The following is a 69849-nucleotide window of genomic DNA, read 5'->3' on the forward strand; positions in this document are numbered from 1 at the left end:
TTATATTAGGGTTGTTCACAGCTGGTCAGATAACTGCTTAACTGATGAGCCAGCTCCCACCTGCCACCCCATATGCTGCTACCTCTGTATCAGCTGGCTGCAGGCTCCACTCCTGGAGCTGGGGGAGCATTTTAGTATCCGTGTAACTTCTAAGAATTGTTGCAGCTACATGAGGCACTTTCTGCAGCAGCAAACAGCCCCTAGGGCAGCAGGTTCTGTCCATCAACCTGCCACGCACCCAGCTACAGGCCATGGCTCAGCTTCCTGTGTGGTCTCACACCCCTCCCCACACAGCTCAGAGAGGCTCCCAGCTGCACTGCCTCCGCTCTCTTGGTGGCCATACCGGAGCTGATGGAGGATGAGGAGGGCTACACGGTGCTGAACCTAAAGTCCAGGGGGGGCCGCTCAGCCGTCCCACCTGCAGCCAGGATCCCAGGTACTGATTGCAAACCCTGCTCCCCGCTTGCAGGCTCCATGTCCCAGCAACAGGGACAGGGCTGGAGCTGCCACCCCAGGGAGGGTTCACAGTGTGGCAGGGGCTGGGGTCAGTCTGAGTTGAACATATGGATTGACAGCAGTGAAGTATTAGGGGTCTGATCCTTCAGTATTTGCGCATATGACCGAGAAGGCAAACAGGATCTCCAAGGCGGAGGCTAAAGGCAAATTTAGGCCCAGATAGGGGAGTGACTGGCCTCTGGACAAGAGGAAAGTCAGGGGCATGGCTAGGAGAGGAACCCAGGAATCCTGCTTCCCAGAATCCCTTCCTCTCCCCCACTCACCCCACCCAGCCCAGCTCCCACAGTCCTCACAGAGCTGAGACTGGAACCCCCAAGTGCAAATTCCCAGATCTAGCCACTAGACCCCACTGCCCACCTGCAGGAAAGGAGAGAAACTAGTAGTTCTAACATGCCTCAAGCCCACCCACATAGGACAGGGGAGGGGCAGCCCCGCTGGCCATGGTACTTGGGAGCTGAATGGGGAGCAGCACATGGAAGCGGGAGGCAGGACAGAGGCTCTGAGTTTTGAAGCCCTCCTCCTCCCCCGTTGCAAAGTGCGGCCTTGAAACAATATTTCATGCACCAGATCCTGACTGCCTCTTATTACATATTGGTTTCTGCAGGTGCCCAGTGTCCCTGGTGGCACCGCGCGGCGCGGTGGGGCGGATGGGCTGGGAACATGGTGCTGCTGGTCGCTGTGATAGTGCTGGGGATGTGGGGTGAGTAGCTGCCGCTGTCAGTGAGTGTCCATCAGTGACTGGCCTGGACTGTCCCGTCCCTCCCACTAGCTGGTGACCTTCATACTGCAAAGCACTTGGCTGTCGCACAGAGACAATCAGATACCCAGGCAGGTGGGTGTGCATGGGGATGGAGGGGAAACTAGATAGATCCTGGCACACACTGGAGCTGGCTAAAAGAAAGTGAGATTCCATCCTCTTCTCCTCCCTTTCACTGGGCTGGGACGGGGGGGATGGAATGCAGGGTGCAGGCTCTGGGAGGCAGTTCAGGGCTAGGGCAGGTGCTTGGCGTACAGGAGGGGGTTCAGGATGCAGGAAGGCAAGAGGTGCTGGTGCTGAGAGGGGATTCAGGGCAGGGGCAGGAGTTCAGGGCGCTGACAGAAAGTTTTGATCAGAGTTACAAGCATTTGAGAGTTTGCCTAATTTGAGGCAAACCCAGATGTTGAAATATTGGAATGAACAGTTTTTTAATTTTTTCTATCAAAGACACAGCAGCGAGAGAGAGGGGGAGATGCACCAAGGGAGTCCTAAGCAAAATGCAGGACAATGTAGCACTTTAAAGACTAACAAGATGGTTTATTAGATGATGAGCTTTCGTGGGCCAGACCCACTTCCTCAGATCAAATAGTGGAAGAAAGTAGTCACAACCATATATACCAAAAGTGGGTCTGGCCCACGAAAGCTCATCATCTAATAAACCATCTTGTTAGTCTTTAAAGTGCTACATTGTCCTGAATTTTGCTTCAGCTACCCCAGACTAACACGGCTACATTTCTATCACTATTCTACAAGGGAGTCCTAGTGAGAGACCCTGTGAAAAGAGAGGTTTGTCCTTAAGGTTACATCTGCACTGCGCTCTTACTTCTGAATAAGGTATTCTGGAAGAGATATTCCAAAATACCTATTTCAAAGTAGCATGTGTACACTATAGGGAAGCCTCAAAATTAGTCCAAGGCAGGCTCCCCAAATGTGGGTGAACTATCTCGATTTAGAGCCCCAGGGAATACTGGGGAGTAATTACTTTGAATGGCCCTGGGGAGGAGCTATTTCGAATTAGCAGCAGTGGAACATCCACATTACCACTATTCCGAAACAGCTATTTCAAAATAAGCGTTATTCCTTGTGGAATGAAGTTTACAGATGTTGGAGTAAGCCAACCATTAGAAATTACGGAATTGCTATGTAGACACTCAGGCTACGTCTAGACTGGTATGATTTTCCGCAAATGCTTTTAACGGAAAAGTTTTTCCGTTAAAAGTGCTTTTGCGCAAAAGCATCCGTGACCAATCTAGACGAGGTTTTGCGCAAAAAGACCATGATCGCCATTTTCGCCACCGGGGCTTTTTTGTGCAAAACAATACCACGTTGTCTACACTGGCCATTTTGCGCAAAAAATTTTGCAGAAGAGGGCTTTTGCCCGAGCGGGAGCGTCAAAGTATTTGTGCAAGAAGCACTGATTTTGTACATTACAAAGTCAGTGATCTTGCGCAAATTCAAGCGGCCAATGTAGACAGCTGGCAAGTTTTTGTGCAAAAGCACTTGCTTTTGTGCAAAATCTTGCCAGTCTAAACACAGCCTCACATTGTTATTTTGGAATAACGGCTGTTGTAGTGGCTACTGTGTAGATGAACCCTGAGACCAGAGTTCTACTCCCAAATCTGTGGCATGGCCTTCCAAACGTCTTTTGCCTTATGCTTCTATTTTTTCCCTTAACCAATGTTTTCATCCTGCTTATTTCAGGGGAGATTTTAAGACGCCCCAGAAACACCATGTACATACTGAGGTTGAGTATATCCCCTTGGGCTATCAGTTCTTAGCTCTGGGGGTTGGGAATCCATTCCAGGCTCTACCACAGACTCCTTCTGAATTACACTGAATTACACTGAGCCTTAGTTTCCCAAATGTAAAATGGAGATCGTGCCTCCTTTATCTGTACAGTTTGTAAATTCTTTTTGGAAGGGCCTGTCTCTCACTGTGTGTCTGCACATGATCGCAGCAGGGACAGGGACTTTCTCTTCCTGTGTGACTGTGCAGCACCCAGCACAATGGGGCCCTGATCTCAGCTGGGGCAGGGACTGTCTCTCGCTGTGGGTCTTTGCATAATAGGGGATAAATAGGGAAAGGACATCACCAAAAGCCGGCTGGGAATGTTTCCCCCAAATGTCGTGTTTCCTTCTCTAGGCTGACATGTCAGAGGGAGCTGGCTGATCGCAGCAGGGTGCAGGACTGGATGGGAGCTCACAAGTGCTCTGACAAGGAGGTTGGCTCAGTGGTTTTGATGCTAATCCAAACTCAGGAGCTCTAGGATCAGTTCCAGATTCTGCCACTGATTCCCCATGTGACTTGGGCTGATCCTTTAAGGCTGCAATTCCACAGGGTTTAGGTGCTTAACAAAACAGCAAGGCACCTAGGGTACGTCTGCGCAGGAGGGCTAAATCCGAAATGAGCTGCACAATTTGAGCTACGCTAATTGTGTAGCTGAAGTCGAAATAGCTTATTTTGGCTTTTGGCATTGAACGAGGGTTACTGGGATGCTGAAATAGCACGCCTGTTATTTTGAAAAATATTTTGAAATAATGGGCAGCTCGTTATGATGTGTGGTAGCTATTTTGGAATACCTCCAGTGTCCCAAAATAGCTATACAGTGTATACGTACTCTTATTCCTCATGAAATGAGGGTTACAGGAGTGGGAGTAGTAAGTAGTCCTCTACCTGGATATTATTTCATCATTAAATTGAAATAACTGCTTGAAGTGTAGACATCACACTGCTGTGTAAACACACTCCTAGTGCAGCATTTCTCAAAATGTGGGTCCTGACCCTCCGGGGGGTCACAAGCAGCTTAGAGAGTGGTTGCAATAACTGGGGGGAGTCATGAGCAACTTACGGGGGTGGGGTCGCAGTATCACAAGTTTGAGAACTCCTACCCTAGAGGGTTGTTTTAGGAATAAGAACAGCCATAGTGGGTCAGAGCAAAGGTCCATCTAACCCAGTATCCTGTCTGCCGACAGTGGCCAGCACCAGGTGCCCCAGAGGGGGTGGACTGAAGACAATGATCAAGCGATTTGTCTCCTGCCATCCCTCTCCAGCCTCTGACACACAGAGGCCAGGGACACCAATTCTATCCCCTGGCTAATAGCCTTTTATGGACCTATCCTCCATGAAATTATCTAACTTCTCTTTAAAAGAGAAGCTAACACCTATTGAAATAAATGGGAATTGGGCCCCTAAGGCCTAGGTTCCCAAACATATTGAGCTGCCCAGCACCCAAGGGAATTAGACACCTGGATACTGTTGAGGAGCTAGGCCGAGGTGCTTCTGAAAACCTCCCTCAGGCCTCTCTGCAGCTTTAGGTGCCTAAAACCCCTTGTATAATCCCATGATCCTCCCCTGCATCTCAGGGAACATGGGCAAGCGGCACAGAGGGGAATAGGGCTGCCAGGTGTCTGGTATTGGCCAGGACAGTCAGTAAAAAAATTCAGAAAATACCGGACACCTACAATACCTGGTATTTTCTGATTTTTTTCCCAGCCAGGAGGAAAAAATATCGGACACCTGACAACCCTACGACACACTTGGCAACCGGGCCCAGCCCCCCGCTTTCTGACACCTCCAGCCCCCAGCCCTGGCCCCCGGTGCGGATGAGACTGCCGCGGGACCCAGGGCAGCACCATGGGGCCCCGGGCAGCGAAATTTCACGGGGCCCCCCCTTTGACACGGTGCATGTGCCGTGGCACCATGGCACATGCGCGGGGCCTCGGGAAGCGCCCCCTTTGACACGGCGCATGCACAGGGTGTTTTATATTGGGTTGTAGATATAGATCTTGTTGTTATGGTAACTGAGTAGGTCACTGGGGTCAGCCCAGCTAGTCTGGGCTTCTTCTAGTGAGTTCTGTGCTATGCAATAAAATGGACACTTGCACCTACTCCAGCTCTCTGCCTTTCCACTGATTTCTTCCTATGCTGTGAAACTCCCCACGACATAACACAGAGCCTCGGGAAGCGCGGGGCCCGAGGCAGCCGCCCCGCTCGCCCTGCCCTAAATCCGCCGCTGCCCGGACCCCTTACTTACCTGTGTTCTTGCTTGATGAAAAGCACAAAATGGCTGCCAGCAAAAAGACTAAAGACCAAGGGGAAGCAAAGCCTCCCCTGGTTCTTAATGCTCAACATCTCGCCATATCCTATCGCTAATCTTACTCTGCACGCAGTGTGAAAGGGGCCATGCTGTTTGAATGCTGTTTGATTTTTTGTTTAACTCTCGGAGTCCCCCCCTTTTTTTTGCATAACAACTTTGGTCTCTCCCCCACCCCAACAGAATTTTTTTCCTGTTTTTTTTTTTTTCATGGGGTCATGGTCAGTATTTTTGGTTTAACCATCTGGCAACCCTAGAAGTGACAGATGCCAGATAAGGTTATAAGCAAGCTGGCTACTCCCCTCACCTTGGTATTCGGGTGGGAGCATTAGAGGGGGAGGGGCACCCATCCCGGCCTGGGAGAAAGTCTGTGAGCAAAGCAATGTCTGTAGCAGCAGAAAGAGCCAGACACTCTGACCACCAGCCTGACACCCTCAGAGATGCAGCCCAGCCCCTCTGCTTCCTGTGCGATCTCACACCCCGCCCACGTCTCCTGGCCTTTCCTCTGAGGCTCCACACAGAGTGGGACTGAGGAGGAGTATAGTATACTGAACATGCAGCCCCAGAGAGCCAGATCACATGGTTTGGGATCCAGACTGGTCCTCCCCACCTCCAGGGCCTCTGTGCCTCAGTTTCTCCAGTGGTACAATGGTGGTAACAGCTCTGTGCCGTGTCTCACCTGGGGTGGGGAGGCTAAATCCGGTCAGGCTCTGAAGTGCTCTGACACTGTGGAGGTGAGCGGTAAGTAACTGAGAGAGCTGCAAACACAGGCTGGGTTTGCAGAAAGGCCCCAGGGATTTAGGTATCTCTCAAGCTGATTTTTCAGTCCCAGCCACTTTTCAGACCCTGGCCCTTTGGGGCTGCTCAGTAGCCCAGGGGAGTCAGAGGAGATGAGGATGAGCAGACTTTGGGCCAGGCCCTGGGTCTCCTCAGGGCTGTCAGTTCTCCCGTCTAACAACCTCCTGTAACACTGACCAGTCACCATCATTCCCCTCCCCACGCTGCTTTGCAGTTTCCCACCTGGCGTCCGAGAAGGGACAGACCCCGGCAGCCCCTGGGAGTGACGGAGCTGGGAGCAGAGATGCAGCCACAGCCCCTGGGAGTGGGGACCCCAGCACAGCAGCCTGCAGCGCCCGCCTGGACCGTGTCCGATCCCAGCTGTGCCCCCCGGCCCAGCCCAGCCCAGCAGGTAACCCCAGTGCAGGTGTGTCTGAGCCACCCACCTCCAGGCACTGCCAGTGGGAACCCAGCTGCTGGGCCAGGCCACGGGGATCCTGCAGGGCAGGGACACGCCGCCCCCTGCTGGCTGCATTGATAGTGTCCCCATCCCCACTCAGAGCCAGGCTGGGAATGTACCTGCATCAGCTGGGCCTGGCTGGGGGCAGCAACACCTAGTGGCCATTTGTAGGCTAATACCCGGGAAGATTTAAATGGGGCCTGCACAACACGAGGGCCGGATTAAGGGGCGGGCCAGCCGGGCAGCTGCCCAGGGCGCTAAAACACCCCAGCACCCGGAGTCACTCCGCCACGTGGCGTGTGCCTGCTGCGCTGCCGCATGGACGGGACTCCCCGGCCCCGGGTCTCCCCTGCCCGCTGCGGGGCGCAGAGAGGCTGGGAGCGCACTGGGGCTGGGCTCGCCTCCGCTCGGCGTTGGATTGCTCCAGCCTGCCCGGACCCCGCGCCCAAGGGGCACTCAGATGAGCGCCGAGGTGCCGCTTCCAGGTGCCTGCTGCTGCACGAGGCCCAGATCCTGCCGCTGTGCCGGGTGGGGGGAGGGGCCCGCCGTGCTCCAGGTGGGGGGGGTGTTGGTGTTGAAGGCCGGACCAGTTAAAAAGAAAATACTCCCATGGGGGGAGGAGGAAAGAGGGAGCAGAAGCAGCGCCTCCTCCCCCCCCCCCCCCACACACCTCTGCTCTACAGTGCAGAGGGGGGCCCAAGGTGGACTGGCCGCTCCCCGCCGCTTGGAGCTGAGGTGGAGGGAGTGAGGACCGTGCGCCCCCTTTTCCTAACGCTGCCCCTTGATCCTCTCACACTTCCCCTGACGGCGAGGCTGCAGGCAAGGGGAGGGGATGGGCACTCCATTCAGAAATAAAAATGAAAATAATGTAAACAAATATTTGATTTAATTGAAAAATTCTTAATAAAGTATCACCCCTCCCCCTTGTGGCCCGCAGCTGTTTTCTTTGGCGTAATATCAGAGGCAGCAGCAGAGGCCAGGCGGGAGCAGGTCTGCGAGGAGAATCCATTTAAAAACAAGCTCTCCTCTTGGGATGGCAGCAGCCCCTGCCCATGGGTTGGGGGTGTGGCAGGAGTCTGAGCTCCTGGACCTGGTGCAAGCTGCCTACAATTCCCTGCAATCTGCCTCTGATACAGAGGCAGCAGGGTGGGCTGGCAAGGGGCTCCTCGGGAGTGGGTTCAGGGCGCACTGGCTGCTGGCCCCACCCCCAAGAGACTATAGAATAGTCAAGTAACCAATAAGGATTCATGCAGTTACTCGACTGTTCAGTTAACCACTATGGAACATCTCTAACTCAAACCCATTTATCCCCATCCCTGCCCGGCACAGGAAGGGGGTAGCTGGGAATGAGCCTCAGAGCACTAATGGTGCCCGTGTCTTTGCAGGGGGCGCCGGGTGCAAACTCTGCCCCTCGGACTGGCGGCTGCGCGGGGACAAGTGCTACTGGGTCTCCACAGAAAATAAAACCTGGAACAAGAGCCGCAGCGACTGCGCCAAGAGGGGCTCCCAGCTGCTGGTGATCCGGGACCGGGAGGAGCTGGTAAAGGGGCCGGTAACCCCCTGCTGGGGCTTCCCCTGCTGGGCTGGGCCTGGGTACAGAGCCTGGTTAGACGCACTTGAGGACTGGGAGTTTCACAGCTGCCCAGCGGTTTGGTTTGGACGTCCCTGTTCCCATTACTGGTTACTAAGGGGGGTCCAAACTCCTGAGGCAGCTTTGACAGGCCCAGCAGAAATCACTAGCCTCAGAGTCAGGGTAGTGACAGAGGCAGCTTTAAGCCATTGTTGGCCTCCCCTGTGTGCGTGTGCTGAACCCAGCTCAGCTGGGAGTGCGAGTGGGGCTCTGTCTAGTCTGCAGACTCCTTTCAAAAGAAACTTTTCTGGAAGGGTACGTCTACACTGGCCCCCAGATCGATCTAGAGGGGTTAAAAAGCCCTAACTCGAATTAGCTGGTATTCCTCCTGCAATGAGGTTTACCAACTAATTCGAGTTAGGGCTTTAATTTGGAATCCCGTTTCACTGCCCCGGACAGTTACTTCGGGCTGGTCAATTTCTAAAATGGCGACCGGCCGGGAACACGCAAATGAAGCACAGGATATTTAAATCCCACGCTTCATTTGCAATTTCATTCACCCTCATTAGCATCCCTAGATCAATCTAGGGGGCTAGTGTAGATGCACCCAAAGAGATCTTCCAGATAACATCTTCCGAAAGAGAGCATCTATATAGGGATACCAGGGGAGTTAAAAAAAAATACTGGACACACTTGATTTCAGATGGGGGTGGGGGGACTGCTTGGGAGGTAGGCGGAGCAGGACTGGCTGGGAGAGATAGGGGGTCATCAGGGCAGTAGGGCTGGCCAGGGGAGATTGGGTGGGGGAACCAGCCGGCCGGAAGCAGGGCTGGTGTGGGAGTGGTGTCGGGGACAGCGGGGCTGGCCAGGGGAGATTGGGTGGGGGAACCAGCTGGCAGGAAGCAGGGCTGGTGGGCAGGGTTGGGTGCTGTGGGGCTGGCCGTGGGAGATCGGGAGGAGGAGGGGAGAACTAGCCGCTGGAAGCAGGGCTGGGCGTGGGGCAGTGGAGCTGACGGGAAGAATTGGAGGAGAAGTGGGGGGGAACTGGCTGGCTGGGAGGGGGCCAGGGGTAGCAGGGGTAGTGGACCAGGGGAATTGGCCAGCAGGGAGCAGGACTGACCCAGGCACGTGCAGATCCCAGGGCCTTGTCTGTCCCGCACACGGTCCCAGCGAGTCTGGCTGCAGCTCCACAACTTGCTTGCCCAGCGTTCAGGAGCAGGGAGAGGGCTTCCCCTCCTCCCCAAGGCCTCACTCTCAACCAGAGGCTCCCAGCGCTGATCGCGCACCCCCTCCCAGCCACTCTCCACATCTGGTGCCCAGCTGGAAAACCAGAAAATACCGGACAGAGGACCCAAAACCTGGACTATCTGGTTGCATACCGGACACCTGGCAACTCTATGTCCACACAGCAAAGATATTTGTGTGGTCAGTGTAAACATAGTGTCCGCACTGAATGAACGCTCTCTCCCATGTAAGCTGGGATTGCTATGGATGGAGTGGTCACCAGGACCCCTGGGCTTTTTCCTCTTTCCTCTTCCAAAAGAATTCCTTCTTCCCTGTTCACACATGCCTTTTTCAAAAGAGCTCTTTCAGAAAAGGGCATCTTCCTCGTAGAAAGCGGTTTTCCAATGTCAGAAAAACCCTTCTGTTCTTTCAATTTTTTTTGAAAGAATGTGGATGCAAGTGAAGTTTTTTCAGAAAAATGGCCATTTTTCTAAAAAAAACCTTCTGCAGTGTAGACACACCCTGAGAGAGACAGAGCCGTCCCTGCCAGTGCCTCCTGACCTGCACCTCCCCTCACCTGAGGCAAGGGCTGTGCTCAAGGGCTGTGGGGGCCAGAGCAGGGGGGCAGTCCCAGGGCTGTGCGAGGATGCAGGAGCAGGGCAGGAAAGTAGCAGGGGTCCCAGCCAGCTCTGCTTATGTAAGCGGGGGATTGATCCCGCTATTGTGGGGAACTTTCCTGGCTTCTATACACCCCGGTGAAATGGACCAGCGAAAGGATCTGAGTCCCCGCTCCCACTTCCTTTACCCCACGGCCTCCCTGATCCTGAGGGCTCCCCCTCCACTCTCCTGAGTAGCAGAGCCCTTGAAACCCCAACAAGGCAGGGCCCAGGTTTCCTGGGGCTTAATCCCTGACCTTGTAGTCACTAGGGGCAGGAGTTAGGGTGTCCCCACTCCGAGGTGCTCTCTTTACACTGCAGGCCTTCTTGGCCCAGTGATCACTTCATAAGGTTCAAAGCAAATACAATTTATTAAACAACAACTGATTAAAGAGATTACAGCTCTCTGTCTTTGCAGGACCTCTTCTGCACACAGCTGGCTCTGCTCTTTCAGCTCCCTGTTTGCTCAGAGAGAGCCAGAACAATCCCCACTTACAACCTGTCAGTCAGGCTGAGCTGGAGTGTTGACTGCTTTCCATTGTCTCTGGGGTCTGTCATTCCCATGAACCCTTCCCCTTCTGAAGCTGGTAAACCAAAAAACTCCCACAGAGTTTTAGTAAGGGGTAACAGTCCCCTTACACTTATCAGGCTCCTAGAAGAGGGACTTGAGGAAAGGGCGGAGCTGCTCCCACACTCACTGGTACTAGGAAGCAGCTGGGAACCGGTGGAGCCATGTGGTCTGGGGAGGGGTCACTCCTCTTCCTACTGCTGCCACTGACTTAGGGGACAGGCTTGGTTCCTGTTGTCCACGCCAGCGCTGCTAAGCCCCCAGGCCATGTCAGTTGGGGGAAAGTGGAGAAATGGGCAGGAAGTGGTGGGGAAATGGGCCCACATGGGCCCCCAAGGATGTCTCTGCTGGGCACAGCATACAGGGAGCTGGCTGGAGGATGGGGCTGGCTGCTGGAGCTGCCTAGAGCACCATGAAGTCAGAGGCAATTTGGTGCTGCAGGTTTCATGGTGCCCCATATTGCTGCATAGCTTGTGTATTGGGAGGGGTGGCCTGGGAGAGGGAGAGGGAGCAGGAGAGAGAGATGTAGATCAGGGCTACTCAACACACCTCCTGTAGGCCACATGTGGCCCATGGCCTGTTTGTTTGTGGCCCACAGTGCAGTTTGGATTTACACAGGGCTCAACATGTGGCCCACAGGTGGGAGCCAAAACAAAAATGTCATGAATATACTGGTCTGCTGCTGCTGTGCATTTTAGGAGTTAAATTCCTGGACTGTCATTGCTCAGTAAAAGGGTTGCCATAGGGTTGGAAATAGGGTAATTATTGCAAACAGCCCCATAATTCTGTGCAATAATTACCCTAATAATTACCCTGACTTGATGATGACTTGGACATGAGAGAACATTCTGGTCACCAGGTGCCTGTCACACTCCCTGCAGGAGGCCCTCCAGGACCTGACACAAGGCTCATCTAAACTCTGGGTGGGACTGTCCCACCCCTCCCCAGAGAAGACCTGGACCTGGATGGATGGATCCCGGCTCGATGAGACCCGGTGAGTGATTCCTTGAGTCACTTTCCCTCCCCTGTGCAGACAGAAGGGGCTGGAGACAGGGACGGGGAGGGCAGAGGAGGAGCAGGGATGTTCAGGGTGAGGTGACGCTGAGGTTGTCCATTGACAGTCTGTGGAGGGAGCAGAGCAAAGGGGTGAGGCCAGAGCCTTGGGGATCCCCAGAGAGGGGGGCAGGAGAGGGGCAGACATGGACCAGCCAAAGGCGGGAGGGGACCAGGAGGGGCAGCGTCGGCACAGCCAGATGAGGGGGCACCATGGGGCAGGAGAGAGATGGGTAGAGCCTAGTGCAGCAGGGAGGAGGGGACTGGAACTGGGCTTGGGGCAGGGAGAGGCCCTTAGAGCCCCTGGCCAGGCCCTGGCAGTGGTGGGAAGAACAGGGCAGAGCTGGATGGGAGAACAGGGCAGCTGCGGATCCTGTTAGCACAGGGAAGAGCCGCTGTCGAGTGAGTGTGATGGGCCCACAGGCGCTGACAGGGGCCTTTCCTGTGTGTCGCAGGCTCCGGGTGTCAGGCCCAGCTGAGGGGACCAGCTGTGGGATGATGAAGGGGAATCAGATTCAATCAGAAGGCTGCAGCTCTGGACTCCAGTGGATTTGCCAGCGAGACGCCGTCCCCCTCTGAGCAGGGAATGGAGGAGACCTCAGAGTGCGGTTCCATTATCCCCGTGTCACACCTGGGGAAACCGAGTCACAGACACTCACCTGCCCAAGATCACACTGAGAATTGGTGACAAAGTGGGAAATGGAACCCAGGAGTCCTGGCTCCCAGCCCTACCTCAGCCTGTAGAAGTGGGTCCAAGCTCCAGTTTTGCTGTTCCAGCAGGGCTAGGCTGTGGGGTGTCCGGCTGTGCTGAGCCTTGGGGACGGTTATCTCTAGTCCCCTCCCCTAGTACTGGGGAGAGAAGAGTCTGTCCCAGTTCCCCAGCTCACGTAAATCAGCCCTGATCCAGTGTGTCCTACCTGGGCATCTGGCCAGTGACTCCAGGGAGCTTGGGCTCCATTCGCACCAGCTGGGGATCTGGGTTTTTCCCTCTATTTCACTCCTTTTCATTTCCTGGCACCTCTGTCAGGTCCGTTAAAAGCATTTTATGAAAAGTGCGTCTAGATTGGCAGGACGCTTTTCCGCAAAAGCACTTTTTGCGGAAAAGCTTCCGTGGCCAATCTAGACGCGCTTTTCTGCAAAAAAGCCCCAATCGCCATTTTCGCGATCGGGGCTTTTTTGCGGAAAACAAATCTCTGCTGTCTACATTGGCCCTTTTGCGCAAAAGTTTTTCGGAAAAAGACTTTTGCCTGAACGGGAACAGCACAGTATTTCCGCAAAAGCACTAACAATCTTACAGGAGATCGTCAGTGGTTTTGTGGAAATTCAGGCGGCCAGTGTAGACAGCTGGGAAGTTTTTCCAGAAAAGCGGCAGATTTTCGGGAAAAAGTGGCCAGTCTAGACACAGCCAGCAAGTTTATGGCTGGTGAGCCACTGAGATGCTAGGACTCTGGGATATTCCTGCCTCTGATTGGTCATGTGACTCCTGAAAAGTCACTGGCCCTTTCCATGCCTCAGTTTCCTCTCCTACCCTTTGTCCATTCAGTTTAGATTGTGAACTCCTGGGGGCAGGGACTGTCTCTCGCTGTGTGTCTGTGCAGCACCTGGCCCCAGCACAGACACTTTTATGGGTAGGGTAGGGGGGGCCTGGGCCCAACTTTGCTGTGGTTGCGGAGGTCTGACCCTAGAGTCGCCGTAGTAGTGAGAGGTGCTGTTGTTCCCCAGCCAATGGGCTGCTGTGAGGAGAGAGCTGGGGGAGTCATCTCCTTGCAGTAGCCAGAGCGTCCTCCTGCACCCCAAACCTCCCCTGTACCTGACCCCATCCCATAGCCTGTGTCCCCAGCTGGAGCCCTCACACTCCTGCTCCCCAGCCCTCTGCCCCAGACCTGAGCCCCCTCCCACACTCAGAACCCCGTGGCCCCAACCATATGAATCTTATTTGCATGAATAAGAAGTTGATTTCTCTCCTATCTCGTCCGTGTCTCACACCACTGCTCAGGGCTGGGATATCCAGAGGGGCCACAGGCTGGGAGGAGCCAGTCACATGAGAACTTAAGGTTCAAAAAATACACGTGTCCCTGACAGAAGCTGATTTATTCTCTACTAGAAGATTCACCTGGAATCGGTCGGGTCCTTAATTCCATTAATTTTTTGGGGGAAAAATAAAGGTGTCCGTGCTTCATTTCAATCACTGCTCTGGGGTGGGGATCAGGGTGAGGGGTTCAGTTTGCAGGCTGGCCCAGGGAGAGAGGACAGCCCCAGCCCTCTCTCACCACCGCAGCGTGGGGCCAGGCGAGAAGCCCCTCTCCATGGCCGCTGCAACTCAAGCTCCATGTCCCCCGGTTGCGGCAGGCTCAGGTTCGTTTGCCCCCTGCAACCCCCAGCCAGAGTAAGGAAAGCAGCAAACTGCACCTTCCCCTCACTCCCTGACAGCCAGCAATGCCCCCATCTGAATGGTGGGAGATGGGGGAGGAAGAGCTTCCCCTGAGGGGAGGGGGCTTGGGGCTGGGACGGTCCTGGGCAGGGGCACTTCTCCAGCCAGCTCCTCCCACTTTCCTGGTGATTCTCTTCTCTCCTGACCCTGCTGGGAGTTACGATCAGAGGAAGCTGCAGAGGGAATGTGGTGGCCCCGCACTTCCCATTTGGGAGAAGCCTTGAGCAGACAAACGCTTTGAAACAGATACCTGTTAGTGGTATAATATAAAAGCATTGTCTCCTCCTGCACAAAACTGCATGTTATCTGTGCATCTGAATTCCTATTGTATCTCTATTCAGCAAGTGTCTCTCACCAGCCCATCAATTCCCCACATGATGAGGCCGCTTGGAACAGCCCCACGGACAGGACCAGGCCACCCCATCGAGGTCACAGCCTCTTGGCTCCGCCTTCTGATTTCTAGGCTGGTTTGCTGTAGATTCAGGGCTGACTGTTCCTGCAGCCTGAACTGGGAACCCCACTGTGGCTCAGAAAAGCGCCTTGTTCTTCTCCTGCGGCTGGAAACCTGCAACAGCAACAAACTATGAACAACCCTCCACAGCTGCTGGAGCAGCTTCCTAGCAGTGAAAATCCAGCCTAAGCAAGTCACTCTGGGTCACACTGCAGATCTGTGAGGGAAAACCAGGCACTGAACCTGCCCCCCCCCCCCTTGCCTGAATCACGGGCCCAGGTTGTAACCACAAGGCCAGTCTTATTATAAACTGAAACATTTATTGAATTAATAGAAGAAACAGGGACCCACCCCCCCGTTTGAATTCGGTGCCATTTGTCCATTTCCCGGCCTGGCCCAGTTCCCTCCGTAGGCCAATCCAGTCGTCAAAGGATCCTTTATAGCGCACCAGGAAATCCTTGGTTCACAACATAAAAGCCAATATACATCAGACTGCAGCCTCTCTGGGTTCTCTGCAACCTACCTGGAAATGACACCCAAATGCAGGGGGAAGTCTGCACGTTGCCCCAGTCCAGGATAGGAACAAATGTCAAACGATGGGAAGTTCTGGGCCGATGCCAATTCTGATTTTCAACCAGCCTCTGGCTCCTATTCTCAGTTGGAACCAGACCTTCTACAGTCCTGCATTATGAGCAAATCCCCTCATTGTACTGAGAGCAGAGGTGAATGAGGGGGCACCTCAGTGCACTGGTCTGGCAAGAGCAGCCTGTACTCCCTTAGGAGCTGGCTGGGGCGGGCTGGTCTGCAGGAAGCAGGGGATTTAAAGAGGTCTGCAGGGGGTGTGCTGTAAGGGAGGCTCACACACTTCCAGGTGGCCTACTGGGAGGAGCAAGCTAGTTCCCATCTGGCGGCAGCAACCTGGTCCTGCCCCTCAGGGTGGCGGGAAGGAAATTGGTTGCAGCCACCTGGCCCTTGTCTGGCCTCAGCTGCCTGACTCCCAACCCTGTCTGGCTTTGGCTGCACTGGCCCCGATCCTGAAGCAGGCCCCTCAGTCTGGTCCCATTTGGCCATGAAAGGAGCTGGCAGCAGCCCTTGGTCTCGCTCTTCCCTCAGAAGGGTAGGAGGGTGGGTGGGATTGGCCGTGGTGATCCTGGCTTAGCCCCTGTCCAGCTGCAGATGCCTGGCTGCCAGGATACAGCACAGAGTGTTCCCTTGGTCACTCCCAGATCGGCGCAGTCATGGCCTTCCTGGTCTGTCTCCCCAGCATCACCCCGGAGGCAAGTCTCAGGGGCCTTGGACAGATGGACACTGGCTGGTACTCCCCTGAGGGAACAACTCATCCCACCGCAGCCACCCCAGCGGCAGTTCTAGGCCCTGTGGGAAAATTACTAGGCCCAGGGTTCATTCCCAGTGAAGCCTCTCTTGGTCCCTTCAGAACCTAGGGTCCCGGAGGCAGCAGCTGACCCTGGCAACAGGCCCTGCCCTACCTGCCAGGCCTCCCGCAGCCCCTCTCAGCCCGTCAGGCCAAGCACAGGACCAGCCTGCAGCGGAGCAGGAGGTGGGGCTCCCAATGGCCTCCTTGTCCTCTCCTGATGAGGCAGTGGCAGGCACCTCGTTCTCAGCCCTCTCCCCTCCGTGCTCCGGACTACAGGGCCCTTCTGGACTTGCTTTGCAAAGCTGCCACTAGTCTAAACCTACAGGCAGAGGAGGGGGACATGTAACAGGATGAACCCATCCTAGATGTCCTGACTACAGATGGCACCTCCAGAGGGGCTCTCACCATTATCAAGTCCATCATGTCCTTCGCCAATACCATGTGGCACACAATCCCCTCCATCCCTCCCATAGTGGAAGGGGCGGAGCATCAATACTTTGTGCCAGGAAAAGGCTTTGACGATCTCTTTCCCATCTGTCTCTGCTCTCTAGTCGCACAGGCAGTAAATGAAAAGGAACAATAAGGCCTCCAGGCCCCAGCTCCTAAGTCTAAGGACAAACAAGTATCTTGACCTTTTTGGATGTAAGGTCTATTCGACGGGAGTGGGAAGGGGGGCGGGGGCTGTTGCTCTCAGGGCCGGCCTTAGGCCAATTCACCCGATTCCCCTGAATGGGGCCCTGCACCCTGAACCTGGAAGTGTGCTGGGCACCATGAGAGGCGAGTGAATATTCAAAGCCGGGGGCCCTGCTACAGCAATATTTGGAGCTGGAGTGGTCCCCGGACTCCCCTTGCTGGCCCCCCCATGTATCCTCCCACCCCGCCGCCAGAGCATCCCCCTCAGCCCTGGACTGTCCCTGCTGTGCGTAGCTCTCAATGTGGCTCCTTCTCACTGGCTGCTGCTGCCATATGCGGCATTTGCTGGTGAATGGGGATACGCCCGGGCGTGACATGACGTCATGGCCTGGGACTTTAAAATTGCTCTGCGGCACATTGCGTTGCATGACCTATCTCCAGGTTTGGCGTCCGGGGCTTGACCGCAGGCCCCAGCCCCGCAAAGTGGGAGGCAGAAGGTAGTGGAGAGGGAAAACTAGGGGGAGGGCAAGGGGTTTGTGGGGAGGGGTGGGAGAGGAAGGGGCTTGTGTGGAGGGGAAGGGGATAGGAGAGGAAGGGGCTTGTGCAGAGGGGGAAGTGGGTGGGAGAGGAAGGGGCTTGTGTGGAGTGGGAGGAGAGACAAATGCCTGGAACCAAGTGGAGAAAATGAGGAAAAGAGCAGGAGGGGAGGTGTCAGTGAGAGGGGGGACAGGGTGATGCTGTGAAAGGAGAGGAGAGGAGAGGGTAAGGGAATTGGGAGTCAAAGGGGGGACGGGGAGGTGCTGGGAGAAGGCTTGAAAGAAGGGGTGGGCATGAGGAAGGCAGGGTTGAAGCAAGTCATGTGTGATGGCACAGAGGGGCAGAGGGTGGTGAGGGGGTGGGCATCAGGGAAAAAGAGGGCAAAGGGAGCAGGGGAAGTGAGGGAAGGGGGAGGGCTAAGGGAAGGTGCAGGTGCCATGGGATTCTGGGGTGAAGCAGAAGGGCAGACACCTGCAGGGGAGGGACCAGCACCAGAGGAGAGAAGCAGGGCAGGTGTGTAGAGGGAGGTTTTAGGAGAGGGGATGAGGAGGGGTAGCTCACATGATCAGAGTGGGGCTACTGGAGGAGTGGGCACAGAGAAGAGCTAGTGGAGGGGGGCAGGTTCCAGGAGGGCTGAGGGCAGTGAGAAGGGCAGGAGTCAGGACAGCAGAGGAGGGTGAGGAGTTGGGGGGGCAACAGGCACCAGGGGAGCTGATGGAGCAAGGGGAGCTGACATGGCAGCAGAGGGAAAAGGTAAAGGTTTATAAAATATTTAGTAATAACTTGGGTGCCACAGTGGCACATCCAATCAAGCCACATGAACTCAGTACAGGTGCACAACACAAAATCCATTCTGCTCATGGGAGGAAACTCTTAGGCTATGTCTACACTGGCAGCTTCTTGCTCAAGAACATCTTGTGCAAGGGTTCTTGTGCAGGAACTCTTGCACAAGAACATGTCCACAGTGCCATGTGCAAGCTGTGCTTTTGCACAAGAGCATCCATGGCAGTGTGGATGCTCTCTTGCCCAAGAAAGCTTCGATGGCCATTTTAGCCATAGGGGTTTCTTGCACAAGAAATCCCTGCCGAGCATCCACTCTGCCCTCTTGCGCAAGAGAGGTTACACCTGTTAGAAAAGAGCATAGCTCTTGCGCAAGACACCCTCTCTTACCACACTGTACTGTAACTTTCTTTGCACAAGGGCAGGCGGGCAGTGTGGCAGCTCTGCGGGTTCTTGTGCAAGAACAGCTTTACTTGCACAAGAAGCCGTGAGTGTAGACATAGCCTTAGAGGGAACACTTCCCCCAGCCCCCGAGCTAATGTCACACACATTGAGTTAATGCAACTGCAGGATAGTTGCATGAGGGGAGTTTGGTGGGGGCGAAACTAATCCCTGTTGGTAGGAGGATGGTGGGAAAAGCCCTTTGAGAGGGGTTACATGACACCTTTTACTTCTGGTCATGTGTCCATCTTACCTCCAGAGGCGTAGCTAACGGGGGGGAGTGTCAAGGGGCGTGGCTAACAGGGAACTTAATTCGAACTAGCGGAGCGCTTAGTTAGAACTAGGTAAACCTCATTTTATGTGGATTAAGCCTAGTTCGAACTAGCTAGTTCGAATTAAGGGCTGTGTAGCCCCTTAATTCAAACTAGTGGGAGGCTAAGGCTTCCCAGGTTTCCCTGGTGGCCACTCTGGCCAACACCAGGGAAACTCTATTGCCCCCCTCCCGGCCCCGGAGCCCTTAAAGGGCCACGGGCTGGCTACACAGTTTGTGCCCGTTGCAAGGCTGCAAGCACCCGTGCCAGCAGACCCTGCACCTGCCACAGGATGAGCCAGCCACCCGAGGGCTCCCAGCCCTCCACTGCTCCCCAGGACCAGCCTGGCGGCACCCAGGAGCCTACCCGTGGGCGCAAAAGGCGGGTGCCCGCTTGGTCAAGTGCGGAGATCGTGGACCTCATCGAGGTTTCGGGGGAAGCCTCCAATGTCCACGATCTCCGCACTAGCCACTGGAACGCGGCCGTCTACGGCCGCATGGCTGCCAGCCTGGCCGCCAGGGGCCACCAGCGCAGCTGGGAGCAGGTCCACTGCAAGGTCAAAGACCTGCGGCAGTCCTACTCCCGGGCCTGCCAGCCAGGGGCCGACCCAGAGGCCTGCCCCCACTTCCACGCCCTGGACCGCTTCCTGGGGGCTCATGCCGTCCCTGCCCCCCGGGACGTGATTGACCCCGGGGCAGAGGGACCGCTCCTGGAGACGGAGGAGGAGGAGGAGGGCTCTGAGAGCCAGGAGCCTGCCGCCAGCCTGCCCGGGACCCGGGAACCCCGAGGCACCCCACAGAGCCGCTCACCTGCGTCATCTGAGGCGGGGGAGGCGTCCACCTGTGAGTACCCTCGTGTTCCCCTTATGTGTACGGGGGGCTGGGGCGAGAGGGAGCCTCGGGACCGTGCGCCTGGGTCTTGCCCACCACGGAGCAGCAGATGGGGATCCTGCAGGGGCCCTGGCCTTGCAGAGGGGAGCTGGGTTTCACGCACCTGGGCCCCTGGGGTAATTGACCGCTGGTCTTCTTGCACCACAGCTGCAGCACCTGGGCCTGCAGGGCGCACCACACCACCTGCAGCAGCTGCCCATGCCCGGGCAAGCAGGAGAGCCAGGAACGAGGAGGAGTATCAGCGGCGGCACCTCCGGTTCATGGACCACCAGCTCCGCACCCAGGACCACTGGGTCCAGGAGGACCTGAGGCTGCGCCGGAGGAGTCTGGAGGCCCTGGAGGAGCAGGGCCGTGCCCTGCGAGGCCACCTCCAGAGCCTGCTCGACCGCTTCCCATTTCCTCCTCCCCCTGCTCCCTCTGCTCCTCCTGCTCCCCTTGGTCCCCCTCCTGCTCCTGCTCCTGCTTCCGCTCCTGCTTCCTCCATACCCCCTGTCCTTCCTGCCCCCCCCTCCACAACCATTTCCCACCGACGCCCCCGGACCCGCAGTGTGGCGAGACGGGAGAGGCAGCCGGACTCCCACCCCTGAGCTTTCCTTTCCCTTCCTCCCTTCCCTCCCCTCCCCTTCCAGCTCCCTCGTCCCAGGTTTCCCCCTCCCCTCTCCCACCCTCATTCCTCCCTTCCACCACTAAGTTCTGTGAAATAAACAGACATTTTTGTTTCAAAAACAGGTGTCTTTATTTGACAGTAGGTAGGGAGGGGAAAGGGGAAGGGGGGTAGGGTGGAAGAAGGCCCCAGTGGGGCATGCAGGGAGAGGTCAGTCCTCCTCCTCCACCTGGAAGCTCTCCCGCAGGGCTTCCCGGATCCGGACGGGCCCCCGCTGGGCTTCCCGGATGGCGGCGGTGCGGGGCTGACCGTAGTGTCCAGCCATGCGGTCAGCCTCAGCCATCCAGGCTGGCAGGAAAGCCTTCCCCTTCCGCTCACACAAATTGTGGAGCACACAACATGCTGCCACCACGGGAGGGATGTTGTGCTCGGCCAGGTCCAGACGGGTGAGGAGGCATCGAAAGCGGGCTTTCAGTTGTCCGAAGGCCCCCTCCACCACGATGTGGGCCCTGGTCAGCCTGGCATTGAAGGCCTGGCGGGAGGGATTGAGGTGCCCCGTGTAGGGCTTCATGAGCCAGGGCTGCAGTGGGTAGGCGGCATCCCCCACCAGGCAGACGGGCATGTCCACGTCCCCGACCCTGATGTGGCGGTCGGGGAAGAAGGTCCCGTCCTGCAGCCGCTGGCACACGGAGGAGTTGCGGTACACCCGGGCGTCGTGTGCTTTGCCGGACCAGCCCACATTAATGTCTGTGAACTGTCCCCGGTGGTCACACACAAGTACCCCTTGTGGTTGACGTACTGGGACGCCTGGTGTTCCGGGGCACGGATGGGGTTGTGCATCCCGTCGATGGCCCCCCCGCAGTTGGGGAAACCGAGGGCGCCGAATCCCCGGATGACGGCGTCCGGGTCGGCGAGGCGGACCACCCTGCGGAGCAGCACCCGGTTGATGACCTTGACCACCTGCGGAGAGAGACACAGCAAAGCGCCAATGAGTGGGGCGCCCGGGTGGCTGGGAGCGTGCGTGCCTGGCAGTGCCCCGCGCCCCACTCCCAGAAGCAACCCCCCTGGCAGCGTGTAGTACGGGCGGGACAGCCCGACTCCTCCGGTGCGGGGCGCTTTCGCCTCCTCCCACCCCCCCTTTGTCCCTAGGGTGGCCCATCCCCTCCTCGCAGCCCCCCTCCTCCCCGGCTCAGTGGCCGACGAGTGCCATACCTGCATGAGCACCGCTCCGACGGTGGATCTCCCCACGCCGAACTGGTTCCCGATGGATCGGTAGCTGTCTGGCGTGGAGAGCTTCCAGAGGGCGATGGCCACCCACTTCTGGAGGGGGATGGTGGGTCTCATGCGAGTGTCCCTTATTTGCAGGGCAGGGGTGAGCCACTCGCAGAGCTCCAGGAACATGTCTCTCCTCATCCTGAAGTTCTGGGTCCACTGTCGGTCCTCCCAGCGCTCCAGGACGATGCAGTCCCACCAGTCGGTGCTGGTGTCCAGACGCCAGACGCGGTGGGGCATGCCGGTGCCGGGGCACCGCCGTGGCTCCTCCAGGGCGGCCAGGCGGAGAGGCAGGGGGCTGACGTTCCCCAGGTGGTGCCAGGCAGCCTCGAGCCATTGCTGGCAGGCTTGCAGCAGCAAGTCCAGAATGTGCACCAGAAGGTGCAGGGCGAGCCGTGGCTCCATGTTGCCACCTGCGGCGGCCCCCCCGAAGGGAAGCACCGACACAGACGGGCACAGAGACCAACGCTTTGCTGTCCCTCGGCGAGGTTGGCAAGCAAGCAGGAAAAGCTGAGAACCGGCTGTCCAGGGGGGTCCCTGTAAGCTCGAGCCTCAGATAGCCTCAGAGAGCAGCCACACAAAGCAACTACTGACCTGATGCCCTGCAGAACCAGTTTCAGCTGCCCTTAAGTGTACCCTGGTGTCCAATCAGTGTGGACGCGCTAGTTCGAATTAGCAAAACGCTAATTCGAACTAGTTTTTAGTTCTAGATGCACTAGTTCGAATTAGCTTAGTTCGAATTAACTAATTTGAACTAAGTTAGTTCGAATTAGCGCTGTAGTGTAGACGTACCCTCCCTGAGTAATCTTTTCTGAATCCTGCCCATCTCTTAGCATTTATGGGATAATGGGCTCATGTAGAGTAACATCCTTCAGTATTACACAATAACCTGGAGTGTAATCAGTGGGGGTGAAGGAGGAATTGGTCCCTGGGGCAGGTTAATCTATTGCTGCCCAGTACCGCGGTATCGTGCACCTCCTGAGGATGTAACTGTTGCTACTTGGAGTTGGAAATGGGAAGCTCCCATCAGGTCTGCTCAGGTAGCCGCCCTGCTACCGTCACAGGCCCCACTGGGAATGTCTGTGTTGCTGCTGTTCCCCTGTCCCTGCCCTGCTGGGGGTGTAGGGGCTTCATGGGGCATCTCCCTAGGGCCACCAGCAAGAAGGGCCCCAATTGGTTCTCAAACTGATCATAACGACGTCCTGTAACTGTCTGCATGAGGGAGAGGATCACTCCTGTCCATTCAGGAGCAATCAGACAGAACCGATCAGAGATGAGGACCTGACTCCACTGGCCCCAGAGGGGCGCAGGCTCATTTCCCCAGCTTGGGATTGGTTGTATCATGCAAGCAAGGTGCTAACAAACTTCAACAGGACTTTACTTTCCAAAAGTGACACCTCTTTACAAAGCTGCTGCTGCTGCTTCCCCCTCTGTAGCTCTCACTAGGCCTGGCCCATCTCCTCCCCCCTCCTTCCTGCTTCCTGTGCTTCCAGACTCTCAACAACCAGTGCTCCCAGTTCTAAAACACCACAGGATGTGGGCTCAGGGATTTCAGTGGGGCTGCCCCAGTTCACGCCCGCCAGGGCCTGGCCCCACTCTCTGTCCATGGAACTGGCCCCATCCAGCAGGCACCTCCCTGTGTCTGTCAGGGGCTTTGGGAGCCTTCAGCCGACAGTGGCTGCAGAGAGACCAGGGCAGCCCCAGCCCTGTCAGCTCCACCTGCCCCAGCTAGATAAACCAGCGACTCCCGCCAGACCGAGTGACCCGGCAATTCTCTCTGCAGGAACCCTTCAACTCAGCCCCCGCCGGGCACCAGGGAAGAGACATGAAGCCAGGAGTGTAACGATAGTTCAGAAAAGGAATCCTAGTCCGCACTATCTAGTCCATGCCACGTGTAGCTGCAGGCATGGAGTCCGCACTAGCGGACATTTAAAAATGGCGGCAGCCAGCAACATGCACATGAAGCCCGGGAAATTCAAATCCCGGGCTCCATTTGCAAGTTCGTATGATTACATTAACCACCTTAGTTCGAATTAGGGTGGTAGTGTAGACATACCCTATCTGTTCATCTCTCCATATTTCTCACTGGAACAGTCTCAATCCCACTGTTCCGGCAGAGTTGTGTTTAGCACGCACAGGGCATAAAGCCCCATCATGCTGGGTGCTGCACAGACACAGCGAGAGACAGTCCCTACCCCATGTAGCCAGACAGGAACCCCCCTTGTAACATCCATTTTTGCTTGCTTGGATATGCAGGCTCAGTGACTATGAATGGCTGTAAACAGAGATATGCCAATTGCTGACCAAGAGGCTGCCGAGGAGTGCCCTTGACTCAAACCCATATTGATATGAACACACAGCCGTCCGCGGGGGGGGAGGAGTCTCCCGCCCAGCAAAGAATATCCGGCACTCCTAATTTAGCTATTTTCCTCTCTTACAAGTGTAAATTATTTGAAACTTGCTTGTAAGAACTGGTGCCACAAAACGGGCCAGTACAATTTGGCATCTTAAGAATACGGGCCCCCAGGATTATAAAGATGGGTCCAGCAGCACATTTACTCTGAGCGTCAATCTACTATCTATCTGCTGGTCAGGTTTGGTGTTTGACCTCCTGACATTCTTTGGGGATGCCCACCATGTATCCGTCTTTCCTAGGAATTGAGGGACCGGCCCTGGCCTGACACGCTGAAGTCGAGAGGCACAGAAGGGGGTAAAACTTGTACCTGGATGTGGTCCTTTGTCTTAAGTGTACACATAGATTTAGAGCTCTTTAAAGATTAAGCTGTCACTTGGTACCATTATTTCTATTTTCTATCTTTGTTTTCTTTGTAACCATTTTTAAGATCTGTATTTGCTAGCAGTCAAGAAGTAGAGCAATAGCCATTGTAACCATATGCTTTTATAAGTCTTTTTAATAAACCTGTAACTCTTTAAGTTTTTAACCTGACTCCTTCAGTTGCTGTAACAGAACCAAGCACAATTTAAAAGAACTTCAGCCAGTCATAAGGGACAGGTATAGGAAGAGCTTGGGCATTTGGATCGTGTCACTCCCAGGTGACAGATCCGTTGGGGCATCTCTCAGTCTTCCCTAGACTGCCCGCTGCGAAGGGATCCTGTATCCTAGCAGCTAAAATCTGAGATGTAATAAGCTCTTCCTATAAACAGGGGTGTCTGTCAGCCTGTTGGCTGCCCTCTGCGACAGGACCCTGGTCCTAGCAGTAAAGTCACGGACGTTAAACCTTTTCTCAGTACACACACACACACATTGCCCTGACCGTCGGCTGACACCCCAGCTGATATCTGGGTTCCCTTGTGTTGGGCAACCAACAGTTAACTGGTTAGAAAATATAATTTTAATAATTTAACTGGTTAGCTGTTTTGACCAATATTTACATCCCTCTTTAGCATCAGCTGTTGTGTCTGTCAGGCAAACCTCATACACACCCCTCTGTCCATCCCTCTCTCCATATTTCACTCACGCACTCCCAGCCGCTCTGTTCCAGCTGAGCTGTGTTTAGAGCACACAGGCCTGGGAGGACAATGATGGCATAAGGCTGCCTTTGTCCCCATTGCCTGATATTGAGTTGAGCAATTTAGGCTGGGACTGTCAAAGCTGCCTATTATTATTATTATTATTATTTTATTAGCAATCAATGGGAATGGGTGTTCAAATCCCCTAGGCAACTGGGAAACTCCTGGCCTTACTAGATCGCCTGTATGAGCTCCTGGAATCCTATACCCATAGTCCCATCCAGGCAGGGGCAGCTCCAGCAGTGTGTCACCGGCCCCTTTACTTGCTACTCCTGGTTCCAGACCTCCAGCAGCTGGGAGCCCCTTGCTGTTGAGTCACTGCAGCACTTGTTCCACATTATATTTTCTTTGGCGACCCGGTAGCACTTGTCCCGGTGCAGACCCCAGTCCATGGGGCAGAGTCTGCACCTGGAGCCCCCTGCAGAGAGAGAGAACTGTTATTAATGCTCTGCACATTCTTCCTGGCTCCTCCCTTCCTGGGACTGGGGGGCAGGGATGAGATTAAAAGGGTTGAAAATTCCCTCTGTGCTCCCTGAACCCTGGGCCTGGCTGCTCCTAGTGTCAGTTAGAGCAGCCTTGGGGCTTCTCTGCGCTATCCATTGCTCCCATATGGGCCCTGCACAGCAGCGACTACCCACAGTGCACTGCGCTCTCGCCACACACCCCTACCTGCCCCCTATATTGGGGGTTGGGAACAGCGTGTACAAGGGGCCGTTACCCCAGCTCCACAGAAGCTGGAGAGGGCCCCCCCCCCCCCCCCCCCCGGGCAGGGTTGATTGTCAGGGACCGAGCTACCCACTTTAAGGCCTCTTAATGCTACCAGTGTGTTCTAGAAGGGTCCTGGAATAACTGGGGGAGTGGGGGGGGTTAAACAAGGACCAAGGGGGGGGGTCTGGAACCCAGGAGTGGTGGGTGGGACACAGGGTCCAGATGTTGAGGAGCAGGAAGGGGTGTATTAAGAGGTGTCCCCCCATCCCCCAGAAAAAATTCAGACAGTTTGGTATGAGGCTGTTATTAACATTTCCATGGTTGGGGGTTCCCCATAACAGTCACTAGGTGTCACTGCCCCACAATCTCCTCAGAGATCCCAGGCCCACCTGAGGCAGGTGCATACATGTGAAGGGGGGGGGAGGGGAGATGTAGGACTACCAGTGTCGTACCTTGGTGTTTTCGTACCTCGGCACCTTCGGTGGTCTGGACTGTCAGTGTCAGCGACGTTTGGTCAGGGTCGTCCTGGCGTGCTCCTGACAGGACCTCTACTCCGTTGTTAAACTTTCGGCTGCGTGCGTAACAATCAGTACTTCCTTTATCTAGAGTGTTAGACCTCATGCACTTGGGTCAACACAAGAGATCTCTGAGAGGCCCCGGAAACAACAGATGCAGGCAAGGTTTGAAATCAATCGAGCAGGTTTATTGTCAAATGCGAAGCTCTACCAGTTGGTAACAGATCAGTACAATGTTACACCACTGGGCACTATGGCCTGCGTTGACAAGGTACCAACACCAGGCAGGCCTATTGCCACAGAACAAATATTAACAGCACTTCGTCAAAGTTAAGCTACTGTGCACTCTGTAAGTTTAGGCAATGACACCTGCCGTTCAGGCGCCTAGTGCGCCCCCCCAAGGTTGGCCGGAGAGCACCCTCTGCGGTGTCCTTTTATAGACAGGTACAAACAACTTACATCATTTCTTTATGTACCAGGTTACCACCCTCTGTTGCCTAGTTACCACCCCTCACCTTACGGAAGGGGGGCTTACTTACTATCCTTCATGCTGTCAATTCCGACCTGGTCCTGAACCTAGGTCGGTATGTGCATTAGTTTTTAGGGAGTCTTTGTACCAAGATATTTCTTATTAAGATGTTCCATTACTCCCCTTTGGCTTACAGTCTGGACCCAGTGCCTCCCTGTGTCCTTCCATGCTCGACCTAACTTACACAATCACACAGTTATCAATAGGGCTTCTTTCTTGGCTCCTGTTACTGAACCAAAGTCTTGCTCACTAGATTGCAGGCCTGTTCCTGTTTCCATGTTGCAGGCCTTAGGCCTGCTGACTCCATATTACTGACCCTCAACTTACTACAACCAGATATTCTAAAAAAAAATACTGGACACACTGGATTGGGGGGCCGGGACTGGCTGGGAGGAAGAGGGGGGCGGGAAGCAGAGCTGGCGGCGGGGAAGTCGGGGCCAGTGGGGGGAGATCAGGGGAGAGGTAGCAGGCGGGAAGCAGAGCTGGTTGGGGACAGCAGGGCTGGCTGGGGGAGATCGGGGTAGGAGGTGGCCGGTGTGAAGCAGAGCTGGTCGGGGGGGGGGGGAGGTGCAGCGGGGTTGGCTGGGGGAGATCAGGAGGAGGGGAGAACTGGCCGCCGGAAACAGGGCTGGCAGGGACAGTGGGGCTGACCAGGGAAGATCAGGAGGAGAAGTGGAGAAGGGCCGGCCAGGAGGAGAGTGGAGGGGAGCGAATTGCCTGGCGGAGAGTGGGACTGACCTGGGCACGTACAAATCCCGGGACGCTCCCCGTGCCGTGCAGGGTCCCAGTGAAACAGGAGCGAGACCACCTGTGGCTCCACCAAATGCTTGACCAGCGCAACCAGGGCTCCCAGTGCTGATCACGCCTGGCCCCCAGTCACTCCTCCACCGTCAACAGGCTTCCGTCCAGCGCCCAGCCGGAAAAACAGAAAGTACCGAACATTGCACATGTCTGGTATTTTCTCAATTTTTTTACTGGAGAGAGGGTCCAAAAACCAACTGTCCAGTAGAATACCAGACACCTGGCAATGCTAGCAATGGGGGGGTGGAGGTGCTTGGAGCCAGGACTCTTGGCTTACCTGCATTTTAGTATCTAGGGTGCCAGGTGTCCAGTATTCCACTGGACAGGCCGGTTTTTGGGTCCTCTGTCTGGTAAAAAAATCCAGAAAATACCAGACTTGTGCAATGTCCCGTGTTTTCTGGTTTTCCAGGTGGGCGGCCAATGGAAGCCTGGCAGAGGCAGAGGGAGGGGGCTAGGAGGTGGGCGCGATCGGCGCTGGGAGCCTCTGCTTGCGTCTGAGGAGGGGAAGCCCAGTTCCAGTGTGTCTGGTATTTTTATTAGAGTATCTGGTAACCCGGGGGGGAGAAGAGACCGACACAAACTGACACCCCCACAGGCAGCCCCTCCCCCCAGAGCTGCTGCCCCCTCCACTTAGCCCCGAGGGCCCCTCCCCAACAGAGAGACGCAGGTCACAGCCCCTCCCCCACATGAGGGAGTGAGGCCGGAGCAGGAGGCCGGGGGAGATGCGAGGGGAAAGGAGCCGCACGTCCTGCTGCCGCCTAACTTTGAAGAGAAGCTAGATGATTTCATGGAGGTTAGGTCCATAAAAGGCTACTAGCCAGGGGATAAAATGGTGCCCCTGGCCTCTGTGTGTCAGAGGCTGGAGAGGGTTGGCAGGAGACAAATCGCTTGGTCATTGTCTTCGGTCCACCCTCTCTGGGGCGCCTGGTGCTGGCCACTGTGGGCAGACAGGATACTGGGCTAGATGGACCTTTGCTCTGACCCAGTCTGGCCGTTCTTGTGTTCTTATGTTCTAACTCCGTGAGCCGCGCGGCTGGGGCGTTAACGGGGGCTCTACGCACGCGGCCCAGAGCTGGGCAGGAAAAGCGCGTGACAGCGGCGGTGGCCATTCGACTGAAAAGTGCCCGCCCCTCCCCCGGGCAAGTGGCGGCGCCGCCTCGGCATGTGGGGGAAGTGAAGCGTTTGGCTTCTGTCCACAGAATCACTGTGTCCTGGGGGGGCAGGGGCCTCCCGCCCTTCCATCCATTCCCACACCAGCCCGGCTGACACTGGCCCTGCTCCTAACCCCGCCCGGAGCCTCTCAGAGTTCGGGTGGCCTCCCCGTCTCCAGACTGGAACTGAGGCTGTCCCCTGCGACCTTGGGGCACTGTGTGCCTCAGTTTCCCCACCTGTGTACTGAGGAAAACAGCCCTGCCCTGATTCACTCTGTCGATGGAGGCTGTGTGCCTCAGTTTCCCCACCTGTGTATTGGGAAGAACAGACCTGCCCTAACTCATTCTGGCAATAGGAGAGGGAGGCTGAATGCCTCAGTTTCCCCAACTGTCCATTGGGAATAACAGCCCTGCCCTGACTTGCTCTGGGCATACGGGCTACATAACAGATGCTAACACTGCCTGGGTTTCCAAAGGGGTCTCAGTGACTAAGGTACAAGCCCCCACTGATTTTCAATCCCTGCTAGTTTTTTTGGACCCAGGCCTTTCGGGGCTGCTCCAAAGCCCATTGGAGTGAGAGGAGATGAGACTGACCAGGCTTTGGATCAGGCTCTGTGTCTCCATGGGTCTCTTTGCCTGTCCTTCCACCTAACAGCTACATGTAACACTGACCAGTCCCCTCACTCCCACCCACGATGTTTTGCCGTTTCCCATTTGGTGTCCGAGAAGGGACAGACTCCAGCAGACCCTGGGATCGGTGGAGCTGGGAGCAGATATACAGCGACAGCCCCTGGGAGTGGGGACCCCAGCACAGCAGCCTGCAGAGCCCGCCTGGAGCGTGACTGATCCCAGCTGTGACTCCCGGCCAAGCCCAGGCCAGTAGGTAACCCCAGCTTGTCTGAACCACCCTCCCCTGGGCACTGCTGGGCCAGGCTGGGGGGATAATGCAGGGCAGGGACATGCTGCCCCTGGCTGGCTGCACCCATCTAGCCCCAGCCAGGCCTGGGGCTGGGGCCTTTGATGCATGTAACTTCTAAGAATTGTCGCGGTTATTCAAGGCACCTTTTGCATCAATAAACAGCCCCTAAGGCAGCAGGTTCTGTCCAGCAACCTGTCACTCACCTAGCAACAGGCCATGGCTCAGCTTCCTGTGCGGTCTCACACCCCCCTCCCCACGCAGCTCAGAGAGGCTCCCAGCTGCACTGTCCCTACTTCCGCTCCCTGGGCGACAATACCCGAGCTGATGGAGGACGAGGAGGGCTACACGGTGCTGAACCTAAAGTCCAGGGGGGGCCGCTCGGCCGTCCCACCTGCAGCCAGGATCCCAGGTACTGATTGAAAACTCTGCTCCCCACCGCCAGGCTCCATGTCCCAGCAGCAAGGTCAGAGCTGCAGCTGCAACCCCAGGGAGGGCACACAGCATGTCAGGGGCTGGGGTGAGTCTGGGTTGAACAAGGTCTGGATTAGCAATGTGGGCAGACAGCAGAGAAGGATTCGGGGTCTGATCCCTCAGCATCTATGGACACAACAGAGAAAGCAAACAGGAGCTTTGCATTCCAAGATCTTCAAGGTGGGCAAGTGGGAAATTGAGGCCCAGAAGGGAGTGACTGGCCTGTGGACAAGAGGAAAGGCAGGGCCATGGCTAGGAGAGGAACCCAGGAATCCTGCTTCCTAGAATCCCTTCCTCTGCCCTGCCCAGCACCACAGTCCTCACAGAACTGAAACTAGAACCTCCAAGCCCAGCTTCCCATATCTAACCACTAGACCCCACTGCCCATCTATGGGAAAGGAAAGAAGCCAGTAGTTCTAATGCTCAGTTCCCTGCCCTAACCTAATGTCCCTTCCCCCCCGCCCAGAGCAAGCTACTGTCCAGCCCTCCTGCTCTAATTCAATGCTCCTCCCCTTGAGCCACGTACCCCACCCCAACCCCTATGTTCTCACCCAATGCACCCATCCATCCCCCAGAGCCAGACACCCCCAGCCCACATGCTCTAACTCAGTATTTCTAAACCTTTTTTTTTATAAAGTACCTGTTTTTTTTTAATTGTAAGTAACCCCAGTACCTACAGTTTCAGACACACACATTTTTTTCTACCATTGCAACACATTTGTTTAAACCACTTAATCTTTGCTGGGCGGGCGATGACATTTTTTGGTGTAAAAATTTAAAAAATAATAAAGCGCTGTAGTTTTCTCCAAATTTCAGCTGTGTTAATGTACTCTCCCCTCCCCTAGACTTCTCTCGAATATCCCTGAGAGTACTCGTACGACTGGTTGAGAAACACTGCTCTAACCTAATTCCCCACCCCTTCCCCATAGCCAGGGAATCCCCAACCCCCCATGCTCTGTCCCAATGCACCCGTCCCTTTTCCCGTTTGACGCTGCGGCGCGTGCACAGAGTGGCTGTTAATAGTCTGGGTGCGCGGCTCAGAACGCTCAATAGGACCAGCACGTGCCATCCTTCTCCCCACCCTGGCCTCAAGCCCACCCTATGAGGGCGGGGGAAGGGCAGCACCGACCATGGTGCTTGCGAGCTGGGTAGGGGAGCAGCATGTATGTGGGAATGGGAGGCAGGACAGAGGCTCTGAGTTTTCAAGCCCTCCCCGCCCCTTGGCCTGAAACAATATTTCACATGTGAGGTCCTGATTGTTTCTCACTAGACGTTGGTTGTTACAGGTCCCCAGTGTCCCCGGTGGCACCGCACGGTGCTGTGGGTCGGATGGATTGGGAATATTGTCCTGGTGATCACTGTGATAGCACTGGGGATTTGGGGTGAGTAGCTGACGCATTGGGTTTGTGTGTGTGGGTCCATCAGTGACTGGCCTGGACTGTCCCATCCCTCCGAATAGCTGGTGAGCTTGATACTACAAAGCACTGGACTGTCACACAGAGGGACAATCAGATACCCGGGTAGGTACATGTGCATGGGGGTGGAGGGATAACTAGATGGATCCCGGCACACACTGGAGCTGGTTAAAAGAAAGTGGGATTCCATCCTCCCTCCCTCCCTTTCACTGGGCTGGCACAGGAGTTTGGGATGCAGGGTGCTGGCTCTGGGAGGCAGCTCAGGGCTAGGGCAGGTGCTTGGCATACAGGAAGGGGTTCAGGATGCAGGAAAGCAATAGGTGCTGGTGCTGAGAGGGGATTCAGGGCAGGGCTTCAGGGCGCTGATAGAAAGTTTTGATCAGAGTTACGAACTTTTCAGAGTTCGCCCAATTTGAGGCAAAACCAAATGTTGAAATATTGGAGTTACCAGTTCCTTTATTTTTTTTCTATCAAAGACACACAGAACGAGCGAGAGAAGGAGATGCACCAAAGGAGACCTAGTGAGAGACCTTTGAAAGAATTTTGTCCTTAAGCCTACGTCTGCACTGCACTCTGATTTCGGAATAAGCTATTCTGGAGGAGATATTTCAAAATACCTATTTCAAAATAGCACGTCCACACTACAGAGAAGCCTCAAAATTAGTCTGAGGCAGGCTCCCCCTAATGTGGATACACTATCTTGATTTAGAGCCCCAGGAGGCACTGGGGAGTAATTACTCTGAATGGCCCTGGGGAGGGGCTATTTTGAAATAGCAGCAGTGGAACATCCACATTACCACTATTCCGAAATAGCTATTTCACAATAACTGTTATTCCTTGTGGAATGACGTTTACAGAAGTCAGAAGAAGCTGTCTGTTATTTCGAATGTATTTAGAAATAACGGAATTGCTGTTATTTTGGAATAACGGCTGTTGTAGCGGCTGCTGTATAGACGAACCCTGAGACCAGAGTTCTACTCCCAGATCTGTGGCATGGCCTTCCAAACGTCTTTTGCCCTGATGCTTCTATTTCTTCCCTTAAACAATGTTTTCATCCTGCTTTTTTCAGGGGAGATTTTAAGAAGCCCCAGAAACATCATGTGCGTCTAGACTGGCAGGATTTTGTGCAAAAGTGGCCACTTTTGTGCAAAAATTTGCCAGCTGTCTACACTGGCCACTTGAGTTTGCACAAGAGCACTGACTTTGTAATGTACAAAATCAGTGGTTCTTGCGCAAATACTTTCAGGCTCCCGCTCGGGAAAAAGCCTTCTTGCACAACAGGGCCAGTGTAGACAGAGAAGAATACTTGCGCAAGAGGGCCAGTGTAGACAGGGAAGAACTGTTTTGCGCAAAAAAGCCCTGATTGCTAAAATGGCGATAGGGGCTTTCTTGCGCAAAATTGCATCTAGACTGGCCATAGATGCTTTTGCGCAAAAGAACGTTTTGCGCAAAAGTATCTGTGCCAATCTAGACGTGCTTTTGCGGAAATACTTTTAACGGAAAAACTTTTCCGTTAAGTATTTCCGCAAAATCATGCCAGTGTAGACGCAGCCGTCCTGTCTCTCATTGTGTGTCTACGCCTGATCTCAGCAGGGGCAGGGACTTTCTCTTCCTGTGTGACTGTGCAGCACCCAGCACAACAGGGCCCTGATTTCAACTGAGGCAGGAACAGTCTCTTGCTTTGTTTATGCAGCACCTGGCCCTACAGGGCCCTGTTCTCAGCTGGGGCAGAAACTGTCGCTCGCTGGGTCTGTTTGTATATGTAAGGGGACTGTTACCCCTTACTAAAACTCTGTGGGAGTTTTTTGGTTTGCAAGCTCCCACTTTCAGAGGGGGAAGGGTTCAGGAGGCTGACAGACCCCAGAGACAATGGAAAGCAGCCAACACTCCAGCTCAGCCTGATTGACAGGTTGGACAGGCCAGTGAGGAAGGGGAGAGGCCAGGCCCCGTCCTCCCTGTGAGCTGGGATTGTTCTGGCTCTCTCTTGGAACAAACAAGCTGTGTGCAGAAGAGGTCCTGCAAAGACAGAGAGCTGAAATAGGAGTACAAGCTGTGTGAAGAAGTCCTGCAAAAACAGGGAGCTGAGAGACAGCCCTAGCAAAGCAAGCTGTGTGCTGAGGGGCAGTTTTTGCAGCAGCTGAGCCTGACACACAGGGTACGTCTAAACTACATGCCTCCGTCGACGGAGGCATGTAGATTAGCCAGATCGGCAGAGGGAAATGAAGCCGCGATTAAAATAATCGCGGCTTCATTTAAATTTAAATGGCTGCCCCGCTCTGCCGATCAGCTGTTTGTCGGCAGATCGGGGCAGTCTGGACGTGACGCGCCGACAAAGAAGCCTTTCTTGATCGGCACAGGTATGCCTCGTGAAACCAGTTTTACCTGTGCCGTTCAAGAAAGGCTTCTTTGTCGGTGCGTTGCGTCCAGACTGCCCCGATCTGCCGACAAACAGCTGATTGGCAGAGCGGGGCAGCCATTTAAATTTAAATGAAGCCGCGATTATTTTAATCGCGGCTTCATTTCCCTCTGCCGATCTGGCTAATCTACATGCCTCCGTCGACAGAGGCATGTAGTCTAGACGTACCCACACAGCTCAAGAGCGCAGACCCTGTGTTGAGCAGTAGACTGGCAGTGCTCAGAGAGCCAAAAGGAACAGAGAAGCAACGCAAGAAGCTAGAGACTGGCCACACAGCACAGCCTGCAGCTGGATGTGGTGAGCAGCTGGGAACTGCAAAGTGTGGGGAGAGGCTCTGGACTGGGAGAGGGGTCTGGCCACTTAGAGCTTGAGGTTGTGTGGTCACTGCCAGAGCAAGCGTGTCCAGCCTGCAGCCCCCTGCAGCACATCCAAGGCCTCTAAGGGGCCTCTAAGGAAGAGACTGTCCTTACACCCTGCAGGCTGCTGTTTTGATGTCCCTGTGCTACAGAGCAGGGCTGTGTGTTCTCATCTAACCATTGTCATTGTTTCTTATTCTTTTCTCTTTAATCAGTTGTTGTTTAATAAATTGTATTTGCTTTGAACCTTATGAAGTGATCACTGGGCCAAGAAGGCCTGCAGTGTAAAGAGAGCACCTCGGAGTGGGGACACCCTAACTCCTGCCCCTAGTGACTATAAGGTCAGGGATTAAGCCCCAGGAAACCTGGGTCCAGCCTTGTTGGGGTTTTGAGGGCTCTGCTACTTAGGAGAGTGGAAGGGGAGCCCTCAGAATCAGGGAGCCATGGGGTAAAGGAAGTGGGAGCGGGGACTCAGATCCTTTCGCTGGTTCATTTCACCGAGGTGGTATAGAAGCCAGGAAAGTTCCCCACAATAGCGGGATCATTCCCCCGCTTACATATAGTGCCCAGCACAATGGGGCCCTGATCTCAGCTGGGGCAGGGATTGTCTCTTGCTGTGCATCTTTGCATAACAGTGGATAAATGGAGAAAGGACATCACCAAAGGACATCAGCTGGGAATGTTTCCCCCGAATGTCCTGTCTCCCTCTCCAGGCTGACATGTCAGAGGAGCTGGCTGATCGCAGCAGGATGGCAGGACTGGGCGGGAGCTCACAAGTGCTCTGATAAGGAGGTTGGCACGAAAACCACTGAGCCAATCTGGACTCAGGAGCTCTAGGACCAGTTCCAGATTCTGCCACTGATTCCCCGGGTGCTGCTGGGCTGTTCCCTGAAGGCTGGAATTCCACAGGGTTTAGGTGCTTAACAACACAGCGAGGCACCTAGGGCACGTCTGTGCAGGAGAGCTAAATCCAAAATTAGCTGCACAACTTGAGCTACGCTAATTGTGTAGCTGAAGTTGAAATAGCTTATATTGGCTTTTGGCGCTGTCTATGCAGCTGGAAGTCCAAGAAAGAGCAGTCTTCCTTAGACTTTCCTTAGGGTGCATCTACACAACATCCTAAACTCGAAATACGATATGCAATCTGCACTATGCAAATTACATATCTGATTTTGATTGAATTTCAAAAGAGCCTATTTTGAAATTCGGTGTCAAGTATCAGAGCGGTAGCCATGTTAGTCTGGATCTGCAAAGTGACGAGGAGTACTGTAGCATCTCACAAAGTGGGTCTTTGCCCATGAAAGCTTATGCTTTCAGTCCTTGTCACTTTTGAAATGTGGTGCGCTATTTTGAGACATCCCTTAGCCCTCATGGAACGAGGATTTCTGGGATGCTGAAATGCCATTTCAAAATAATGAGCAGCTCGTTATGATGTGTAGTAGTTATTTCCAGATACCTCCAGTGTCCCAAAATAGCAGTACAGTGTAGAGGTACTCTTACTTCTCGTGAAATGAGGGTTACAGGAGTCAGAGGGTACGTCTACACTACAGCGCTAGTTCGAACTAACTTAGTTCGAATTAGTTAATTCGAACTAAGCTAATTCGAACTAACGCATCTAGAACTAAAAACTAGTTCGAATTAGCGTTTTGCTAGTTCGAACTAGCGCGTCCACACTGATTGGACGCAGGGGGGCATTTAAGGGCAGCTGAAACCGGTTCTGGCAGGGCATCAGGTCAGTAGTTGCTTTGTGTGGCTGCTGTCTGAGGCTATCTGAGGCTCGTGCTTAAAGGGACCCCCCTGGACAGCCGGTTCTCAGCTTTTCCTGCTTGCTTGCCAACCTCGCCGAGGAACAGCAAAGCGTTGGTCTCTGTGCCCGTCTGTGTCGGTGCTTCCCTTCGGGGGGGACCGCCGCAGGTGGCAACATGGAGCCACGGCTCGCCCTGCACCTTCTGGTGCACGTTCTGGACTTGCTGCTGCAAGCCTGCCAGCAATGGCTCGAGGCTGCCTGGCACCACCTGGGGAACGTCAGCCCCCTGCCTCTCCACCTGGCTGCCCTGGGGGCCGTGGAGGAGCCGCGGCGGCGCCCCGGCACCGGCGTGCCCCGCCGCGTCTGGCGTCTGGACACCAGCAGCGACTGGTGGGACCGCATCGTCCTGGAGTGCTGGGACGACTGACAGTGGACCCAGAACTTTAGGATGAGGAGGGACACCTTCCTGGAGCTCTGCGAGTGGCTCGCCCCTGCAAAGAAGGGACACTCGCATGAGACCCGTCATCCCCCTCCAGAAGCGTGTGGCCATCGCCCTCTGGAAGCTCTCCACGCCGGACAGCTACCGATCCGTCGGGAACCAGTTCGGCGTGGGGAGATCCACCGTCGGAGCGGTGCTCATGCAGGTACGGCGCTCGTCGGCCACCGAGCCGGGGAGGAGGGGGGCTGCGAGGAGGGGATGGGCCGCCCCAGGGACAAAGGGGGGGGCGGGAGGAGGCGAAAGCGCCCCGCACCAGAGGGGTCGGGCTGTCCTGGCCGTACTACACGCCGTCAGGGGGGTTGCTTCCGGGAGTGGGGCGCGGGGCACTGCCAGGACACGCATGCTCCCAGCCACCCGGGCGCCCCACTGATTGGCGCTTTGCTGTGTCTCTCTCCGCAGGTGGTCAAGGCCATCAACCGGGTGCTGCTCCGCAGGGTGGTCCACCTCGCCGACCCGGACGCCGTCATCCGGGGATTCGGCGCCCTCGGCTTCCCCAACTGCGGGGGGGCCATCGACGGGACGCACATCCCCATCCGTGCCCTGGAACACCAGGCGTCCCGGTACGTCAACAGAAAGGGGTACTTCTCCGTCATCCTGCAGGCCGTGTGTGACCACCGGGGATAGTTCACGGACATAAATGTGGGCTGGTCCGGCAAAGCACACGACGCACGGGTGTACTGGAACTCCTCCGTGTGTCAGCGGCTACAGGACGGGACCTTCTTCCCCGACCACCACATCAGGGTCGGGGACGTGGACATGCCCGTCTGCCTGGTGGGGGATGCCGCCTACCCACTGCAGCCGTGGCTGATGAAGCCCTACACGGGGCACCTCAATCCCTCCCGCCAGGCCTTCAATGCCAGGCTGACCAGGGCCCGCATCGTGGTGGAGGGGGCCTTCGGGCGACTGAAAGCCCGCTTTCGATGCCTCCTCACATGTCTGGACCTGGCCGAGCACAACATCCCTCCCGTGGTGGCGGCATGTTGTGTGCTCCACAATTTGTGTGAGCGAAAGGGGGAGGCTTTCCTGCCAGCCTGGATGGCTGAGGCTGACTGCATGGCTGGACACTACGGTCAGCCCCGCACCGCCGCCGTCCGGGAAGCCCAGCGGGGGGCCATCCAGATCCGGGAAGCCCTGCGGGAGAGCTTCCAGGTGGAGGAGGAGGAGGACTGACCTCTCCCTGCATGCCCCACCGGGGCCTTCTTCCACCCTACCCCCCTTCCCCTTTCCCCTCCCTTCCTACTGTCAAATAAAGACACCTGTTTTTCAAACAAAAACGTCTGTTTATTTCACAGAACTGGGGTAGGAAGGAGGGAGGAATGAAGGTGGGAGAAGGGAGGGGGAAACCTGGGACGAGGGAGCTGGAAGGGGAGGGGAGGGAAGGGAGGAAGGGAAAGGACAGCTCAGGGGTGGGAGTCCGGCTGCCTCTCCCATCTCGCCACACTGCGGGTCCGGGGGCGTCGGTGGGGAATGGTTGTGGAGGGGGGGGCAGAGGGGACAGGGGGGTGTGGAGGAAGCAGGAGCGGAAGCAGGAGCGGAAGCAGGAGGAGCAGGGGGAGCAAGAAGGGGAGCAAGAGGGGGAGCAAGAGGGGGAGCAGGGGGAGGAGGAAATGGAAAGCGGTCCAGCAGGCTCTGGAGGTGGCCTTGCAGGGCACGGCCCTGCTCCTCCAGGGCCTCCAGACTCCTCCGGCGCAGCCTGAGGTCCTCCTGGACCCAGTGGTCCTGGAGACGGAGCTGTCGGTCCAGGAACCGGAGATGCCACCTCTGGTAGTCCTCCTGGTTCCTGGCTGTCCTGCTTGCCCGGGTGCTGGCGGCTGCTGCAGGTGGTGTGGTGCGCCCTGCAGGCCCAGGTGCTGCTGCTGTGGTGCAAGGAGACCAGCGGTCAATTACCCCAGGGGCCCAGGTGTGTGAAACCCAGCTCCCCTCTGCAAGGCCAGGGCCCCTGCAGGATCCCCAGCTGCTGCTTCGTGGTGGGCAAGGCCCAGGCGCACGGTCCCGGGGCTCCCTCTCGCCCCAGCCCCCCGTACACATAAGGGGAACACGAGGGTACTCACAGGTGGACGCCTCCCCGGCCTCTGACGATGCAGGCGAGCGGGTCTGTGGCGTGCCTCGGGGGTCCCGGGTCCTGGGCAGGCTGCCGGCAGGCTCCTGGCTCTCAGAGCCCTCTTCCTCCTCCTCGGTGTCCAGGAGCGGTCCCTCTGCCCCGGGGTCAATCACGTCCCGGGGGGCAGGGACGGCATGAGGCCCCAGGATGCGGTCCAGGGCATGGAAGTGGGGGCAGGCCTCCGGGTCGGCCCCTGGCAGGCAAGCCCGGGAGTAGGACTGCCGCAAGTCCTTTATTTTGCAGCGCACCTGCTCCCGGCTGCGCTGGTGGCCCCTGGCGGCCAGGCTGGCAGCCATGCGTCCGTAGACGGCCGCGTTCCGGTGGCTAGTGCGGAGATCGTGGACATTGGAGGCTTCCCCCCAAACCTCGATGAGGTTCACGATCTCTGCACTTGACCAGGCGGGCGCCCGCCTTTTGCGCCCCCGGGCAGGCTCCCGGGAGCCGCCAGGCTGGTCGTGGGGAGCAGTGGAGGGCTGGGAGCCCTCGGATGGCTGGCTCATCCTGTGGCAGGTGCAGGCTGTGCAGGCACGGGTGCTTGCAGCCTTGCAACTGGCACAAAGTGAGTAGCCAGCCCGTGGCCCTTTAAGGGCTCCGGGGCCGGGAGGGGGGCAATAGAGTTTCCCTGGTGTTGGCCAGAGTGGCCACCAGGGAAACCTGGGAAGCCTTAGCCTCCCACTAGTTCGAACTAAAGGGCTACACAGCCCTTAGTTCGAACTAGCTAGTTCAAACTAGGCGTTAGTCCTCGTAAAATGAGGTTTACCTAGTTCGAAGTAAGCGCTCCATTAGTTCGAATTAAGTCCGAACTAACGGAGCGCTAGTGTAGCGCCTATGAAAGTTAGTTTGAACTAACGTCCGTTAGTTCGAACTAACTTTGTAGTGTAGACATACCCAGAGTAAGTAGTCCTCTACCTAGACATGATTTCAGCATTATATCAAAATAACTGCTTGAAGTGTAGAAATAATGCTGCCGTGTAAACATACCCCTAGTGGGTTGTTTTAGGCATCTAACGCCTATTTAAATAAATGGGAATTGGCTTAGGTTCCCAAACAAATTGAGCTGCCCAGCACCCAAGGGAGTTAGGTACCTCGATACTGTTGAGAAGCTAGGCCGAGGTGCTTCTGAAAACCTCCCTCAGGCCTCTCTTAATCTTTAGGTGCCTAAAGCCGTTGAATAATCCCATGATCCTCCCCTGTGTTACAGGGAAAGTAGGTGAGTGGCACAGAGGGGAAGTGACAGATGCCAGATAAGGTCCTAAGCAAGCAGACTGTGCCTGTCACCTTGGTATTGGGGTGGTGCATTAGAGGGGGAGGGGCACCCATCCCCACCTGGGAGCAAAAGCAATGTCTGTAGTAACAGAAAGACCCAGACACCAGCCTGACACCTTCACGGCTGCAGCTCCTTAGCTTCCTGTGCAATCTCACATCGCAGCTCCTGACCCTTCCTCTGAGGCCCGGCACAGGTGAGGAGGGCTATAATGTATTGAACTTGCAGCCTCAGAGGACCAGATCACATGGTCTGTTCCCAGCCTGGAACAGGGGATCCTCCCCACCTCCAGGCCCTCTGTGCCTCAGTTTCTCCAGCTGTGCAGTGATGGTAACAGCTCTGTGCTGTGTCTCACCTGGGGTTGGGAGGCTAAATCCAGTCAGGCTCAGAGGTGCTCTGACACTGTGAGGAGAGCGGTGAGTAACTGAGAGAGCTGCAAACACAGGCTGGGTTTGCAGAAAGGCCCCAGGGATTTAGGTATCTCTTAAGCTGATTTTTCAGTCCCAGCCACTTTATCAGACCCTGGCCCTTTGGGGCTACTCAGTAGCCCAGGGGAGTCAAAAGAGATGGGGCTGAACAGACTTAGGGCCAGGCCCTGAGTCTCCTCAGGGCTCTGTCAGTTCTCCCGTCTAACAACCTGCTGTAACACTGACTAGTCACCATCATTCCCCTTCCCACACTGCTTTGCAGGTTCCCACTTGGCGTCCGAGCCGGAACAGAGCCAGGCAGCCCCTGGGAGCGATGGAGCTGGGAGCAGAGATGCAGCCACAGCCCCTGGGAGTGGGGACCCCAGCACAGCAGCCTGCAGCACCCACCTGGAGCATGTCCGATCCCAACTGTGCCCCCCGGCCCAGCCCGGCCCAGCAGGTAACCCCAGCGCCAGTGGGAACCCAGCTGCTGCGCCAGGCCACGGGGATCCTGCAGGGCAGGGACCCTGCTGGGTGCACTGATCTGGTCCCCATTCCCACTCAGTGCCAGGCTGGGAATGTACCTGCCTCAGCAGGGCCTGTCTGTGGGGCAGCGACACCTAATAACCATTTGTAGGGTAATACCCGGGAAGATTTAAATAACTGTCATACAAAGTGATCCAGGGTTTTTTCAGTGGGTGCTGGAGTCAAAACTTGTTGTACCAAATAAAAGCAAGCAGGATCTTATGAGGGGGATAAGGCAAAAAGCCACATTTATTGTAAAGATAATAAAAAAATAAAGAAAAGATAGAAGCAAACAACGTTGTTTAACTACTTATTCCTAACACTACTTAACCCTTATACACTTATATATATATATAAACCATTCATTCATACATCCATTCATTCAAGTTCTGTGTATAGTTACCAGCCTGGAAGTTGCTTGTGACAGGATACTGGCCAGGTATTCTGTACACAAGTGATGGTAGTGGGGAGCGAAGTCCTGATCAGATGCGCATCTGAAGCTCCTGGTAGGCTGGCAGCAGAACCTTGGACTCTGATTCCATAGTTTTTTAGTCCAGTTCTTATAGGAATTTCTTCCTATGCCAGTCTATGGAAATTGCTGTATCATGCTGATGTCTCCAGGGTGGCTGCCAGGTGCTCATCAGTGATCTCATCGGGTGGACCTCCAGTTTCTCCACTTGACACCTTTTGGTTGCACTGGCACCTGACGCCTTCTTCAGCCCTTTGTTGCTGTATTCTCAGGCTGGCACCTCTCAGAACCATTCACTCATCATCCAAGCACTCTCTCATACATTCATACAGTATTTTGTATAATAATAAAAGTTGTAGTTACAGAAAGTTTCTGGGTGGTATTGCTTAAAACATTCTCTGAGTGCTGAATAAAGTTACAATGTTTTAAAGAGAACAGGCCTCAATTAAGTAACAATGCCCTTAAGTCAATTACAGGGCTTGGCTCCCATAGCAGAGTTAGTGGCTTGACAATGCATTGTTACAATGTATCTCTGCAATGTCAATTTCAAGCAGCCCCTTGCACAAGCTTGAGTATGCCCTGGAGCGCAGGGGGGAGGGGGGGGCTGTTTCTGGCTACAGAGGATTATATTCTTAACAGTTAGGATTATATTTTTAACAGTTCTAAGTTACATGACCTAATATATTATATTCTAAAGGGGCAATAATAATCATAAATCTAAACATTTAACAATCTTAACAAATAATAATAATAATAAGAAGAATCCTAATAAATCTAAACACTTTAAGTTGTGGGGAACAAATTATGGGGAGTCACTTCCATTTGGGGGAATCACATTTTTAATACATTAATATGTTATCCCTACATACTCTCATGATTCCAAACACCCACCCCATTCCCTGGCATCTGGGCCCAGGCCCCCTCCTGTTTTACATCACCCCTTGGTCCCAGCCTCCCCTGCTAGCCTGAGTTTATCCCACAGTTACTCCAAGACCTTCTAGGCCACTCTGGCTGTGAAAAGGGGTCTTAATGTGGGTACCTACCTGGTCCCAGATAGACCAGTCCTGCTGGCGTGGAGCTGCTGGAAGGGCCCCTCCCCAATGTTCCCTCTAATGTTTTCCAGCCGTGTGCAGAATGCCTTGTGCACTGAGGCATGTGTGGATGTGCACCACCAATAGACACACATGCTGCTGTGTGTGCGCTCTGCTAACCAGCTGATACAGAGGCAGCAGCGTGGGTTGGCAAAGGGCTCCTTGGTAATGGGGCAGAGCACACTGGCAACTGGTCCCACCCCCCGGAGACTATAGAAGGGATACGAATTCATGCAGTTACTCAACTATTCAGTTAACCACTATGGAACATCTCTAACTCAAACCCATTTATCCCCATCCCTGCCCGTCACAGGAAGGGGGTAGCTGGGAATGAGCCTCAGAGCACTAATGGTGCCCGTGTCTTTGCAGGGGGTGCCGGGTGCAAACTCTGCCCCTCGGACTGGCGGCTGCGCGGGGACAAGTGCTACTGGGTCTCCACAGAAAATAAAACCTGGAACAAGAGCCGCAGCGACTGCGCCGCGAGGGGCTCCCAGCTGCTGGTGATCCGGGACCGGGAGGAGCTGGTAAAGGGGCTGGTAACCCCCTGCTGGAGCTGCCTCTGCCGGGCTGGGCCTGGGTACAGAGCCTGGTTAGACGCACTTGAGGACTGGGAGTTTCACAGCTGCCCAGCGGTTTGGTTTGGACGTCCCTGTTCCCATTACTGGTTACTAAGGGGGGTCCAAACTCCTGAGGCAGCTTTGACAGGCCCCACAGAAATCACTAGCCTCAGCGTCAGGGTAGGTGACAGAGGCAGCTCTAAGCCATTGTTGGCCTCCCCTGTGTGTGTGTGCTGAACCCAGCTCGGCTGGGAGTGCGAGTGGGGCTCTGTCTAGACTGCAGGCTTCTTTCAGAAGAAACTTTTCCGGAAGAGATCCTCCGGATAATGTCTTCCAAAAGAGAGCGTCTGCACAGCACAGAGAGCTGTGTGGTCAGTGAAAAGATACTGTCCGCACTGAACGGACGCTCTCTCCCGTGTAAGCTGGGATTGCTATGGATGGAGTGGTCACCAGGACACCTGGGCTTTTTCTTCTTTCCTTTTGTGAAAGAGGAAGAGACATGGCGGAGTGGCACTGTATGTGATAGATAATGTAGAATCAAATGAAATAAAAATATTAAACGAATCAACATGTTCCATAGAATCACTATAGATAGTAATTCCACGCTCCAATAATGAGAATATAGCAGTAGGGATATATTATTGACCACCTTCCAAAGTTGAGAAGCCCTGATGTAGGGGGACGGATGGAGGGAGGGTCTACATGGGGATTGCCAGGCTCACAGCCCCATAATTCTGGTGCTGGACTTGATGACGACTTGGACATGAGAGAACATTCTGGTCACCAAGTGCCTGTCACACTCCCTGCAGGAGGCCCTCCAGGACCTGACGCAAGGCCCCTCTCAGCTCTGGATGGGACTGTCCCACCCCTCCCTGGACAAGGCCTGGACCTGGCTGGATGGATCCCAGCTGGATCAGACCCGGTGAGAGATTCCTTGAGTCACTTTCCCTGTGTGGGCAGAAGGGGACAGGGACGGGGAGGGCAGAGGAGGAGCAGGGATGTTCAGGGTGAGGTGACGCTGAGGTTGTCCATTGACAGTCTGTGGAGGGAGCAGAGCAAAGGGGTGAGGCCAGAGCCTTGGGGATCCCCAGAGAGGGGGGCAGGAGAGGGGCAGACATGGACCAGCCAGAGGCAGGAGGGGACCAGGAGGGGCAGCGTCGGCACAGCCCGGCAAGGAGGAGCCGTGGGGCAGGAGAGAGATGGGCAGGGCCTAGCGCAGCAGGGAGGAGGGAGCTGGAGCTGGGCTTGAGCCAGGGAGAGGCCGTTAGAGTCCCTGGGCTGGCCCTGGCAGTGGTGGGGAGGTGCAGCCCCAGGGCAGAGCTGGACGGGAGAAGAGGGCAGCTGCGGATCCTGTTAGCACAGGGAAGAGTCGCTGTCAAGTGAGTGTGATGGACCCACAGGTGCCGACAGGGGCCTTTCCTGTTTCCTACAGGCTCTCGGTGTCAGGCCCAGCTGAGGGGAACAGCTGTGGGATGATGAAGGGGAATCAGATTCATTCACAAGGATGCAGATCTGCACATCAGTGGATTTGCCAGCAAGACGCCATCCTCCTCTGAGCAGGGTATAGAGGAGACCTCAGAGCACGGCTCCATTATCTCCGTGTCACACCTGGGGAAAGTGAGTCACAGATACTCACCTGCCCAAGATCACACCGAGAATTGGTGACAAAGTGGGAAATGGAACCCAGGAGTCCTGGCTCCCAGCCCTCCCTCAGCCTGTAGAAGCGAGTCCAAGCTCCGGTTTTGTTGTTCCAGCAGGGCTACGCTGAGGGGTGTCACGCTGTGCTGAGCCTTGGGGACGGTTATCTGTAGTCCCCTCCCCTAGTACTGGGGAGAGAAGAGTCTGCCCCAGATCCCCAGCTCACATCAATCAGCCCAGATCCAGAGTGTCCCAGCTGGGCATCTGGCCAGTGACTCCAGGGGAGCTGCGGCTCCATTCGCACCAGCTGGGGATCTGGGTTTTCTCCTCTATTTCACCCCTTTTAACTTCCTGGCACCTCTGTCAGGTCCCACCCTCAGCTCTGTTCCCCGGCCCCTCCATTGCTGCCATCAAGCCTGTGACCTGACACCCCTCTGCCCATCCTGCCCTAACCAATCGTTAACTCCTGTCACTAGGCTGCTGGATAGGATGCTAAACACCTGCTGGGTGACTAAGACACTTTCCCTCTCTGTGCCTCAATTTTCCGATCTGTGAAATAGGGATAATCAAACTGACCTGGCTGCAGCATTTCAAGATCTCCTGCTGGAAAGTGCCAGATCAGAACCAGGAACTATTATCACACAGACAGTGAAGGGGTCTGTTATATTGAGCATGTTTATGGCTGGTGGGCCACAAAGCATCTAGAACTCTGGGATATTCCTGCCTCTGGCTGGTCATGTGACTTCTGAAAAGTCACTGGCCCTTTCCATGCCTCAGTTTCCTCTCCTACCCTTTGTCCATTCAGTTTAGACTGTGAACTCCACGAGGCATGGACTGTCTCTCGCTGCAGCACCTGGCCCCAGCACAGACCCTTTTATGGGTAGGGCAGGGTGGCCCGTGCCCAACCTGGCTGGGTTTGGGGAGGTCTGACCCTAGAGCTGCCGTAGCAGTGAGAGGCGCTGTTGTCCCCCAGCTAATGGGCTGCTGTGAGGAGAGAGCTGGGGGAGTCCTCTCCTTGCAGTAGCCAGAGCTTCCTCCTGCACCGCAAACTTCCCCTGTACCTTACCCCATCCCACAGCATGTGTCCCCAGCTGGAGCCCTCACACCCCTGCGCCCCAGCCCTCAGACCCAGACCTGAGCCCCCTCCCACACTCAGAACCATCTTGTGCCACCCATATGAATCCAGTGCTGGCCCGAGCCATGGGGGGGCACCTGATTGAAGAGGTAAGAGGATTGAAGAGGAGCCAGTCACATCAGAACTTAAGGTTAAAAAAATAAACGTGTCCCTGATGGAAGCTGATTTACTGTCCACTAGAAGATTCACCTGGCGTCGGTCGGGTCTTTAACTCCATTAATTTTTTTTTGAAAATAAAGGTGTCCGTGCTTCATTTCAATCACTGCTCTGGGGTGGGGATCAGGGTGAGGGGTTCAGTTTGCAGGCTGCCCCAGGGAGAGAGGACAGCCCCAGCCCTCTCTCACCACCGCAGCGTGGGGCCAGGCGAGAAGCGCTTCTCCATGGCCGCTGCAACTCAAGCTCCATGTCCCCCGGTTGCGGCAGGCTCAGGTTCCTTTGCCCCCTGCAATCCCCAGCCAGAGTGAGGAAAGCAGCAAACTGCACCTTCCCCTCACTCCCTGACAGCCAGTAATGCCCCCATCTGAATGGTGGGAGATGGGGGAGGAAGAGCTTCACAGATACTGCACCTGAGGGGTGGGGTCTTGGGACTGGGGCAGTCCTGGGTAGGGAGTGGGGGCTGGGGGCACCTCTCCAGCCAGCCCCCCCCACATTCCTGGTGATTCTCTTCTCTTCATGGTTTGATGAGACACAATCCCAGTCCAGGCACATCCCAGTGTCCTGGCGCAACCAAGCCCTGACCCTGCTGGGAGTTAATATCAGAGGAAGTTGCAGAGTGAATGTGGTGGCCTCGCGCTTCCCCTTTGGGAGCAGCCTTGAGCCGACAAACGCTTTGAAACAGATACTTGTTAGTGGTATAATATAAAAATATTGTCCCCTCCTGCACAGAACTGCACATTATCTGTGCATCTAAATTCCTATTGTGTCTCTATTCAGCAAGTGTCTCTCACCAGCCCATCAATTCCCCACACACTGAAGCCGCTTGGCACAACCCCATGGACAGGACCAGACCACCTCATCCAGGTCACAGCTTCTTCGCTCCGCCTTCTGGTTTCTAGGCTGGTTTGCTGCAGATCCAGCATTGACGGTTCGGGAAGCCTGAACTGGGGACGTTGTTGCGGCTCAGAAAAGGATCCTTTGACCACTGGATCGGCCTATGGAGGGAATGGGGCCAGGCCAGGAAATGGGCTAATGGCACCGACTTCAACCACTGATGAGTCCCCTTTTCTTCCATTAATTCAATAAATGTTTCAGTTTATGATGAGACTGGCCTTGTGGTTACAACCTTGGCCCGTAATTTGTGCAATGGGGATTCAGTGCCTGGGTGCCCCGTACAGATCTGCAGTGTGACCCAGGGTGACTTGCTTGGGCTGGATTTTCACTGCTAGGAAGCTGTTCCAGCAACTGTGGAGGGTTGTTCATGGTTTGTTGCTGTTGCAGGTTTCCAGCCGCAGGAGAAGAACAAGGCGCTTTTCTGAGCCGCAACAGGAAATCCTTTGTTCACGACATAAAAGCCAATATACATCAGACAGCAGCCTCTCTGGGTTCTCTGCAACCTACCTGGGGCGCTGGGCAGGGGTCCAGGTGCTGGGAATTTTTCACCAAGAAATGACACCCAAATGCAGTGGGAAGTCTGCACGTTGCCCCAGTCCAGGATAGGAACAACTGTCAAACGATCAAACGAACACAACTGCAGTGTGGCCATAAGTGTAGTTTTTCCTGAAAAACCCTGCTGTGTAGACACACCCTGGGGCTGCTGGAATGGGTGGGGGATGGGTCGGGTTGTTACTTTCCCTTCTGTCTCCGAAGTTTCACAAAGTTTAAACCTAGAAATATTCCATCCAGTGCTGAGCTGGGTGTGTTGAAAGGCTGGGGCTGGGCCCTTGGACTGCAAAGTCCCAAAGCTGGCCTGCCCGTGAAAACACCCTGCCACTCATGGGTTGTTGCTGATTGAGGGTCTGCTGCCATTTCCAGACCTCATCGCCAGCCGTTTTAACCATAGGGCTTTCTTGCGCAATAAATTCATGTTGCCTGTCTACACTGGCCTCTTGTGCAAGAATAGTTCCACAAGAGGGCTTATTCCTGAGCGGGAGCATCATAGCTCTTTTTGCAAGAAGCCCTGATTTCACACATTAGAACATCAGTGTTCTTGCACAAGAACTCCCCGTCAGTGTAGACGCGCTATATTCCCTTAAGGATGGGTGCTGAGGGTTAAAGCAACTCTCAGAGGGTACGTCTACACTACAGCGCTAGTTCGAACTAACTTAGTTCAAATTAGTTAATTCGAACTAAGCTAATTCGAACTAACGCGTCTAGAACTAAAAACTAGTTCGAATTAAAAAGCGTTTTGCTAATTCGAACTAGCAAGTCCACATTGAGTGGACTCTGAACAGGGCTTAAGGATGGCCGGAAGCAGTGCCGGCAGGGCATCAGAGGAGGACTTAGAGCATGGAGATGCTGTCTCAGGCTAGCCGAGGGCTGCGCTTAAAGGGTCCCGACCCCCACCCCGGACACACAGTTCTAAGGGGTGCCCCGCTTGCAAAGAACTTCTGGCTTGGAGTGCCCGGAGTACCCACACTGGGCACATCACACCACTCGGACATCAGCCCGGCTGCACTTGCCGCAGGCTGCCATCTGGGGAGAGGGGGCAATTGGGGGGCTGCAGGAGAGCTTCCACCCCCAGAAGCCCGCAGAGCCAGCCCAGTCCTCCCCATCGGGGGCTCGTACCCCATTCCTCCCTCACCTCCTTCCACTTACCCTTCCCTAGCCCCTTTTCTTGATGTACAAAATAAAGGACAATTGTGTTCAAAAATGGAATCTGTCTTTATTGAACAAAACTGGGGGAGACTGGGAAAAGGTGGTGGGAGAGGGGAAGAGAAAGGCTGGGAGAGGGGAGGGCAACTAACATGATCAGGGGTTGGGAACAGGTCCCAGATGAAGAGAGGCTACAGAGACTGGGACTGTTCAGCTTAGAAAAGAGGAGACGGAGGGGGGACAGGATAGAGGTCTCTAAAAGCAGGGGTTGGGTGGAGAGGGTGCATTCAGAAAAGTTCTTCATTAGTTCCCATAAAGAAGGACTAGAGGACACCAAAGGAAAGGAATGGGTAGCAGGCTTGAAACTAGTAAAAGAAAGTTGTTGTTCTTCCCAAAGCAAATAGTTAACCTGTGGAACTCCTTGCTGCAGGAGGCTGTGAAGGCTACAACTAGAACAGAGTTGAAAGGGAAGTGAGATCAAGTCATGGAGGTTGGGTCCATGGAGTGGTCTTAGCCAGGGGGTAGGAGTGGTGTCCCTGCCCAAAGTTTGTGGAAGGCTGGAGAGGGATGGCACGAGACAAATGGCTTGGTCACTGTCTTCGGTCCATCCCCTCCAGGATTCCTAGGGTTGGCCGCTGTCGGCAGACAGGCTACTGGGCTAGATGGACCTTTGGTCTGACCCAGGACGGCCATTGTAAGCTCAGGGCTCAGGGTCGGGGGTCTCAGTGGACCCCCTTGATTTTCATGCACACCTGCTCCTGGGTGGCCAGGCTGGCAGCTCTCCTGCCCTAGCCGGCCACTTTCCTGTGCCTAGTGCGGAGATCGTGGACGAGGTCCACGATGTCCGCACTAGCCCAGGAAGGTGCCCGCCTCTTGCGGTCCAGGGCAAGCTCCCGGGAGCCGCCAGCCTGGTCCCGGCAAGAGGGGGTGGGCTGGGGGGCATCGGGTGGGTGGCTCTGTGCCGTGCCAGGTGCAGGGTCTGCTGGCTGGGTGCTGGCAGGCTTGCACCTGGCACTGGCACCATAGCCAGCCCGTGCCCCTTTAAGGGGTCCAGGGCCGGGAGGGGGGCATAGAGTTTCCCTGGTGTTGGCCAGAGTGGCCACCAGGGAAACCTGGGGAGGGCTAGCCTCCCACTAGTTCGAACTAAAGGGCTACACAGCCCTTAGTTCGAACTAGCTAGTTCGAACTAGGCGTTAGTCCTCGTAAAATGAGGTTTACCTGGTTCGAACTAAGCGCTCCGATAGTTCGAATTAAGTTCGAACTAACGAAGCGCTAGTGTAGCGCCTAGGAAAGTTAGTTCGAACTAACGTCCGTTAGTTCGAACTAACTTTGTAGTGTAGACATACCCAGATTTATTTATTTTTCTTCCCTCAGGAATATGCTTAAGAAAAGGACCAGGAGGTATGAGACTTAGTTAACAAGCTCACCCTCCTTACCAAATTAATAGTAGACAAACCTGTGTCATTGGGGAAAGTCATTTAGCAGAAATTAGGATGGACCATAAGAAGGAAAAAGCATGTGAAAAGGGGAAGGCAAAAAGTTTGGAGCCCTATGGGCATAGTTGAAGGAATAATGAAAGTAGAGCAGATATTGGAAAGTTACTAGGAATGAGAAACATTTTCTTTGAAAGGACAAAGCAAGTGATTTGAGGGAACGTGAAGATAAAAGGTGGACTCCATGGGAGTGTGGAAGGAATTAAGTGATGGTTGTAATATGTGAAGGGAAATCTTGTTTTAAAAATGACGCCTTGTTTCTTTGCAGCCTCTTCCTAAGCACTGTGCAAACCATCTAGGCAAAGAAACAATGAAACGTAAACATTTTGTCTATGAACACCTTTGTTAAATCTGCAAAGGAAAATTAGGGATTCTACTGAAACTCAATTGGTTAACTGCATAAAGAATGAGCTCTATATGTTGTAACTCTATTTTGTGGGGTTCAAATGAACTAGTTTTATTTTGTTTTGGATAATGTCCTCTTGCTTAAAATTGCAAATAGACAAGGCACAAATTGGTTAGTGCTTCTGTTGGGCATTCAACTCTTAAGGTTAAATTTAACTTTCTAGAAACCAAATTATTAGTTTAGAAATTCAAGCTTTGAAACTTAACTGTCTCTTTCAAGGCTGAGTTGATAACACTTGTGGCTTGCTTTTAAATTCAACATTATATGTGAATACAGGCTGCCTGGCTATTTCAAAGGAAAGTGGACAGGGAAGGCTGTTGCTGTTTCAGCAGACACATCCGCTGCACCCCTGACCACAAACATAGAAGGAATAGCTCAGCTTGCAGAGCTGGCAGCAATCAAACTAGCTTGTGAGGCAGGTGCCAGTACCATTTACACTAACTCCTATGCTGTATGGGCTGGAGCCACCCAGTGGATAACTAACTGGAAGAATAATAACTGGGAAATAGGGGGAAAGCCTGTTTGGAGATTGGAATATTGGAAATGGATATACCAGCATGCTACCCAACATGCCTTAAGCATAGGTCATGTGTCAGCTCACAAAAAGAATAACACCCCGACTGCACAGCTAAATAACCTAGCAGATGCAGCAGTACAAATTTTTGCTGCCCAGGTGTATTGGGTATTACTGTACATTTGGCTACATGAAACCTTGGGACACACAGGAAGAGATGAGCTGGTGCGGCAGGCACATACCAGAGGGTGGCCTATCAATCACGCACAAACAAGCCAGAGATCTGGTACAAGCTTGCACCCTATGTGCTGAACTCAAGGAAACATATAACAGAAGGGCAACGGTTTGCCAGGCTAAGAAATGGAAAAATACTATGGGCAACCTGGTAAGTAGATTATATTGGTCCACTACCCACCAGTAAGCAAGGGTGGGAGGATGTTTTAACTGGAGTAGAAATTGTTTCAGGAATTGGTTTTGTTTACCCAACCCGATGGACAACAGGGTTGTCTATGATCATGGGAATAAATCGCTTAATAGCCCTTGTCCCAACACCCCAGTTTGGGGACACAAACCCACGTACTGCACTCCTACAAGGGAAAAGGAGTCTGAACCACTGCAGACGCTGAGCTAACACCAATAACCATTACTAAGGCTTGGATTGTATCCAAGACTGGCAAACCTTATGTTTTATTACAGGAAACTGAGGCAATAGCCCTGAACAGTGCTCCAGTGGGATGGATCCCTCCCAATGCTGGTGTGGATCCGGGAAACCACCATGAACTTTTTGTGTATATATATATATATATATATATATATACCGCTTGCTGTTGTAGCACTTGCAACCACTGTTGTTAGTTACAGACTATTGAAATGAGAAATGGTACTCCCAACTCACCATGGTCTTCTTCCTCATCCCAACTGCTACTGCTGTACCAAAACATCTTACTTGACTCCTCTACTGGACTGGGAATCGAGTTTGTCCCTCTCAGCCCAAATGACTGGTGAAACAAGAGTGACATCTTCCGATGGGGATCGGTATGGTTCGATGACAGTGACTACCGCAATCCTCTAAATAACTCTGGGGGGAGTATATGCGATAATTAACCAATCTTGCTGCTTACAAATTAAACAAGATGCATTTGCTATAAAGGGCGCTGTTAAAATAATACACGCTGTAACTGAGAACGAAAAAGCCTCATGGCTAGATTGGCTAGCCCAACACCTTAGACTTTCATTAACTCCATTCCTTCACTCTACTGTAAATACAATATTAACCATTTTACTTGTTGTAATTGCTTACTGCATGCTTCTATGTATTGTTAGGCGTTTTGTGTACATTGCTACCTCCTCTGCACAAATCCGGTATATGGCGTTGGGAAGCGATCCTAATCAATCCCTTGATCGAAAAATTATCTGATCGGACCCTGCCGATAGGGCGATTTTAGCTTCCTCCAAGGAGGGCAAAAGGTGCTGGCATCACCGTCATCTTGCGTTCTGGGACATAGTGAGGGGCGTCAAGGGGGTGGAATGTAGCCAGACATGAACCCCATCTTGGTTTCAGCCCCCCCCCCCTCAGAGAGCAAGAGAAAGGCAGTCAGCCTTTGCTGCCCTGGGAACGCAGGTGTGCTGCCTGTCCCTGACTCTACCATAAACAGAAACCAGACAGAAAATGGGCTAGCTGACGACTCGGGGCCTCCCGCCATCCTGATGGCTAGTACCAGTAATTGACACGCCTGCACTGTCCCAGGAGAGGAATCTTCGCCCATCACATACCAGAGGTGCCCATTGTCTGCATTTTCCCAGGTGTGAATTATGCTTTGCACCCTTCTTGGGAAACTTGGCGTTCAAAGCCATTTTTCCTAATTGGCCACTTGAGACCAGGAAGAAGCCTACGTGACCCAAGGGGTATAAAGAGGGGTTTAGTAGCCCACCCCATTTGAGCTCCAATCATCTACACCTGCTGGCAGGTATTGATTGTCTCCCAAGGTCTGTGGGATGCCCAACCTCGCCCTACTTCTTCCCGAGGGATTGAGAGAAAGACGCTGGCCATGCCAAGTCTGGAACGCAGGGGTGAGAATATATACCTGCTAGGTGTCTATTTTGCATGCATTTAATAAGAGCTCAGAGAACCAAAAGGGTTTCATGGTACCTGTAAGTGACTTCTTAGTGTAATTTCTGTCCTGTCCTTTGTAGTAGCTGTGTTATCTGTAACACAGTAGTAGCATTTAACAGCTAAGTTTACCCTGTAACAATAAAATAGTAACTGTTTAAGCTTTAACCTGACTCCTTCAGGTGCTGTAACAGAACCAAGCACAATTTTAAAAAGAACTCCAGCCAGTCATAAGGGACAGGTATAGGAAGAGCTTGGGCGTTTTGGATCGTGTCACTCCCTGGTGACAGATCCGTTGGGGCATCTCTCAGTCTTCCCTAGACTGCCCACTGCAAAGGGATCGTGTATCCTAGCAGTAAAAATCTGAGGTGTAATAAGCTCTCCCTGTAAACTTCTTGGTGCTCCTGTCAACCTTCTCCAGGTTGCCCGCTGCAAAGGGACCCCGGTCTCAGCAGTTGAAGTCTCGGGTGTATAACACACAGACACACACCACTCACTGCCCTGACCATCGGCTGACAGTCCAATATTTTTTTCAAACCATCTGGTAACCCTACCCATTGCATCCCACTGCCCCCCCCCCCACATGTATGCACCTGCCTCAGTTGAGACTGGGGCCTCTGATGGGTGTGTCAGGGAGTGACACTTAGTGGCCAGTGAGAGGAACCCCTAGCTATAAAAATATTAGTAACAGCCTTATAGGAAGCTGTCTGAATTTTTTTCAGGGGGAGGGTGGTGAACTCTCATTACACCTCTTTCTATTCCTCAATATCTGGGCCCCGTGTCCGACACAGAATTGGCTACTGGTTCAAATACAGCAACATGCAGCTAGTCGTGGTAAATACTGATTTCAGTAAAGTAGTATAGAATTTTGCCCAGGAAGCTTGGGACAACCCAAAATGGGATAGAGAAATGTTAGAAAAGGATTGGGGAAATCCTGAGGAGTTGTGGGTGCAGTTCTGTAAGTATAGAACTGCCTGCAAGTTAAGGAATGGGACAAAGCCTGAGTCTGTGGAAAGGAGCCACTTTCCATTTAGCAAGGAAAACAGGATGAGGCCCAGACAAGCAGGCAGGCAACAGATAGATTGAAGGCCTTGTGGTAGAACTGAGAAAAAGGCAGTAAGTACATGTACTGGAAATCTAAATCCTTAAAACAATACTTACAAGAGTAATATCTGAAACAAGGCCAGTTTTTTTTATTTTTAGTGATAAGAAAGTTTTTTAAGAAAAGAAAAACCCACAGAGAATTTAACGCTACAGAGAATGGAGAGAATTGAGCAGTTGTGCAAATGCTAAAATGATGTAGATAGAAAATTGTGGTTTCTTTGCAGCCATTCTGAAGGAAAAATGGGCCCTTTTCCCAAAGGAATGTCTGTAAATAATCCAGTCAAATTTGACTTAAATCCGTACATTTGATTATAGATATTGCTAAAAGAACTCTAAAGGGAGGAGGTTCTATTGGAACTTAACTACCCCAATGAATAAAAAGGGAATGTAATTGTTGTACAGCTATGTAGAAATAGTGTAAGAAAGGTTCAGAGAGAATGTATGTGTATCTGTGTGTAAATATACATATATATAGTGTAAATAAATGAGGTTTTCAAGGTCCAGTAATCTTGTTTATATGTTTAAAACAAATTGGTTTGGTTTACTTTCAGTAAGACCATTTCAGTCCAAGTTGTTTAATGAAGGTACAGGAAAACTGTGAGCATAAAGAAAGAGTTACACCCTATGCAAAGTTTAATGTGGCTAAGTAGTGTTGTAAACAAAGATTGCACATTTTCCTGTGACATGCCATGTATATTGTAGAAGGGGTAAAAACTGCAAACAAATTAAAATGCCCTGGAGGCTCCAGGAGCCACAACAGGTTGTAATTTCCTTTGTGATGCAAATGCCCTAGCTGGCAGCACAAAGAAGCTTTGCAGGAAATAGCTAAGTTTGATCAGCAAGTTCAAATTGTAGCCCTCCAGAGAGAGAGAGAAAAAAAGCAGGTATTGGTATTGCTATTTTAGTCCCAATAGGAGGTTGGGTATACTAGAAAATGTTTAAATGTAAGCAGTCTTTTAAGAAGGCTCCCAGAGAGAAGACTGAGAAATTGGCGTTTATAAAAGATGTTACCCCTTTTGAACAAAATCTTGCAAAGTTTCGGGCATAGCCCTTGGTCTAATCAAGTGTTAGCTGCTGTCCATACAATTTCAGACTGCCTTTCTCTTGCTCTCTGGGGGAGGGGGGGTGGAAACCAAGATGGGGTTCATGTCTGGCTACATGGACACACTTGATTTCAGATCGGGCGGCAAGGGGGAGCTGGCCGGGAGGGGAGTGGGGTGGTTGGGAGGAGGTTGGGGGGAGCAGGGCTAATCAGAGGGAAATTGGGGGGCGGGGGAGAGAACCAGCCAGCAGGAAGCAGAGGGTTGGAGGAGCAGGGTTGGCCAGGGGAAATCAAGGGGGGAACCGGCCGGTAGGAAGCAGGTCTGGCCGGGAGGAGGCTGGGGGAGTGGGGTTGGCTGGGGGGGGGGGAGGAGAACCGACTGGCAGGGAGCAGGGCTGGCCAGGAGGGAGTCCGGGGGAGCGGGGCTGTCTGGGGGGGAACTCCATAGATCCCGGGGTGCTGCTTGTCCTGCGCATGGTCCCACCCCCATCCCCCTCTTCTCTACTGTGTAGCTGCGTACTGCTGGGCAGTCAGAAGCCCTCTACCGGCTGCCTGGACATCCAGCCCTCTACCAGCTCGGCAGTAGGCAACTTTGTACTGATACTCATGATACTAATAAAACTTACTAACTTAGAAAATACCAGACATTTCTATGTCCGGTATTTTCTCAATTTGTTTCCCAGACAAAGCTCAAATATTGGACTGTCTGGTTCAAAACCGGACACCTGGCAACCCTCCTTCCTTCTGGCCCTCCCACCCCTTCCTGTTCTAACCATGCTGGGCAAGGCAGCTTCAAGTTACGTTTCCTGCCTCATTGTGCTTAGCTGAGGGCCTGGACACGACTTCGCAAACTCAAAAACCAAACACGATAAAGAAGCTCTGTGGAAACAAAGCCCATCACTCGGTCCCCTCCCCCCAGAGCCCGGCTGTGGCTGGAGTGTGAGGCTGGAGGAGGAAGGGGGAGCAGCACATGCCGGTCACATTGAACATTGGGAGCCGCGTGCTGGGGCCATTAACGGCCGCTCGTCGCACGCACTCTAGCGCCAGGCGGAAAACCGCGAGGAGGTGGCAGGTTGGGTCAGGTGAGACGTGGCCTCCCAGAGCAGGTGCCAGCGTCGCCTCAGTGCATGGTAGAGGTGAGGCTTTGGCTCCTGCCCACACATTCACCGTGTCATGGAGCAGGGGATCTCCAGGTCTCCCCCCGCATTCGATACCAGCCGGGCTGGAACTGGCCCTACCTCCACCCCCACCCCGAGCCCGAGCCTCGTGCAGATTGGGTGCTCCCCCCCATCTTCAGCCTGGAACTAAGGCTGTTCCCTGCCACCTTGAGGTGCTGTGTGCCTCAGTTTCCCCTCCTGTCCATTGCGGAACATAGCCATGCCCTGACTCGCTCTGGCAATGGAGGCTGCATACCTCAGTTTCCCTACCTGTCTATTGGGGAGAACAGCCCTGCTCTGACTTGCTCTGGTGCAGGAAGGGGGAGGGGGGCTGTGTGCCTCAGTTTTCCCACCTGCTCATTGGGGAGAACAGCCCTGCCCTAACTCACTCTGGCAATGGAGGCTGTGTGCCTCAGTTTCCCCACCTGTTTATTGGGGAGCCTATCCCTGCCTTAACTCACTCTGGCGATGGGGGCTGGGTAACAGATGCAAACACTGGCTGGGTTTCCAAAGAGGTCCCTGTGATTTAGGCACAAACCTCCACTGATTTTCAATCCCTGCCAGTTTTTTGGACCCAGGCTCCTCATTTAAAGCCCATTGGAGTGAGAGGAAATGGGGATGAATAGGCTTTGGTTCAGGCTCTGTGTCTCCATGGGACTCGTTGCCCGCCCTTCCACCTAACAACTTCCTGTAACACTGACCAGTCCCCTCACTCCCACCCATGCTGCTATGCAGTTTCCCACTCGGTGTCTGAGAAGGGACAGACCCCGGCAGCTCCTGGGAGCAGCGGAGCTGGGAGCAGAGATACATCGACACCCTCTGTGAGCGGGGACCCCAGCACAGCAGCCTGCAGAGCCTGCCTGGAGTGTGACTGATCCCAGCTCTGCCCCGTGGCCCAACCTGGCCCAGCAGGTAACCCCAGCTCATGTGTGTCTGAGTCGCCCTCCCCCAGGGTATGTCTACACTACCCTCCTAGTTCGAACTAGGAGGGTAATGTATGCATACCGCACTTGCTAATGAAGCCCGGGATTTGAATTTCCCGGGCTTCATTAGCATAAGCGGGGAGCCGCCATTTTTAAATCCCCGCTGCTTCGAACCCCGTGTAGCGCGGCTACACGGGGCTCGAACTAGGTAGTTCGGACTAGGGTGCCTATTCCGAACTACCGGTACACCTCGTTTCACGAGGAGTACCGGTAGTTCGGAATAGGACCCTAGTCCGAACTACCTAGTTCGAGCCCCGTGTAGCCGCGCTACACGGGGTTCGAAGCAGCGGGGATTTAAAAATGGCGGCTCCCCGCTTATGCTAATGAAGCCCGGGAAATTCAAATCCCGGGCTTCATTAGCAAGTGCGGTATGCATACATTACCCCGCTAGTTCGAACTAGCGGGGTAGTGTAGACATACCCCCAGGCACTGCCAGTGGGAACCCAGCTGCTGGGCCAGGCCCTGGGGATCCTGCAGGGCAGGGACACGCCGCCCCCTGCTGGCTGCACCGTTCTAGCCCCCAGTCCCGCTCAGTGCCAGGCCTGGGACTGGGGCTCTGATGAGTCTGTGGAGCAATGACATCTACAGGCTATTCAGGGTAATACTCAGCCTTGAAGATTTTCATAAGAATGTAATACAAAGCTGTCCATTATTTCCCTCTGTGTGTGTGTGGGGGGGGGTCACATCTCAATACACAGATTGTCCTGTTCCTCAATATCTATGTTCTATTTCCATCCCCATTGCCCCATAACAGGCTCCCCTCACCCCTCTCATTTCCTCTCACTGCTGGGTCCCAGGCTCCCTCCTGTTCCCAATGTAATACCACCTCTTCCTCTACAAAAGGCAGGGTCACAGCAGTCCTGGAGCCACCACAGAATCATAACATCACAGGCTGGAAGAGACCACAGGAAGTCTTCAAATCCAGCCCCTTCCCAAAGCAGGACCAACCCCAACTAGATCATCCCAGCCAAGGCTTTGTCAAGCTGGGACTTAAAAACCTCTAGGGCTGGAGATTCTACCCCCTCCCCAGGGAATCCATCCCCACTCTCCTAGGAAAATAGTTTTTCCTCATCTCCAATCTCGACCTTCTGCACTGTAACTTGAGACCATTGTTCCTTGTTCTGCTTCTGTCACTACTGAGAACAGCCTCTCTCCATCCTCTTTGGAACCTCCCTCCAAATTTAAGGCTGTTATCAAATCCCCCCTCACTCTTCACTTCTGCAGACTAAATAAGCCTGAATCCCTCAGCCTCCCCTCGTAGGTTTTATGCTCCATCCCCCTTATCATTTTGGTTGCCCTCTGCGGGACCCTCTCCAATGAGTCCACATCCTTTCTGTAGTGGCAGGCCCAGAACTGGATGCAATACTCCTGATGTGGCCTCACCAGTGCCAAATAAAGGAGAATAATCACATCTATAGATCTGCTGGCAAATCTCCTCCTAACGCAACCTAATATGCCATTAGCCTTCTTGGCTAGCAGGACACACTGTTGACTCATATCTAGCTTCTCATCCACTGTAACCCCAGGTCCTTTTCTCCAGAACTGCTACCTAGCCAGTCAGTCCCCAGCCTGTAACAGTGCTTGGGATTCTCCCATCCAAAGTGCAGGACTCTACACTTGTCCTTGCTGGACCTCATCAGATTTATTTTCATCCAATCCTCCAATTTGTCTAGGTCACTCTGGATCTTATCCCTGCCTTCCATCGTATCTACCTCTCCCCCTAGCTTAGTGCCATCTGCTGAGGGTGCAATCCTTCCTCTCATCCAGGTTATTAATAAAGATGTTGAACAAAACTGGCCCTGGAACCCATCTTAGGGGCACTCCACTTGAAACCGACCTCTAACCAGACATCGAGCCATTAATCACTACCCATTGGGCCTGACAATCTAGCTAGTTTTCTATCCATCTTACAGTCCATTTAGCCAATCCTTACTTCCTTAACTTGTTCGCAAGTATATTGTGGGAGATGGTATCAAAAGCTTTGCTAAAGTCAAGATATATCACCACTGACTTTCCCATGTCCACAGAGCCAGTTACCTCATCATAGAAGCTAATCAGGTTGGTCAGGCACGACTTGCCCTTGGTGAATCCATGTTGACTATTCCTCATCTCTTTCCCCTCTTCCAAGTGCTTCCAAATGGATTCCTTGAGGATCCCCTCCTTGATTTTTCCAGGGACTGAGGTAAGGCTGACTAGAGTTCCCTGCATCATCCTTCTTCCCTTTTTTCAAGATGGGCACCACATTTGCCTTTTTCCAGTCATCCGAGACCTCTCCTGATCTCCATAGGTTTTCAAAGATAATGGCCAAAGGCTCTAATGACACTTCCAACTCCCTCAGGACCTTCTGATACATTAAAGTACCGCTCTGTCCTCTGGGAGCTACTCCCGCTGCAGCTCTACAAAACCTCTTCTTACTGACTAATTAGTACTCCGGGGTCAGAGAGACTAGAGTCACTTGTGCTGGCCCCCTCCCGTCTCTTCCCCTCCCCATGGTGAGGGGTGGCGCAGCAGCAGAGGAGATGGGGCTGTAGGTGGGATTGGGGGCCTGTCTCTCCCAGCCCTAGCTGCACCAACCACCCATGACAAAGGTGCTTTAAGACACTGGTAGCCTTCCCCATTTGTGTGTGCCAAAGACAGCTCAGCTGGGCCTAGTATGAGTGAGCGTGAGAGGCAGTAGAGAGATACCCCTCACTAGATACCTCCAGAGCAAAGAGAGACTGTGAGTGTGGGCAGGAAGGAGGTTATTGCGGGCAGAGACACTGGAGCACAGGAGTCAGTGATCCAATATGGAATAATGGATCCCAAACTCATCAACCGAGTGGCCCAAGGAACCATTCAGCCTTTCAAGGGAGACTCTTTTGTCCTGCCTACAGCCAAGTTCCCTGTTAAGTACGAGGCCTGGTAAGGAACCGGATCCCAGGAAACTCCCTCAGCTCCTCACCCTCTGTTAACCTCTGGGACGGCTGCTGGGCATTGAGTGGACATTTTCAGAGAACAATCCCTGGAGATGCCAAAATCTCACTCTGGGTGGCAGAAGCCAGTGCTAACCCCATCGTTGCATCTATGTAGCTGGGATTGCTTTTTCCAGCGTGCATCACTTTGCACATTGCAAGACAAACTACTGTGCACAGGCTGGGGCCGCAGCCTGATTGATGCAACCGGAAACAGGGCCAATTCACAGCAGCTGGGGATCAGCCCTAGCACCTTCTGAATGCTTGTTAACCACTGTCACAGGGCGGCCTTCTCACCTGTTCTTTGTAGTCTGACAGTGACATTTTCTGATGTGAGCTCAGGCCATGGTTGCAAAACAGAACATCCAAGACGTTAGCCAGTAACTAGTCTGGCTAGTTGGTTCGTCCATCGGCTCCCCTGCTGAACTCTTGGAACCAGGGCCGTGCTGTGGATCCGTTCTAATCCTACATCTCAGTAACCCTTTCCTCCGCAACACGCCAGGTACAACAGTGGCTCTGGGAAAATAATTCCCAGGTGGAACGAATGTCCTCACATGGTGTGATAACGAGACTAAAGATGGTTTCTGGTTAACACTCTGGACTGGGACCTGGGAGATCTGGGTTACAAAGTTCTGCCTCTAACTTAGTGTGTGACCTCGGCAAGTCACTTAGGGCAAGACCTTAGGAGGTATTTAGAAACCCAATTACAAACTGTTAGGGTATGTCTACACTACAAAGTTAATTCGAACTAACAGACGTTAGTTCGAATAACTTTGATAGGCGCTACACTAGCAAACCGCTAGTTCGAACTTAATTCGAACTAGCGGAGCGCTTAGTTTGCACCAGATAAACCTCATTCCACGAGGACTAACGCCTAGTTCGAACTAACTAGTTCGAATTAAGGGCTGTGTAGCCACTTAATTTGAACTAGTGGGAGGCTAGCCCTCCCCAGCTTGCCCTGGTGGCCACTCTGGGCACCACCAGGGAAACTCTTCTGCCCCCCTCCCGGCCCCGGAGCCCTTAAAGTGGCACGGGCTGGCTTCGGTGCCCGTGCCAGGTGCAAGCCTGCCAGCACCCAGCCAGCAGACCCTGCACCTGGCACGGCTCGAGCCAGCCACCCACTGCCACCCAGCCCTCCGCCTCTTCCCGGGACCAGGCTGGCGGCTCCCGGGAGCCTGCCCAGGTCCACAAGAGGTGGGCACCTGCCTGGTCTAGTGCAGACATCGTGGACCTCATCCACGACCTCCGCACTAGGCACAGGAAGGTGGCCATCTAGGGCAGAATAGCTGCCAGCCTGGCCACCCAGGAGCAGGTTTGCATGAAAATCAAGGTGGTCCAGTGAGACCCCCGACCCTGAGCCCTGAGCTTAGAATGGCCGTACTGGGTCAGACCAAAGGTCCATCTGGCCCAGTAGCCTGTCTGCCGACAGCGGCCAACAGTAGGTACCCTGGAGGGGATGGACCGAAGACAATGACCAAGCCATTTGTCTTGTGCCATCCATCTCCAGCCTTCCACAAACAGAGGGCAGGGACACCATTTCTACCCCCTGGCTAATAGCACTCCATGGACCCAACCTCCATGAATTGATCTAACTTCTCTTTAAACTCTGTTCTAGCCTTCACAGCCTCCTGCAGCAAGGAGTTCCACAGGTTGACTATTTGCTTTGTGAAGAAGAACTTTCTGTTATTAGTTTGAAGCCTGCTACCCATTCATTTCATTTGGTGTCCTCTAGTCCTTCTATTATGGGAACTAATGAAGAACTTTTCTTTATGCACCCTCTCCACACCACTCATGCTTTTATAGACCTCTATCATATCCCCCCCTCAGTCTCCTCTTTTCTAAGCTGAGAAATCCCAGTCTCTTTAGCCTCTCTTCATATGGGACCTGTTCCAAACCCCTGATCATTGTAGTTGCCCTCCCCTCTCCCACCCTCTCTCTTCCCCTCTCCCACCTCCTTTTCCCAGTCTTCCCCAGTTTTGTTCAATAAAGAGAGTTTCTATTTTTGAACACACGTGTCCTTTTTTTTGTACATCAGGAAGGGGGGCCAGGGATGGGTAAGTGGAAGGAGGTGAGGGAGGAATGGGGCACGAGCCCCTGATGGGGAGGACTGGGCTGGCTCTGTGGGCTCCTCAGGGTGGAAGCTCTCCTGCAGCCCCCCGATTGACCCCCCCCTTCCTGGATGGCAGCCTGCGGCAAGTGCAGCTGGGCTGATGGCTGAGTGCTGTGATGTGCCGAGTGTGGGCATTCAGGGCACTCCAAGCCAGGACTGCTTTGCTGTCCCTCATCAAGGTAGACAAGCAAGCGGGGAACCCCTGAGAAATGTCTGTCTGGGGTGGGGGTCGGGTCCCTTTAAGCACAGCCCTCGGCTAGCCTGAGACAGCAGCACCACGCTCTACGTCCTCATCTGATGCCCTGCCGGCACTGCTTCTGGCCATCCTTAAGCCCTGTTCAGAGTCCACTCAATGTGGATACGCTAGTTCGAATTAGCAAAATGCTGGTTCGAACTAGTTTTTAGGTCTAGATGCGCTAATTCGAATTAGCTTAGTTCGAATTAACTAATTTGAATTAAGTTAGTTCGAATTAGTGCTGTAGTGTAGACTGGGATCAGGGAGACATACCTTAGAGAAGTGATTTTCCCTTTATTCACCATTAGTGAATCCACATCTGGAGTATTGTGTGTAGCTCTGGGGCCATCACTACAGAAAGGATGTGGACACATTGGAAAGGGTCCAGCCGAGGGCAACCAAAATGATTAGGGGGCTGGAGCTCTTGACCTATGAGGAGAGGCTGAGGGAATTGGACATATTTTGTCTGCAGAAGAGAAGAGTGAGGGGGGATTTGATAGCAGCCTTCAACTTCCTGAAGGGAGGTTCCAAAGAGGACGGAGAGAGGCTGTTCACAGTGGTGGCGGATGGCAGAACAAGGAGCAACAGTCTCAAGTTATAGTGTGGGAGGTTTAGGTTGGACATCAGGAAAAACTATTTTCCCTAGGAGGGTGGGGAAGCACTGGGATGGGTTTCTTAGGGAGGAGGTGGAATCTCCAGCCTTAGAGATGTTTAAGTCTTGGGTTGAGTTGGGATTGGTCCTGGTTTGGGCAGGAGACTGAACTCAGTCCCTCCTGAGGTATCTTCCAGCCTTAGGATTCTAGGATTCTACGAAATGGAGATGATTCACAGCTGGGATCAGGGCCCCATTGTGCCCTATCCCAGGTGAGATAAGGCCCCATTGTACTGGATACGGCACAGACACACAAGGAGTCTGTATCACAAATAGTTCACAATCTAAATAGAAATGTAGCAGGAGGAGAAACATGCGGAGAAAGGAAAAAACCTGCACAAATCACACAGCTGGTCACAACAGAGATTAAAAACCGGGTTTTTTCATTCCCAGAGCAGTTTAGCCCCTGTGACTAAACTTTAAAATAGCTACAGAGCATCTGAAAGCCCCGGCCCAAGACTGCACCAGTCTTAGCATTTTAAGGGTGGTAAGATGGGTTTAGGGCTGCATGATTTAATCTGCTGTCACTCTGAAGGACCCTTTGCAGTCACATGTGAGGTGTGGAATTCCGCTCTCTGAGAGGCGACATTTCCTGGTGTGGGACTGAGGTCAATCTCATGCACGTAGACACTGCGGTCTGTCCTACAAACAGAACCAGGTGTGTGAGCAAGTCTCAGCTGTTTGCACCATGGCAGGGCAGATCATCTATGCGGATCTGAGCCTCCCCTCTGGCTTTCCTGACTCCAGGGCACCCTTTTCAGCTCAGCCCCTCGGTAAGTGGCTTTTATTTCCTGGGGGATTCATGTTAAACCCCAGGGTGTATTTTGCTTGGCAGCCTGTTGCTCTCAATGCCTGACCCAGAAGGGGACTGTGCCGGGGAGACCCTCTGGCCTTCGGGGAGTAGCTGGGATACTTTGGATCAGCTGGGATACTTTTGGATCACTCACTGCTGTGTGCGGGCTGTTGGTGCAGGAGGCTGGGGAGAGGGAAGTCCAGGCACCATTCACCATCGGGAGGGTGCATCAGACAGGTCCTTCTCCAACAAAATCCCCCCAAGTTCTGGCTGGTGGCTTGTGGAGTCGTAGACGGTCACAGGATGGATTCAGACTCCTGGGGCCCTGACAAGAGTAAAAGCCTCCCCAGACATTTCCATGGAGGCACTGTATGAACTTAGAGTTAGTGAGAGTTTTTTGGAAGATAGAAAAAAGTCTAGAAGAGGCTTTGAAAACATGGCGTCTGAGGACAGGTGGAAAGAACCACATGTGTTCCGGCTAGAGAAGAGATGGCCGGGGCAGGGGGCATGATACCAGCTTTCCAATATGGGAAAGGTTGTTACTAAAGAAGTGTTGAACAGATGCTCTCTGTGGCCCTGGAGGAGGGATGAACAGTACCTGAACCTACTTAAATTGCAGCAGGGGAGCTTTAGGTGAGATTTTAGGGGAAACTTTCTTACTGTAAAGAGAGTTACACATTGAAACAGGTCAGCTAGAGAGGTTGTAGACACCCAGTCACTGTAAGATTTCAAGTATCAGAGGGGTAGCCGTGTTAGTCTGAATCTGCAAAAGCGGCGAGGAGTCCTGTGGCACCTTATAGACTAACTGAAGTGTTGGAGCATAAGCTTTCGTGGGCAAAGTGGGCAAAGACCCACTTCGTCAGATGCATGTGTCCGACGAAGTGGGTCTTTGCCCATGAAAGCTTATGCTCCTACACTTCAGTTAGTCTATAAGGTGCCACAGGACTCCTCACCACTTTTGTAAGATTTCAAGACTAGGTTAAATAAAGACCAGTTCAAAAAAGGCTGAGGCAAACTTGTTCCTGGCTCCGTGCGGGATGAGGGAGGGGAAGATGAACAAGCTGAGTTCTCAAAGTCCCTTCTAGCCCCACGCTTCTGTGAGTTTGTGACTTCAAGACTGAAATAAGTTAGAAATAATAGAATCCCATGTGAGTAAGCTAACTGCTCAAATTCAGCTGTGCAACATCCCAATTCAACTTGAAATGAAATGAAGATGCCTATCTCCTAGAGCTAGAAGGGACCTTGAAGGTCATTTGAGTCCTGTCTCCTACCTTCACAGCAGGACTATCCCTGACAGATCTTGTCCTACATGCCTAAATGTGGTGAGGGATTAAAAAAAGAGGGGGAAGGTTTCATTTTAAAATGTGGGAAATGTAAAAAGATTGGAGAAAGTGCCAATATTGAAGAAAGTGGCCAAAAATTCATCCCTGTTGCCTTTATAAAAAACGGGCAGCTCTCCAGCCATACCAGATTGGTCTATGGAGGAAAACAAGATGAGCAGGTGAACAGATAGGCCCCAGTCATTTAACAAACTCCATACGGACATAAGATTCTATCCACACTGTGAGTTCAGGGCTGTATTTTTCTTTGAATCAATATTTCATACACCAGATCATGATTGTCTCTCACCTGAAGTTGGTTCTTACAGGTGCCCAGAGTCCCCGGTGGCACCGCACAGCGCTGTGGGTCGGATGGATTGGAAACATTGTCCTAGTGATCGCTGTGATAGCGCTGGGGATGTGGGGTGAGTAGCCACTGGCCCTTGTTTATTTGTGCAGCTCCATCAGCGAATAGGCTGGACTGTCCCATCCCTCTGGAATTCCATTGTGGAGCCTCTTCTACTAGCTGGTGAACATCATGTTACTGCAAAGCGCTTGTCCATAAGAGAGAGACAATTAGATGGGCAGAGGGATGGGTGTGCACACATGGGGATAGAGGGATAACAAGGCACAAACAGGAACAGGTTATAAATAAAGGGGACATTTATGGCTATAGAAAAAAAAACCATGTTGCCTTATTTTCAAATGTGTAAATATTCCCTAAATTATGAAGTTCAGAATGTGAAAAGCTCTGCTGCTGGCCAAAAAATGGAAGGATGTAGGGAGAATTAAGTGAACGTTTCAACTTTTTTGTATTTGTTTCAAACTTGAAAGTTATATTAACATTTTCAAATCAGAAAATTTCACCCAAATATTTACACTTTTTCTCACTCTCACAAAACTGAATGGCCAGCCGCACATTACATTTGGAACTGGAAGTAGACAATTGGGCAGCAGCACAGATTAAAAAAGCAAACACATACAAATATAAACTAGTAACAAAGAAGGGAAGGGTTTGTTTGTTTTTTTTGACAAAGTCTGGCAGTGTTCTCCAACCTTTTTATAGCCAAGATAACTATTTGTATTTAAGGGCAACTCAAAATCTACCCTGCCTCTTCCCCAAAACCAACTCCATCCCCTTGTCTCCCTCACAAACTTTTACTGGTCTGGGGCAGGGAGGAAGGGGAATGCGGTGCTGGCTCTGGGAGGAGGGGCAGAGCTGGGGCAGAGGTGCAGGAGGGGTGCAGGGTGCTGGCTCTGCAGAGGGCTGGGGTGCAGGAGGGGACATGGGGTGTTGGCTACCAGACGGTGCTGGGAGTTAGCGTGTGGCCTCCTGCCCGGCAGCACTTACCACGGGCAGCTCTAGGTAGGTGGCACAGCAACACTAAGGCAGGGTTCCTCCCTGCTCTGGCCCCATGCTGCCCTCACAAGGGGCCAGTCTGCTCCTGTGGCTTCATGGATCGGTTGGTATGTGCCCCTGTGTGCTGCTCCTCTCTGCCAGCACTGTCCCCTTAGTTCTCATTGGCCGCAGTTCCCCATTCCCAGCCAATGGGAACTGAGGGGGCGGTGCTTGCAGCTGGAGCAATGCACCAAGACACCTGCCCCCCTTCAGCTTCCCCTCCACACACACATTGGACCAGGGGGCCCTGCTGTCAGCTCCCTGGGGTGGCCGGTGGTGTGGGGCTAGGGCATGTAGGGTACCTGCCAATTGTGATGAAAGTATTTGTAACGCTGAGGTTCTGCTGGACAAAAATCTTCCCCCCTGGCTGTTGCTGCAGAGCATCTTGGGAATCCCACATCTGCAGGGTAGCCTGGGAGATGTGGTCCGGTCAAAGAGTCTACATCAGGGGTGGGCAATAATTTTTAATGGGGAGGCACTCCAAGATTTTGGTTGGTGGTCAAAGGCCGCACTTCTGTGGAGAGGTGCAGGGTCTGGGGCAGTGGGTGGGGTTTAGAAGGGAGTGTGGGGTCTGAGAGGGAGTTTGGGTCCAAGAGGGCTTATGGGTGCAGGAAAGGATTGTGGTCTGGAAGAGGGTATAAAAGGGGTACAGGATCTGGTAGGGAGTAGTGTCCTGGGAGAAGGGGGGAAAGAGGGTGCAGAGGGTTTGGGTGGTGAGGTGGGGGAGGAGAGTAAGGGGGTGCTGGATCTGGGAGGGAGTTGTGACGAGAGAAGGGAGAAAGGGGCACAGAGGGGTTGGGTGGTGTCCTGGGGCAGGTGGTTGCAGGGAGAGGGGGTGGGATGCCAGAGGCAGGCTCTGGCTAGGAGGTGCTTAATACACAGCTCCCAGCCAGCAGCCATGCAAGAGCCTGAAATAGGCTCCATGCCTGTGTGCTGGGCAGGCTGCTCCACCTGGCTCTGCTCCCGCACAGGGAGGGAGGGAATGAGGAGGCTTCATTCACTGTCCCTGCCTTCAGCAAAATTTCTCAGCTCCTATTGGCTGGAAACTGGCCAATGGGAGTTGGGAGATTTTGCTACGGGACAGGAACAGTGGACAAAGCTTTCTCCTCCGTGCCCAGCTTGCAGAGCAATTAATAGCCTGCTGTTTAAAGCTGCATTTGCTGCGTACTGAGGTTGTCAGGAAGGCAGCCATGGGCCGGATGTGGCCCGCTAGCTGCCTCTTGCCCATCCATGCAGTAGAGTGCAGATAAATAAAAGGAAGTGAAAACTCCATCTAGTGCCTGGCTTTTGCACAAAGGGAGAGATCCAAGAGGAAGGGGAATTCTACCGTGTGGTGCCAATAAAACATCCCAGAGCAGTGACTGTCGTAGCTGTAGGCTTCCTGTGCAACAGGGCGTTGATCTTCTGGGAGAATTACTGCAGGAGATCCAAGGTGATCCTGGGAAAAAGAGTCCGGCCTTGTGGACTGGTCCTTGAGACCTGTCTCTGCTGCTGACTTCTGACATGGCCTTGGGTGAGTCTCTTCTTCAGTCTATGCCTCAGTTTCACCACGTTGGGCTGCAGGTCCATCCTTCATTGTTACCATCTGGGAGGTAGTCAGGGATTTCCAGGTTGTGCTCTGCCTGCAAGTTTTCCCACAGTCTCTGGGAGTGCCCCCTTTATGGAACTTCACTTTCCCATAGGTGAGCCCCACAGCCCTGGGACTCCAACACTGGGCTTTTGGGATCTAGAAATCCCCTTGTTCACACCCTGGCTTCCCAGTAGGTCTAATGAGTTCAGATGCCTGGTAAACACTTCACTCCTGTAGGGCATGATGCAGCCACCTTTCCAAACCAAGCTGACCGTAGGCGTGCGCAGCACATTTCATTAGGGTGTTGTAGCCAGACAGGACCCCCCCCCCCCGACATCCATCTTGCTTGCCTCTCTGAGATGCCTGGAGTACACAGGGCACACAGAGCAGTAAAATCAGCATAGTCTTTGAAACCTTGACAGGAGGCCTGGATATGCTAGCTCACAGTGACCCTGGACAACTGTAAGCAGAGATATGAGGGTGATCGAGCTAATTGCTGACCTAGAGGCTGCAGAGGAGTGTTCTTGACTAAAACCCATATTGATACGATCACACACACTGTCTGGGGGAAGGAATCTTCCACCCAGTAAAGAATGTCCAGTATTCACAATTTAGTTATCTCTCTTGCAAGTGTAAATTAAGTTGAAACCCCCTTGTAAGAACTGGCGTCATAAAGACGGACCAACACAATTTGGCATCTTAGATAAGAAAGAGGATATGGGCCCCTATGGGTATAAAGATGGGTCCAGCAGCACACTTACTCTGAGTGTCAATCTACCCTCTACCTGCTGGTTGGGTTAGGTGATTGGCCTCCCGAGGTTCCATGGGGACGCCCACCTCGTATTCGCCTTTCCTAGGAATTGAGGGAGCAGCCGTGGCTTGATACGCTGGAGTCAAGAGGCACAGAAGGGGGCAAAAATTATACCTGGATGTGTCCTTTGTCTTAAGTGTACACATAGACTTAGCCTCTTTAAAGATTAAGCTGTCACTTGGTACCATTATTTCTATTTTCTATCTTTATTTTCTTTGTAACCATTTTTAAGATCTGTATTTGCTAGCAGTTAAGAAAGAGAGCAATAGCCATTGTAACCATATGATTTATAAGCTTCTTTAATAAACCTGTATGGGTATGTCTACACTACCCCGCTAGTTCGAACTAGCGGGGTAATGTATGCATACCGCACTTGCTAATGAAGCCCGGGATTTGAATTTCCCGGGCTTCATTAGCATAAGCGGGGAGCCGCCATTTTTAAATCCCCGCTGCTTCGAACCCCGTGTAGCGCGGCTACACGGGGCTCGAACTAGGTAGTTCGGACTAGGGTCCTATTCCGAACTACCGTTACTCCTCGTGAAACGAGGAGTACCGGTAGTTCGGAATAGGCACCCTAGTCCGAACTACCTAGTTCGAGCCCCGTGTAGCCGCGCTACACGGGGTTCGAAGCAGCGGGGATTTAAAAATGGCGGCTCCCCGCTTATGCTAATGAAGCCCGGGAAATTCAAATCCCGGGCTTCATTAGCAAGTGCGGTATGCATACATTACCCTCCTAGTTCGAACTAGGAGGGTAGTGTAGACATACCCTAACTGTTTAAGTTTTAACCTGACTCCTTCAGTTGCT

The 69849-nt window shown here is 53.6% G+C and overlaps 2 protein-coding genes across 4 annotated transcripts in view; both read left to right on the plus strand.

Annotated features, from left to right (window-relative positions):
• The first annotated feature begins 229 nt into the window (after nucleotides 1–229).
• Nucleotides 230–46222, plus strand: LOC142823169 (killer cell lectin-like receptor subfamily B member 1B allele B). 3 transcript variants are annotated; one of them, XM_075913753.1, is made up of 6 exons: nucleotides 230–436; nucleotides 31311–31406; nucleotides 40513–40689; nucleotides 42684–42838; nucleotides 43681–43793; nucleotides 44304–46222. In XM_075913753.1, the coding sequence occupies exons 1-6, from the start codon at nucleotides 352–354 to the stop codon at nucleotides 44425–44427; spliced, it is 750 nt and encodes a 249-aa protein (XP_075769868.1). In that variant the 5' UTR covers nucleotides 230–351; the 3' UTR covers nucleotides 44428–46222. The 3 variants fall into 3 exon arrangements, with proteins under 3 accessions (XP_075769868.1, XP_075769869.1, XP_075769867.1); XM_075913752.1 differs by lacking the exons at nucleotides 31311–31406; nucleotides 40513–40689; nucleotides 42684–42838; nucleotides 43681–43793; nucleotides 44304–46222 and adding exons at nucleotides 1121–1216; nucleotides 6379–6555; nucleotides 7989–8143; nucleotides 11503–11615; nucleotides 12130–13967 and having other exon boundaries at nucleotides 238–436; XM_075913754.1 differs by lacking the exons at nucleotides 31311–31406; nucleotides 40513–40689; nucleotides 42684–42838; nucleotides 43681–43793; nucleotides 44304–46222 and adding exons at nucleotides 6379–6555; nucleotides 7989–8143; nucleotides 11503–11615; nucleotides 12130–13967 and having other exon boundaries at nucleotides 233–436.
• A 17575-nt stretch (nucleotides 46223–63797) lies between these two features.
• LOC142823174 (killer cell lectin-like receptor subfamily B member 1B allele B) overlaps nucleotides 63798–69849 on the plus strand; it is a 17148-nt gene continuing 11096 nt past the window's right edge. The window contains exons 1-2 of the mRNA XM_075913766.1: nucleotides 63798–63925; nucleotides 65594–65689. Coding sequence (XP_075769881.1) covers nucleotides 63841–63925; nucleotides 65594–65689 — 181 coding nt within the window. The 5' untranslated portion in view covers nucleotides 63798–63840. The remainder of the gene's footprint in view (nucleotides 63926–65593; nucleotides 65690–69849) is intronic.

The sequence above is a fragment of the Pelodiscus sinensis genome, chromosome 32 (genome assembly GCF_049634645.1).
Source record: "Pelodiscus sinensis isolate JC-2024 chromosome 32, ASM4963464v1, whole genome shotgun sequence".
Taxonomy (NCBI): Eukaryota; Metazoa; Chordata; order Testudines; family Trionychidae; genus Pelodiscus; species Pelodiscus sinensis.

Excerpts from the sequence above, each read along its gene's own strand:
- LOC142823169 (XM_075913753.1), top strand. The coding sequence starts at position 352 with ATGGAGGATGAGGAGGGCTACACGGTGCTGAACCTAAAGTCCAGGGGG. Across the intron at positions 40,690-42,683 it reads GGCCCAGCCCGGCCCAGCAG|GGGGTGCCGGGTGCAAACTC; the intron begins GTAACCCCAGCG and ends GTGTCTTTGCAG. Across the intron at positions 42,839-43,680 it reads TCCGGGACCGGGAGGAGCTG|GAGGCCCTCCAGGACCTGAC; the intron begins GTAAAGGGGCTG and ends CACTCCCTGCAG.